General features: G+C 36.5%; 3 protein-coding genes across 5 annotated transcripts in view; 2 read left to right on the top strand and 1 right to left on the bottom strand.

The window, feature by feature from the left end:
- Positions 1-507, top strand: part of LOC113288080 (fimbrin-4-like) — a 5202-nt gene extending 4695 nt beyond the window's left edge. Inside the window, exon 15 of the mRNA XM_026537023.1 lies at positions 1-507. This exon is cut by the window's left edge and continues 125 nt beyond it. Coding sequence (XP_026392808.1) covers positions 1-124 — 124 coding nt within the window. The 3' untranslated portion in view covers positions 125-507.
- A 92-nt stretch (positions 508-599) lies between these two features.
- LOC113288081 (BTB/POZ domain-containing protein At2g04740-like) lies at positions 600-4226 on the bottom strand. The gene is made up of 5 exons (XM_026537024.1): positions 3654-4226; positions 2281-3040; positions 1969-2005; positions 1723-1856; positions 600-1297 (listed from the first exon to the last, which is right to left on the bottom strand). The coding sequence occupies exons 1-5, from the start codon at positions 4117-4119 to the stop codon at positions 961-963; spliced, it is 1734 nt and encodes a 577-aa protein (XP_026392809.1). The 5' UTR covers positions 4120-4226; the 3' UTR covers positions 600-960.
- Positions 4227-32378: 28152 nt separating this feature from the next.
- Positions 32379-42637, top strand: LOC113288079 (protein ENHANCED DOWNY MILDEW 2-like). Of its 3 annotated transcripts, none has more exons than XM_026537022.1 (19): positions 32379-32502; positions 33243-33686; positions 33764-33860; positions 35761-35811; positions 35924-36057; positions 36572-36668; positions 36764-36862; positions 37222-37469; positions 37558-37647; positions 37737-38255; positions 38437-38584; positions 38668-38769; positions 38885-38977; positions 39207-39248; positions 39428-39538; positions 39885-39956; positions 40096-40214; positions 40311-40374; positions 40474-42637. In XM_026537022.1, exons 2-19 carry the CDS (start codon positions 33277-33279, stop codon positions 41884-41886), a joined length of 3909 nt encoding a protein of 1302 aa, XP_026392807.1. In that variant the 5' UTR covers positions 32379-32502; positions 33243-33276; the 3' UTR covers positions 41887-42637. The 3 variants fall into 3 exon arrangements, with proteins under 3 accessions (XP_026392807.1, XP_026392805.1, XP_026392806.1); XM_026537020.1 differs by having other exon boundaries at positions 35891-36057; XM_026537021.1 differs by having other exon boundaries at positions 32407-32570; positions 35891-36057.
- The last annotated feature ends 29452 nt before the right edge of the window (positions 42638-72089 follow it).

The raw sequence follows: 72089 nt of genomic DNA, 5'->3' as shown, positions 1-72089 counted from the left end.
TCTATCAGAAAGTTCAACCCCTCTTTCAATGGATGTCTCAAAAATGACAATCGAAGAGGATGCATCGGATACCAACACACCCAAAGCAGAAATTGAAAACGAGACGCCAAAGAGTGACTCTTGAAATCCCTATTCTTTTGTTCAACTTTAGAATATTAAATGAAAACTGGCGTGAACCTAAGTTGGTAGATTCTCAAATTGTGTCCTTGTGATCAGCAACTGGTGGGCTGGTGTGGAGTTCATGTCAAGGCGTTTTTGTTACTTAAAAACTTCTTTTTCTCTTTGAATGGGTGCAACGCTTGCACTGTTTCTTTTGATAAAGATAAAAGGTCTCCCGGAAATTTTATTTATTAATTTTTGTAATTATAGGTGTTGTATTTTAGATGTATTCACTAAATCAATAAAACAAGTTTGTGGATTATACAAAGATCAATTGTTGGTGTATTCTGTGCAACTGAATTCAACATTGTAATAAGAGCATCATAATCCAAATGCTTAGTGACACTCATTTCATTTGCATTCGCACTCTTAACCACTTTTTTTTCTTTTCTTTTGGAGAAGAAAAGGTAAAACTTTATTAATGACTTACTAGCAACTTGTGCAAGCAGAAATAAAGATTTATACCCCTAAATGAAGTCCACAAAAAAGAACTGAAAAGTATTTTAGACTTATGAGATGTATAAAAGTTTTCAGAAATTGGGAATACTGCTCTAGGCCCTGATCAGAAGAACCGGTAACAACATATTCTCTCTATCTAAAGAGGGGTTATAAAACCTTCCTTGTCATCTTTGAACCTTATTAGGCAACAGCAGCACACCTTGGGAGTGCTGGTACCACATCTTTTGAACAACATTATACCACTTTAGCCATCAAAACCCCACAGACAGCTACTATACACAGATGAATACGGCTTTTCAGCAACAGATACCACCATCCAATCCTCTTTCCACCATCGAACACTCAGATACAATCAATGTGATCATCAGTACATTCTCTTTCCGCTATAGTCATAAGCATCTCCAGTCGTTTGTCAAATAGAGCTGCACTTTCATCTCTCTTGTCAAGCTCAGCAGCTTCAGCTTCCAGCCATTTCTCCCGTAGGTCGTCAAGCAGATTTCCTTGGTCGGTATTCAGACCAGCTCCTGGAGCACTTGGAAGGGTGGTACGAAGCGAGGAATCTCCAGAGGGTGGTGGGAGTGTCAGAAGCATTGCCCTAAACTCTCGGGTGTCAGCAAAAGTCTCAAAGTTGCAAGCAATTAAATCAAGACAGTATTCCCGTATCTTCAAAATTCCATATCTGAGAATGCAACAAAACCACCAGAATAGCATTAGGTTTATATAAGAAACTGAAAAAATGTGCATCATCTCAGTAACTTATAGAAAATCATCCCGTACTTGGAATGCAACCCCATCTAAAAGTAACCCAAATGGGCTTTCGATTCTCCCTTTTGCTCTTCAATAGGGAATGCTTTTGTGTTTGAAATAGGGTTTCCCTCAGCTTTTGATAACATTCAGAAAAAAATGCCACCAACAATTGAACGACCCTTATCCAGATGCTGGACATACAATGATATTGAACTAAATCCTACTGAGTGGAGTTGCCTAAAGCGGATGGCATGCTTGAACCCTACATCCTCAACTAATTATTTGTACTTGGGACGATTTAGCTTCTAACTTATAAACAAGTAGGAAAACAACAAAGTAGATAAGAAAAGACCATACAATTCAGATAGCATCAGCCAATGGCACAGCTCTGCGGGCGATACCATTTCCAAGTGTGGCAACAGTACATCAGCCACAGCACGTTTTAGAGGAAACAACAAATATCTGGAGGCAGCATCAAACATTTCTTCTGCCTGCCAACATTTATAATGAGACAATGTTAATAGATTAGGAAAATCAAATATAAGCAGCATGTGAAGTGACAGTTTCCAATGAGTCCTGAGTTGGATGAATTAAACAGTATACCTGATCTGGGTCGATATCCTTCAAACAGTCGGTGTACCTAAATTTCCAAGAAAATCTTAGTAACAAGTCCATTAATAAATATGAACGAATAGAAACTATCACTCCGAAATAAATGAAGTTTATCGTCTGATAGCAAACTACTAAACATAATAGATGGTCTACAAGCATTTAGTCAATGCTGTTACAATAGCGTGTTTTATCGCCGACCACTATCAAGGCCCAATAGTGTTGAAACCAATAAGGCAACTTTTAAAATAGCTAGAATGAGTTTCCAGATGTGTCAAACATAACTTGAGCACCAAGAATACGTACATATATTCGATCATCTTTTCGAAAGCCTCGGTACTTAAGTCATGTTCTTGAAGAACTGGAAGAGTATTACCAGGTAATCCATCTTTTCCTTCGAGAAAATTTGTCATACGAGATAATCTTGCTTTGAAGTACTCAGATCGTGACGTCAAAATCACCTGGTGACAGCGAAAAATCCTTTCACCAACTCTAATGCATACATCTGCCAGGTCAGTTTCATATTCGGTTAACTGAATCGTTTCGATTCCGGATATTAGTGCATCAACCCCACTACCTGCGTCTTGTTTCAAATTAGACTTGGCCAAGGAAGTTTGAAGAATTTGATGCAAAGCAGCAGGAAGTCGGTCTTTCTCCGGAAGTGACTGTCCCTGTAAGATGAACCGCTTTTGAGAGTTATCAATATCTCTTAGTCCCTTATAATCTGCATATCTTTGGTGAACCAATTCCTTCTCGAGGACCCTCTGTAGTTCTTCACACTTGCAGACTTTGCAAATCCGCACGAGATCTTCCATATCATCCACAGCAATCTCAAGTCTGTCAGAATAGAAGAAATGAAAGAGGCTATAAAGGGCCGGGTAAGATAACTTTTCTCTCGCCAGCCTCACTTCCCTACGGTCTCTCCAGATAGTCTCAAAATTCTTCTTAAAGAATGGTGACCGAGCACTTAAGATGATCCTATGAGCTTCAATGGGTCTTCCATGAATGAAAAATACAACATCTGGAGGGAAATGACTGTGGTTGGATCCATCACTTTGTGAAGGACCTGTTCATGCACCCTTTTCACTGTTCAGCTCAATGAATACATTACAACAAACAAAAGTCAACTTTCTTCATACATCACCTTTTCCAACAATTCCAACTTATGCCGAAAAATTGATCACTGTTGGTTCATGAATTTGCTATGCAAGCATAACCATAAAAAAAATATAAATCTTTTCCATTTTGACGAGGTTACAATGCAATTCCAGGTCACCATTTCAGGAGCAATGGAAATACCCAGAACCCAGGTAATGACAATTCATCAGTCAGACTCAGAACTCCATATTCAACAATTCACTCATTGTAAATTTGGCATCTCTAGTTTTCTAACTACACGAAGCTAGATACAGATTAAGCACCTAAACAAAATGAAATTCATAGACAAGCAGAAGGTCAACTGGTAGCACTAAAGTTCCATAACTCATCCTACCTCATTATCTAATTTAGCTTTGTAATAACCTAAAGATTAAAACTATATTCGAACACAACAATTTGCAAGTTGGACAATCAACCAAAGGAAAACCTTGTAATCAGTAAACTCACAAAGATGACTACAGAATTTTCACATTTCTTTATCTAAAATAAACAAGTTTATACATAGCAGATGAAAAACTGACCTAGAGGTTGAACAAGGTGCTGTTCAAGATGTAGCTGATTAGCCCTGCAACTCAAAAAGGTATCTCTCAATGAAGATTGTAATGGTAACAATGGAGGTGGACGAGCTTCAAAAGCTTTTAACAATTTCCGAACTTTCAAATTCAAAGCAGAATAATGACATCTATCACCATCAAAAGTATGTTCAGAACAGATAGCACCATTTTCAAGTAACATTCTTGCTACATCAAGATGACCAGCTAAACAAGCGTAATACAATGCAACTGAATCCCATTTATCTCTTTCATTAATATTAACTCCTGTTTCAATTAGATATTCAACTCTTTCTACGTCTCCAGCTCTCGATGCTGAGAAAATATCACCAGTTGGTACTTTCTTTAATGGCACCGAACAATTGAAATCTTCTGGGGTTAAATCAATTCCATCTAATTCTGAATCAACTGTCCATGATTTTTTGTTGGATAGCATTTTGAGGATTCCACTATTGATGTTTCTAGGGTTCTAAATTCTAATCCTCTCCTTCTGGGGAGATTAATTGGTAGTGCCTTTTAATTTTTAGGGTTCCGGATAAAAGAAATTTTTGCACACATGAACGCGTCAATATTCTTACACATATGACTCATTTGTAGTCTGACTCGTCGGAAATGAAAAAATACGTATAGGATGGGATGGGCACGCATGATGGGCAAACCTATAAATTCGAGGGTTGGCCAGTTGCAGCCTGGGAAGAGACGCGTGCTTCTTTCGGGGATAGATCTATACAAGCAAGGGCGGTAAATCTCTTGTTGGCAGGTCAGTTAGTCCCCAAAAAAGAAAATGACTGGTCGGATACCGATGGTGGCCGGGTCAGAACAGCGACTCGATGGATTTAGCCTGGGCGGCTGTTCTGGATCGGACAGCATCGGTCGGGCGGGATGTACATGGTGGGGATGCATTGGGAAGCGGATTAGTGCCGAGATCTGAAGCGAGATGGAAAGCAGAAATGCCGGTATAGTTGGTTGAGTGAAGAGTGTTCCCCTTGGCAACAAGGGCGCTGAGGCGGTCTGGCGACGCCTGCGGGACATCCAATGTCTGCAGCACTCACGGTCTAAACGGTGCGGATTAGCTCTCCCCCAAAACCACCCAACCCGATGCGTACTAAAGGGAACAAAGGGTAATCTTCATTGGGAAAAGTGGTCGTTGGTGGTGCATGGTCGTTCTTAGTGGTGGGCATGGCCGTTCTTAGTTGGTGGAGCGATTTGTCTGGATAATTCCGTTAACGAACGAGACCTCAGCCTGCTAACTAGCTATGCGGAGGATTCCCTCCGCTACCAGCTACTTAGAGGGACTATGACCGTTTAGGCCACAGAAGTTTGAAGCAATAACAGGTCTGTGATGCCCTTAGATGTTCTGGGCTGCACGCGCCCTACCCTGATGTATTCAACGAGTATATAGCCTTGGCCGGCAGGCCCTGGTAATCTTCGAAAATTTCATCGTGATGGGGATAGATCATTGTAATGACCTTGGACGGAATGACCAGACTACCGGACCCTTCAACAATGTTGAGCGTTAAAACCGTTGTGATTTAGCATCTGGAGATAATTCCTTTTTGGGTGGTCAGTCGTATCCATGGATTCTTGTTCGTGTGCACGGGCCACTCGCCAGGGTCCACTTTGAATACAGTCATACCCTCAGCATGCGAACTTGTTACATCATTGGAAAAGCAGGGACTACGCGTATGCTACTTTAACGGTCGTGAATACGTAAACTCAACTAGAGTAGTGTTCGCACTCCTTACTCTGTAACCATTGCGACACGGAATGTGTCAAACTTATTTTTGCCTACGGGTTGTGCAAGGCTTGGTCAGGCCGGTGTAAAAACTATGTTCTGTATTTGGGAGATAATTTTGTCTCCTACCCAAACCCGGTACTTGCTACTGGAAAATGGGTTTCGGTTCTCGGTTCTCGGAAAAGCGTCTGTTGTTGAATCTAGACTGTGCAGCGTAAGGTCAACCGCTAGTTTTCTTTCATCAGTCGCGCGGTACAAGTCGAACCGCCATCGACTATATCTTTAATCATCCAACAACAGCTTTCTTCCTCTATAAATTCAACTCTTCAAGCTCAGCCCTATAGTGATGATAATTCCCATAATATTCATCTAACTATTGAAAGGTTGAACTACTGGAAGAAAGTTGAAGCTGACTTTTGGCATCAGAGATCTGGAGATCACTGGAATAAAGACGCGGAGAGTAACACGGCTTACTTTCATTCTTTAGCAAATAAAAGAACTAAGAAATGTTCATGGTCAGTGGTATCATACACCTAAAGACCTAGAAAATCTTCTCGCAAATCATTATTCCACCGTAGCCACTTTTACCAACCCTAGCCTCCAGGATGATTCCTTCAATATTATAACTCCAATCATCTCGCTAGCTGAAAATGAAGCATTGATATTTATACCCTCAGATGAGGAAATTTATAATGTGCTCAAAAGTATGCCTAGTTGGAATGCACCAGGCCCCGATGGATTCCCAGCATGGTTTTCTAAAACCCAATGGTCTACTGTTGGAAATGGCATTATTCAGATGGTGCAACACTTTTTCATTCACAAAAAAATGCCACCATACATAAACCATACCATTACTTGTATAATCCCAGAAACACATCATCCATCGACACCAAAAGATTACAGACCTATTGGGCTCTGTAATATAACTTATAAAATAATATATAAGCTTTTGGTTACTAGGATGAAGCCTTTGATGCAGAAAATAATTTCCCCCGTTCAAGCTGTTTATGTCCAAAAGAGATATATAAATGATGATATATAGTCATGGATCATGAGTTGATTCACTCAATGAAGAAATCTAAGAAAAAACACTAGTAGCTCTGAAATTAGACATGTCGAAAGCCTTCGGCAGAGTTGAATGGTCTTTCATTGATAAAATGCTTCTTTCTTTGGGTTTATGTGAAGACTGGCGTACTATTATCCAACAATGTATCTCGACAATAACAGTTTTGATTCGTCTAAATGAGAGTATTTGTCAGTCTTACTCTCCTTCTAGAGGTCTTGGGCAAGGGGATCCATTATCCCCTTACCTGTTTATAATTTCTATCGAATATCTTGCCAGATCTCTAATGCATGCAGAAGCTCTCAACTTATTACAAGGTATACAAGTTGCGAAAAACTCTATTTCTATCAATCATCTGTTATTGGTGGGCCCGGGAAAGCGTATAAAATTGAAGCGAAATGAAACGGGCCTACGGTTATACCGCAAGTGCACGGTCGTTAGTTGTAGCTCGTGCAAGTACGGGTCGATCCACAGAGACTGGGTGTGTTTGGAGTTTCTAACTATTTTGGGTTTCTAAATTGCTAATGAGCTTTGAGTACCAAAGGGTTTTGAATATCAATGGGCTTTGAATAACTTTGAAGCTTTTGCTTTCACAATAAGAGCAAGATGGGCTTTGATTAACTGTGAAGCAGTTTGGGCCTTTGATGGACTGAACTGGGCTTGGTAACAGTGAACTGGGCCTTTGATTTTTGGAATGAACTGAGCCTTGGGCTCAGTTGGCTGGGGGAGAACTGGCAGCAAGGCCAGGGAAGGAAAAGGGCAGAAAAGCCAAAAAGACCTAGTGCAGCTGGAGCTAAACAAGGCAGCAGAGCACTAGGCCAAGGTAAAACATGGATATTTACAATGGCAAAAGCAAACAGCAAACAACAATGATGATGGTGAAGGTGACAATGGCATATACATGGAAGCAACACAGGGAAAAAGGATGCGAATTTACAATGGCATGGCAGTGATAAATCAAAGACAATGGCCAAGGGCCAAAGGCAAAGGAAGAACAGGGCACAAAACAGTTATAAAAACAGCTATAAAAACAGTGATAAGAAGCCACAAAAACAGATAGATAACAAAGAAGAACAGGAAAGATGCTAGGCAGTGGTTGTTTTTGGTTAAATCCTTGTCCCTAATGGAGCTAGGTGGAGGTTCTAGCCTGCCTATGTTCCAGGGCATACATAAATGGAATGGAAGGAGAAGAAGCTTGTCCAACTGTTTTACTCCTAGCATTGATTGTCTTTTAACAGCACAATCAATCACAAGCAACAGTGGACACTAAATTCCTCCATTTCTCAATCAGCTCAATTTACATGAATTCTAACCTAAACTTCCACCACTAACAGTGAACAAACTTAACATTAAACACTAAACATAACAGTGAACTAACAGTGAACTATTGAGAAAACAGCAATGAAGGGAGACAGTAAACAAGAGTGATGAAAGAACACTAGGATGTTGAATCCACCATTAACCTAAGGGATATTCTACTCACAGCTAAAATAATTACCAAAGTGCTAATTGTCTGATTAAAGCACAACTAGTCTAAGGGCTTAGCAACACTGAACATGAGATGCACATGATGAAGACTATCTCAGCTGGTTCATAATTTCATCTAGTCCTAGCATTTGGGATTCAGAACATACATAACAGAAACAGTACAAAACATGATACAAATATTACAGAAACATAACATAACAGGAGACATGAAACATAACAGGAGACTGAACAATACACATAACATGGAAAAACATGGATAGCAAAACAGTGAAGAACAAAGGATAAAAACAGAGCATAAAATGGAATTTTTTACATAACTCACAGTTCTGGACACACTGGCTAATCCAGGCATGATTCCAACACTCACCCAATATCCCCTTTTATACCCAATTACATAATTAGGGTTTACACCCTTTTCACCCAAAAATTCCCAAAACAGTAGACATTAGGGTTCTACCTAATGTGCCAGAAAATCACAGTTAGGTTCAATTACCTACCCTATATCACCCACTTTATCTTCTCCATGCTCTATCTCAACCTAATTAGGATTTATGTAAAAACCCCCAAATTGACAGAACTAGGGTTTGGTAAATTCTTACCCAAATTGATGCGATTACACGCTACTGACTTCGACCCATTCTTCTCCTTAGTCTCCTGCTCCTCTCCATGCCTCTGATTATCTCCATCTCATCATCCTATTTCACACCTAGGATTTCTGTGGCGTGAGAGGAGGTGAAATTGGCTGTTGAGGGAGGTGTAGAGTGTGCTAATGATGAAGGGTTAGGTGTTTGGTGGTGTTTAGGTGGCTATGGAGTAGGTGGTGGCGATGGCAGTGGCAGGGTAGGTGGTGGTGGTTCTGCAACAGGGATGGGTGAAGAAGAAAGAAAGAAAAGAAGAAGAAGTGGTCGATTTGGAGGTATGGGTATTAGGTTTTTAGAGTGTTGAGCGGCTTCATCAAATTTTGATGTTCTGTGACTCTGAGCTGCGGGATGCGAAGATGGTTGGTAGATCTAACGGTGAGATGAGAGATGAATCGCTGCGACCGTTGGATTTTGAAACACAACGAAGTCAACGGTGTTAGATGATGTTAGGTACTGTAGTGTAGATCGGGAGTATCTAATTTTGATGCACAGGCATAGAAGCGATCGTTGGATTCAACTACAATCTAATCTGAAGGCTTGGAATTTAAGTGCTGTGGTGTTTGGCAGAGACTTCAGATTTTGATGCTCTACGAAGGAGCGACCGTAGGATTTTGATGTAGTCCCATCTAACGGCTGAGAATGGAGGCGGTTATGGATATAGAAAATGGGTTTGGGTAAGGGTTTTGGGCCTTGGGTATGCCAAGCCCATATCTTCTTTAAGAACAATTCTTCCTTCTTGAGCCCATTCCTAGCTCTTTGGACTTGTGCGCACCATTCTTCGCGGCTTCCTTGCGTAATTTCTTCCGGCTTTCTACTACTTTTCTGCTCTTTTCCGCTCCGCAATTCATCCAAACTTCATTTATTACCTAAAAATACAAAATTAATTAAGAAAAATATTTATTCTTGAAAACAATGAAAATACAGAATATGGGATAAAATGTAGAATTAATGCACAAAAGATGAGTTAATTGCCAACAAAAAGGGATAAAAATATACAATATTTGGCACTCATCAGTTATTTGCAGATGATTGCATGTTATTCTTTTAAGTTGACCAAAGAAGCATTAATCAAGTTAAGACCAGTCTCCAACAGTTTAGCCAACTTTCTGGTCAAATGATAAATTTTTCGAAATCATCAGCTTCCATTACTGGAGATCTTTCACACGATCAGAAAATATCAATTTTAGAGATGTTGGGAGTCAAACAACTTTGTCATTCAGATAAGTATTTGAGTCTTCCCATTCTCTTAGGCAAATCTAAATCTAGCTCTTTCAGCTCTATTAAAGATTCTTATGAAAACATGCTTCAAGGTTGGTGCTCTAAAACTCTGAACCAAGCTGCTAGAACAACATTAGTCAAATCAGTCCTCAATTCAGTTCCTGATCATTACATGAGAAATTTCAGGCTTCCAAAATATATCATAAACAAACTTGATTCAATACAAAGAAGATTTTGGTGGGGTCGGAAGAATAATAAAGGTCTAAACCTGATAGCTTGGAATTCTCTTTCCTTTTATAAAACTCAGGGAGGGTTAACTTTTAGGAATTTAGAGCAATATAACAATGCTTTAATTACAAAATTGGATTGGAGATTATGCATAGAAAAACACAAGCCTTGGACACAAGTTATGAAGGCTAAGTATTCTCCATATTGTGACTTTCTTCATCTTCAAGAACCTCATAATAACTCCTCTTGGATCTGGAAGGGGCTAGTAATAGATCTCAAGTATGTGAGTAAATTCCATAGATGGGATGTAAGATGTGGAACCAAAGTCTTAGTCTGGTATGATAAATGGGTGAGAGGATTAGATTCTCCACCAACTACAAATGGTGCTTTTCAGGAGCTAGCTAGAATAGTTCATGTTTCTGATCTCATGCTTCAACATCCAAGAAGATGGAATATCCAGCTTGTGCAGGATTTATTTCCAACATAAACGACAAATCTAATTCTAAAAATTCATCTAGTTCAAAGAAATAATGAAATTTCGTACCTCATCTGGAAATAGTTGTGGAAAATTAAAGCACCTCATAAAATCAAATTGTTTATTTGGAAATGACTTAAGAGAATTGTGCCTACTAGGGTTAAGCTAAGTAAATATAAAAGTGAGATCGGAACTATTTGTCCTAGATGCTTTCAAGCTAAAGAAACATTACAACATCTACTTATTGATTGTGATCATTCAAGATCAGTTTGGTTAGCTATGAACGTGAATGTTGCTATCATACAAGATCAACATACATAATTCATAGATTAGATTGCAAGCTGGTTTTCCACTTCTAGTACCTCTAATATTCACAACTGGAATCATTGGGTTTTAGTTGTCATGAAAACTACCTGGTTTCTCTGGAAAAATAGATGTTTAAAAGTTTTTGAAAATAAAAACCAAAATGTCTCGTTTACAATTCATTCCATTAAGCGTATGGTGAATCAATGCTCTGAAGAAAGTTCATAGACACAAGAAAAAGTTCATCAATTTTGGTCTCCTCCACCAGTAGATGAATTGAAAATGAACTTGGATGCTTCATTTGACTACAATACATCTAATTTTGGAGTTGGTTTGATTATTCGTGATTATACAGGTCAATGTTGGGGCGTCAGATGCAGATACTTCAATGGAGGAATAGATCCCGAACAAGCTGAATGTTTGGCCATGAAGGAAGCTATACTATGGGCCAAAGATAAAAGCTTGCAAAAAGTAACTTTTGAAAGTGACTGCTTAAATGTAATTAAATCTATCTAGCATGCCAGTCTTTTGTTCACCGGATGAATCAAGGGATTGTAGAAGAAATAAGGCATATGCTTACTTCTTTTTCTTGTTTTAGTGTGAACCATGTTAAAAGATCTGCAAACAGCATTGCGCATGTAATTGCTAATATATCTAGAACCGACATATCCTCTTTTGATTTTGGATGCAACATCCCAGAAATGTTTGGAAAAGATATCAGAGATAATCAATCTGTCAGTAGAAGTTATATAAGACAACTTAAGAAATGAATTGTATTCTTTTGCATCAAAAAGAAAAATCAACTCTCTTCGACTCCACTTTGACATCTTCTAAAGGGCTAATTGCACTTAAAAGTTATTTAAAATGCCTCTCAAAGTCTATAAGAAAATTTAGCTATTTGTAGAGCTAATGTGTTTCAAACAAGAGAAAATATCTATAGTAGTAAAGTCATGTCGATTTTGAGGTTCGGGGAGAACACTTTTGCAATGTTCGTTGTAGAGACGGGGAACATGTTTATGCGTGAGACTCAAGGATTGTCGCATTGTTTACAAACAAACAATCATCAAGTCACGCAATTTACATATTTTTTAATGCACAATAACCACAATATATTAAACGATGAAAGTGGTTTGAAGTGGTACAAAGAACACTGGTGATACGGAAAGCATCTAACTTCAGACTTTCCTTTTCTTAGCTTGTTTGTACATCCTTAGAGAGCTTCACGGATTCAACCTTTTATGTTTCCTAGATGCTCCACCGTTTGTTCGTTGAACGAGGACATTAGTTAAAAATTATATGATTTAATCTTAACTGAGTTCTAGATTACTTTTAATCCAATGTAGTGTGCTTTAAAATAAGAAAGGTTCAAATTAGCTATGATAGTACATTGATGGTGCAAATACAAAGAAATTTTCATTGATTAAATAAATATAACACAACATAATAACAGATTAAAACATAAAACAACAGTGAATCAGTTTGTACACTTAATCAGTCCATCCCATCTTAAAATAAATAAGACATTTCTGGAAGTGCTTTCTATATATGTCTTATTATGTAGAAGTGTAGAAATGCATATAAGTCATGCAAACAGGCTTTGAGCATCCAATAATTCTCTATGGATAATGATTTTTTTAGGTGATTTCCTTCTCCACAGTGGTCACACTTTATACTTTTTCAATTTGGCTTTAAGTTTCAAGTTTTTGCACAGCGCTGTTATATTTTTTTCATTTTTTTTTAATCTTCACAACCTTATCGAGCATATGTGGTTCTCCGGGACAGTTAGGATCTTGACATTGCAAATACATAAGATTTTCGAGTTGTGATTCAATGAGTAGTCTGATACCTGAATAACCTACTTGTGGACACTTATAGTACATCTAAGGGAATTGCATAGGACTATGGTCATCCATGAAACATAAAGGAAAAATCTCTTTTGCTTCCACACACAATAACTTTTTTCCTTTGCTTTTAGAAAACACGGTTGATGTTTTTGGTTGAAAATGATTTTGGTAGGTTGTGTTTATGTTAGAGAATCGCTCGTTTGGACCCACGCCAAACATTGGCATGTCAATTTTGGTTGTCTATTTTAGCTCCAAAACTTGAAGCTTCTTGATTAGATTACTAGAGACAACTTCGTTAAGTTAGACTAGGAACAATAAAAATGTTGAGACTTGCTCGTGTATCTGAAGAACCAGAAGATGTATCAGCATCAAAGAACACATCTGAAAACGCAGGGGTATAACAACCACACCCAATATTTCGTACGACAATCTTTGTGGACTGAACTTCAATATAATTCCTAGAGCACCAACTTAAAAGTGAGACTCAATCAAGAAAGATATCAAATATCTTTATCTTTTTCTCAATACAATCAGTAAATCAACTAGATAGAAATCTGTGAGACTGATTGATATGAGAATAACTCGGATGGTACCAAAGACCAGTGGCCAAGTGTCATTCAAGTTCTATCCAACAATCAAGGTCGGATTTATCAACAGATTGAACTACGCACAACCTGTGATATTTCAATTATATAAACAAATATAATGCGGAAAAGGAATAACACAGACATCATAAATTTTGTTAACGAGGAAACCACAAATGGAGAAAAACCACGGGACCTAGTCCAGATTTGAACACCACACTGTATTAAGCCGCTACAGACTCCAACTTACTACAAGTTAACTTCGAACTGGAATGTAGTTGAGCCCTAACCAAGTCTCACATTGATTAAGGTACAGTCGTGTTCCTTACGCCTCTTGAATCCCAACAGGACTCTGCGCACTTGATTCCCTTAGCTGATCTCACCCACAACTAAGAGTTGATATGACCCAAAGTCGAAGACTTATAAACAAATTTATCTCCCACAGATATGTCTATCCTTTATTCTTTTTGTTCCGTCTTTTGATACAAAGATCAAAGTGAGCAGGAACCAACTAATAATCCGGTCTTATACTCCCGAAGAGCATCCTAGAAATTAGTTACCTCACAATAACCTAACTGATTAACAGAAGAAGTTATTGCGGAACCACAAGAGTCTGAGATGAAGAACTGTTGTGATTTCTTTTTATATCTTACCTATCGGAGATAATTCTCGAGTAAATCTTAGAGAAGATAAACTCAATATGATAAAACAAGTAAGAACAGAATACCCAACTACAGAGAAAATAGTTGGATCTGGCTTCACGAATCCCAAATGAAGTCTTCAAGTCGTTAACCTAATAATGGTTTTGGAAAACCTAGGTTAAAGGAGAATCAACTCTAGTTTACAACTAGGACACACAAACGTGTCGGGATTAGGTTTCCCAGCTGCTAGAGTTCTCCCTTATATAGTTTTTGAAATCATGGTTGCTTACAATCAAATATAAGAAAGCTTAGTAATAAAACAATTGATATTCACCGTTAGATGAACTCCTGATTTAAGATGGAAGCTAAGTCTGCTTAGAAACTAAGCAATCAATATCCACTGTTAGATGGTATTAGCTTGATATTCACAAATAAAATATACTTATATTTAGATATGGATGAACCGTACCCAAACGTGTATACCTTCTTGGATCAACAACAGTTAACCGAAGTTAGCCATATTAACACTTATAACTTAGTCATATTCATCTAACACTTCCATATCAAATATGATGATCAATCAATCATGATAGATAATCAATTGAATCTAAATGTGTTTCAAGAGAGTTTTTCAAATGTTCATCATCTCATAGAAATATGTATATGAACCATTAGAGACAAAATCAGTTTGGCTTGTAATTGTACAAAGTACTTATACAAGAACCAATTCATGATCATAATGCCACGGTTTGTAAAACTAGTTCACATACCTTAATCAATAAAGTTCCAGGGACTTTAGTTCGCAAATTGAGTTCACAAACGAACCTGAGTTCATGAGTATGAAGATCATACTTTACCGATTTTAGATCTTGACCACTGTATTCGCGAATAACATTTCCAGACGTTGGCTTTGTCCAGCCGTTCGTAAACATGGTACGCGAACAACAATTCCGGACTTGGCCTTTGTCCAGCCGTTTGCAAACAGAGTATGCGAACAACAATTCCAGAACTTTTCACAAGTAAACCAGTTCGCAAACAAGGTTCGTAACACAATAGTTCTGGATCTGAACTAGACTTCCACGGTGCACGTACAAAGTATACATACTATGATATATCCAGGTATAGTTAGCCATTCTAAACTCTCATTTAATCATTGAAACATTCTTAGAATACAATAATGGTAATCTTACACGTACCACTAGCTTCAAGCAATTTTCAAGTTATTAATCGATCAACACGAAACTTCCCAAGTTAACATCAAATGATTGTCTCACACAAATCATGTAAGATGTTCAAGGTAATTTTCACATGATCATCTTTGAGTTAATATTTAGTTTCCAACAGATAAATTGTTTCCAACTAAACTCGTCAAGTATACGATGAACTTAGCAAAAGCTAAAAGCTTCCAACACATATTTCGATAAATAGATAAGCGAGATAAACTCGACTAAAAATATCAAATGTGTATAATGTAAAAGTCTATATAGTTATATGACTTAGTCTCTTTAGAAGGTAGAATATAATAGACTTTTGAGTGATAGATAAATTTCAGTCTCCACATATCTTTTGTTGATGAAGTTCCTCCAAGCTCTTCAGTAGATCTTCTTCTTCAATTGGTGAACGTCGTGAAGTCCAGAGCTCAACTATACACTTCTATCATAATCCGAGACATGGCTATAAGTAGACTAGAAATCAAGTATATAGTTTTGATCAACTAAACTTGATAAACAAGCTTGAGATAGCAACGCTTGCGAGTTCGACCGAGCAGTGCTCTAACAACATCATCCTTCTGTTTGAGGTTAATAAGACAGACTTGATTTATTCCATATATACGTTTCTTTTAAGTCGTTTAGATTGAAAACATAAGGTACAAATTATACTTATATATCTCTAGTATTAGTGACTTGGTCATTTTTAAATGATGAGGGTACCAAGTACACCACAATCTTTTCGATATCAACCTATAAGTCTGATTCCTTGTGTGATCATATATAATATATAGAGAGACTTTCAATAAGATAGCAAACCACAAGGTATGCACTTGGTATACAATATTAGTTCGAAACCGAACACAACTATAGGGATCAACCCAAGTGTTGGATTAACGTACAATGCATTTAATTTTAGTTATAACTAAAACAATAATTATAATTTTGGAAAGTAAAAGTAAAGACACAACAAGATTTTGTTAACGAGGAAACCGCAAATGCAGAAAAAACCCGGGACCTAATATAGTTTTGAATACTCTCAGAATTAAGCCGCTATACAAAAAACACTACCAACTCTGTGTAGTTGAGGCCAAGTAAACTACCCTTAATTACCTAGTTTCCTTAGTATCCATGCGCCTACAACTGATCTGGCCAAAGCACGCGAAACCTAAGATAGAGTCCGTTGATGGTGGTTTTTAGTTCAGGGCTAAAACAGTAAAACCATGTATTTATATACATGCTTTCTGCAAAAAAGTAGGGCTGTCAGGAGTCTGATGAGTGTTTATACCCCTCTGCTTACCTATGTACTGTGTAATTCAGTATTTATGAAATTTATTAGAATAATATTGGTGCATGTTGCAACAATCCCAAATATTCTATGAATTTTATTTTAAGCTCCTGGTCTCATTATTCATTAATGCAGATCCCGCTGAGTATTTATCCAATGCTATGTTCCCGACTGAACTCTTAACATTGACATGACATGACAATTAGTGCTCACTCTCAGCTGAGTAGCATGAATTTCCCGAAGTGTCAAAATTAAGGTGCACATGAAGGTACTCATCCAGGGACGCGCTAGCTGCGCTGCTCTCCAAGATAAAAATTAGTGATTTTGTATCAACGTGCAAAATTAACCAAAAAATTGATTAATTTTGTGTCAATTCACAAAATTCAATTGTTGACCTAATCATAACACTATAATCAAACACAAACACTAATTGGCTTAACTAATACTAACTTAATTAATCATATCTAATGAATAAGGGTATGTTGGCTCTTCATAAAAATAGGTAGATAAGGGGTTTCTATATATTACTTCTCAATGATGCTATTTGTCTTTTAGTAACATACCCCAAATAAACACACTAGGCCCCGAACTAGGAAGGCAAATTATGAACGCGCAATTGGGGGATATAATTACTATCCCATCCAATAATGTCTGCTAAGGGGTGTTTTTTGGGGGCGAAAATACTAAAATACCCTTTGGTTAATTAAAAACATATTGAAAAGACTATAATACCCTTTCCTAAAAATGAAAACTTAAAACTAAAAATCAAAAACCAAAATCAATATCCCCCCATTTGTTCTGGCACTCTTGCTAGTTAGGGTTTTTGAAAATGCGGGGCTCTAACAACCACACCCAACAATTTATTTGGCAATCTGAGAGAACTTACTCCAATATATTTTCTAGAGAATCAACTAGACAGTCGGACTCAATCTAGATAAAAGTATGTCAAAGAGTTTAATATCTCTAACTTTTAAATCAATCCGCAATCAGCAAATGGAAATCTGCGAGCCCGATTGAATATAAGAGGAGTAAACTTGAATGGTACCAAAGACCAATGTTCAAGGATCAATCAATCTCAATCAACAACCAAAGGTTGGATTTCCTAATTGATCGATACAACGCACAACCTGTGATATTTCAATTATATAACAAAATATAATGCGAAAAAAAAATAACACAGACACCAGAATTTCTTAACGAGGAAACCGCAAATGCAGAAAAACCCCGAGAGCTAGTCCAGTTTGAACACCACACTATATTAAGCCGCTACAGACACTAGCCTACTACCAATGAACTTCGGACTGGACTGTAGTTGAACCCTATCAATCTCACACTGATTCAAAGTACAGTTGCGCTCCTTACGTCTCTGATCCCAGTAGGATACTACGCAATTGATTCCTTTAGTTGATCTCACCTACAACCAAGAGTTGCTACGACCCAAAGTCGAAGACTTGATAAACAAATCTGTCTCACACAGAAAAGTCTATAGGATTGAATAAATCTGTCTCTCACATAAATACCCAAGAGTTTTTGTTCCGTCTTTTGATAAATCAAGGTGAACAAGAACCGATTGATAAACCAGACTTATATTCCCGAAGAAAAGCTCAGTCTTATCAATCACCTCACAATAATCGAAATCGTATGATGGCGAAACTAGATATTGTAGAATCACAAAGGATGAGATGAAGATGTTTGTGATCACATTTTATCTTGCCTATCGGAGAAATTAATCTCGAGAAAATCTTAGAGAAGATAGTACTCAAACAATAGAATCGGGCAAGACCAGAACATGCAACTACGAGAGAAATAGTTGGGTATGGCTTCACAATCCCAATGAAGTCTTTCAAGTCGTTAACCAACAAGTTTTAGGAAAACCTAAGGTTAAAGGAGAATCAACTCTATCTTATGCAACTAGTAACACACAGAAGTGTGGGGATTAAGTTTCCCAGTTGCTACAGTTCTCCTTTATATAGTTTTCAAATTAGGGTTTGCAATCCAAGTTACCTTGGTAACAAAGCATTCAATATTCACCGTTAGATGAAAAACCTGATTCAGCCAAGATAATATCTTTCAATCGTTAGATCGAACTTAGCTTGTTACACAAAAATGAAATGTACCCTCATTTAGGTTTATGTAACCGTACCCAAACGTGTACACCCATGTTGGCTCAACAATAGTTAACCGAAGTTAGCCATATGATAACTCTCATACAACCATATTCATCTTATCCATAACTAGTTCAAATGACTCAAATGAAACTAGTTAAAGAGTCGTTCAATTGCTATATTCTCATAGAAGTATACAAGAACACAATCGTAATGAAATCGGTTTGATTCACTCGAATCAATTCATGAACATTATAGCCACGGTTTGCAAAGATTGTATTCCTTATTATATAAATGTTTATGTTCATGTACACAACCGATTTTAGAAAGTAACCCACTCAAGTACGCAAACGGGTACGCATGCTTGAGTAGTCGTACTTGAGTTTGGTTACACCGGTACGCATACGGGTGCGCATACTTCAACATATTCCAAACTCCAGCATATTTTCACGGAAGTGAACTCTCCGCCGGTATGCGTATGGGTACGCATACTTGCCCAGACATCCGTAACCACCAGTACGTGTATGGGTACGCATACCTCAGGCTCCCGGTTTTGGACTTGTACAATAATGTGATTAACACACTATGTTTATATCCAAACATGGTTACATAATTCTAAACTCTTTATTTCTATCATTGAAACTTTCTTAGAGGACGTTATATAGTTGTTGTTCACAAACTATTTTTCGTCAAAGAGATTTTCAAGTTATTGAAATTATCATAATGAAACATTCCAAGACAACACCAAATGATTGTATCACACAAACCATGTAAGATGTAACTCTATAATTTTCATATGATCTTATTCGTACTTTCGTCACGAATGTAAGATGAATTCGGTTGAAGCGAAAGCTTGCCAACACATATTCTGAGAAATATATAAGCGAGATAAACTCAGCTCGAAATCTCAAATGTGTATAATAGAAAACTATATCGTAACACGACTTATGTCTCAACATAGGAGATAGAGTAGAAATAGACTTTCCAAGTGATAAATAAGTTTCAATCTCCACATACCTTTTGTCGTTGAAGTTCCACAAGATCCCCTTAGTAGTTCTTCGTCTTCAAGAGATGAACGCCGTGAAGTTTAAAACTCAACTACACAATCTATGTCCTAGTCTGAGACATCCAAATAGGCTAGAAATCAATACTCATAGTTTTGATAACTAACATTGACAAACATGCTTGAGATAGTAACGCATGCGAGTTCGACCGAGCAATGCTCTAACAGTTTTGATTATTTTTTTTCCTTCATCGTCAATTCAAAAATATATTCGTCTATTGCCCGAATCTATAACCATGCCTCCACGAAAGAAACCCAATCCCAATCTGCAATCAAAATCAATAGCTCAACAAAAACAAAAATAAAGGCTCGCTCGGATTTCTCTTGAGGAATAAGAAGAGGATTCATACCAACAAACCCTCGTAGAAATGGCTTCTGTGAGAAGGTAAGTGATTCTGAAACATTTTATAAGTCTTTTAATCGATTTAAAGCAGTGAGTTTAGGTTAGAATCGCCAACCCTAACTCAATCAGTTGAGTTACAATCAATTCCGGCATTAAAATTAGTATGAATACATGCCGGTACTCTGTTACGATATTCAATTTAGTATGAATACCATGCCGATAACGGTTTTCGGCATTGAATTTAGTATGAATACTATGCCGGATAAAAAACTAAAATCACCTGAAACTGAATATTTAATCTCGGCATTGATATTAGGAATACCACGCTGGGAGTTAGTTACGACATTGTTTTACTTTTTACGAGTATGCCGGAAATTCTCTTTTGGTATACAGGAATAACCTAGGAATTACCTAATAGTACCGGCATTTACAGTACTTTTTTACCAATGACGGCTTTATGTCCCGGCATAGGTTGTTTTTTAGTTTCAATGACGTTTTTTTTTCTCGGCATAGGTTGTTTTTTAGTTACAATGCTGTTTTTTTTTTACAATACCATCCCCCGTGTTTCAATGTCTTTATTCAGGATATCTATGCCCGCATCAGATACGATTGTTAGTTGTCATTTATTTATTTCATATTTCTTTTGATAGGGCTAAAGCCAAGAAAGCTAAGAAATGAAAAAGCAAATATGTTGGCGTTAAGAAAAGAAAGAAGAATGCTCTTGCCACACCCGAGTCTATGCCTCATAGAGGGAAAGAAATTGTTCGCAATAAGCGTTTAGGGGCAGGCTCTGCAAGAGGGAAACTTTGGGAGAGCAGGGACCATAATAAAATAGCAATCTGTGAACGTACTGGAGAATCAGATGATGAGGTAGATGACGAGGTTAACCCATGTCAACAAGCAATTCAAAGCGAAGTTTTAGAGGAAGACGTTGTGACAAGTCAACAACCGAAACAAGGTGAATGATTGAGACAAGGTGAAGGTGAAGGCGAATATCCGGTAGAAGAAGAACAAGAGACGAAGAAAGTAAGCAAAATAAAAGGTTCACACCTTCCTCATCCTAATGACATGTTACCTGACCTTGGTGGTGGGAAATTTTTGGGTCAATCTTCCGATACAATACCACTATTTGGCTACAAGGACACGTGAGCTCGTACTATCTATCAAGCCTATGTAAGAATTTTTAGCTTGTGCTCGTGTATTGTTATGTATGCTTTCTTTCAATGTCTCCGATTTATGTGTACTCTATTTTTATTTTTATTTATGTATAATCTCAGTGTCTCCTAATTGTAGGATCATAAGAAAGCAGTACGTGTTTGCCAACACCAACCCTCGAGTAATTGTGATTTGGCAAAGGAATGTGAAGAGGTCCAACAATTAGTAAAGGACTATGGGCTATATCCTTTGGTTGAAAATTTTGTGGAGTATGATTCTGTGACAGTCAATTGCTTCGTCGAGGGTATCATGGTGAAACCGATACCATGCACTTCCCATTTGGAAAAATGATCTTGATCCCCGGTAATGCTCAAAACATTCTAGGTTTATGGGTTACGAAAGAAGGATTTGACTAACAAGCTATTTGGCTGGAACTACAAAACTTCTATACATAGCTTCTATGTATTTAAGAATTGCAGGTCAAAGACAATGAAAATGAAGATGATTAAGGAGAGGTTTGGAGAGACGTAGGAGAAACGAAAGAAGGATGATTGGGATCCCGTTCAAATTCGTTATACAGCCGCTGCGTACCTGTTATTCATCTTGGGCACTAAGGTATTCCCTGACGCTAGTGGGAACAAGGTGAGTGCAAACCACCTACAATACTTGGATCCGTTGGAAGAGGTCACTGGCTATTCTTGGGGCACCGTGGTAATTGCATATTTGATGGCGGAGGTGAGAAGGGCCTCTAAGGATGTTACCAATCAATTTGTCGGGAATTTCACTATACTCCAGGTAATTTTATTTTTAAACTTATGTTCTTATATATTGTTCACATATACCTTATTCCTTTTTATATGTATCATTCTACATTAGTGTAGGTGCGGTCTTATGCCCCAACATTGTTCTCGAACTACAAAGCCTTGACGATAAAAGAAAGTTATGAACCCGATGAGCCTAGAGCTTGGAGATACGACTTCAACAATACTCCGATGCCCGGTAACAATCGTCGACTAACATATATGAGATTGGCTCTGGACGCGATGACTACCAAATAGGTTATGTTCGACCCTTACAAGGAGGCTAGAGAAAACCGTCACTTTTTGAGATTTCCTAACGTTTCATATTACAATGGACCATTGTACCACCTAAAGGGATACGTTATGGATGATCCCCAACGTGTGATACGGAAACTTGGATGTAAGCAAGAAACTAGTGTGCAACAACTTTCTTTTGAAAGGTACTTTGTTGACTATCCTCTGAGTTATTTAACTACCTTAAGGTTGAAGGTAGAGTGTACGCCAAATACAGAACCAACACATTGAAGGGATAGGGAACCATGTCGTTAGGTAGGTACGAGTAATTAATTGAGGAAACTACTTTGCAAGGCATGATAATATTTCATTTTACAATGGACTGTTGTTTCATCCAAAAGGATTTGTTATGCATGACTCTCGCCGTGTAATGCGACAACTTGGGTATAAGCAGAAAAGTCTTAGAGATACATCTTATCAGAAATTCTCTCATAAATATCCTGAATGCCAATCAAATGAGAAGCATACTCTTGTAGTATACAACCCAGCCCCTTCCTCGATATTGGAGGGAAAGGGAATAACTAAGATTGGTGCTAGATAAGGATGGTTGAGAGATGGCGGAAAATGGTTATGAGCCCGAATCAAACTTCCTCAGAGATCATTTGAAGTAATCGCATCCTTATGTTGTACGCCCGACTAAAATTGAAGTTCCTCCACAAGAAAAACCTCCCTCCACAAGTCCGCCTGAACCTATTGTTCCCGGACTTCAAAAGATCCTTACATTATTGGTACGTACTTCATGTTCACTTCTTATGCTTTTAATATATATCTATGAACTTATATAAGTGTACATACTAAGTACTTGTTGAAAAATACGACAACAACGTAAGCGACTTAAAAATGAACTTATATAAGTGTATATACTAAGTACTTATTGAAAAATACGACAACAACGTAAGCGGCTTAAAAAGTTGAGAAAGATGTTTAGTTGCAAGAACGAGAAAGGAGATGTGCTGACCCCACGAAGAAATTAAAGAAGTCGAGGAAAAGATAGAAAAAATTGAAGTTCCAAGTGCAAAAGATTTGTGGGGCGAAAGGAGGAAGAGGATACACAAGAAGCCAATGACCGAGTGATCGAATATGTTTGTTAATGTTTCTTTTTATGGAATTAGTTAGGTATTGAACAATGTGGAACATGTGTTTGTTTGTGTGTCTTGTTAAACTTTTTGCTTGTTTGGTTTATGTTTGATTTGTTTTCAGTTTGGAACATCTTAACTTTTGAGATGGTTGGTTAAACAATCTAGTGTCGTTATTTGATTTATAAAGTTTATTATGTTGGTAAATCCGTGTCAAATTACCCTTTTGCCGGCATAGATTTGTTACTAAATTTAATGTCGGAAAATTCTAAAAATGCACATTTCATGTTTTTATGACCATACCGGCATGGTCAAAATTTAACAATCAATGTCGGTAATCTGAATTTTCCAAACCACATAAATTTTAGAGTTTCGACATTGAGTTGTTTTTTGGTAACCATGCCAGTAGACTGTATTTTCCAGAGCCAGATTTTTTTGCAGAATTCCGGTACTGTTGGTAATTTAATTATAATGGCAGCGCATTTACTAATTTCTTTGTATGTGTTTTCTAAATTTCGGCGTTGTAACAAAAATTTAGTTCCACGCTGAGAACGTGTCCCGGCATTGTAATGGAAAAACTTAAGCATGACGACATTGGAAATCTAATAGAAATATCATAATATAATTTAATGATTACAATTCAAACTTCCCCAAAAAAATGTTGCATTAGTGAACTACATATATACAAATTACTCATCATCGCTTCCACACATATGAACTTGTATCTTCTCTCAGTTTATTGATAGGTCAAAAAGCATCCTAAAGTTGGTGATTCTCCTCATACAGTTTCATCCATTCCTTCGAGTGATTGGGGAATATATCTTTTTTTTTAGTCATCGCACAAACCGGTGGCAATAGACAATTTTCCTTGAGTTTCAGAATAATGAAATGATTCTCGTTCACGAACGCCAAAACAATTCTTCTCTTCATAAGAGATCCTTAGAACTTTTGTCACTTTGGTATATATACTGCTTGTACGGTGGGGGGAAAAATAATGAATAACACAATTAAATGTATCCGCCACTAGATACCCAAAAACCAGCATTCTCATCCAATATTGAGTCGGAAGGAACTTCATCTCGTTCTCGGGCCCTAACACCCAAGCATACAAACTATCAAATCCGTCTTAATCACCAACCAATTGTTCATAAAATCTCTTCTTATTGAGAAGTTGAGCGTCCATCCTCGTTCTAGCATATCGGCATGTTGTCATCCCTTTATTAACCGTCGATTCAAAAATTCCTAATTGTTCAGTCATGACATGATAACCACAATTTCCATCTCCACAGACATCGTCGGTATATACAATATACTCACGAATAATCTCCACTAGTTTCCATATATAAGACTCTATTTTTGTATGATAATGTCCATAAGGATTACCTGTTTTGGGATCCTTATACATCTTCATATTACCAATTTGTAGCTTTATTATCTCCAACACATCCTCTGCAAACTCTAAAATTTCAATTGGTTGAATATGTGATGGGAGTCCATACTTTCTTGGCTTACCTCTTCGCTTTGAAACCGGAACTACATCAATTTTGGTCGTGCCTGCGCAATTTTCAACATATTGTTGTCGACTAGATATGGGTTTCTTCCCTTTGCTATCACTTATTTTTGGTATGGCTTCAGAATTTTCACCTTGTTTTGCTTGACTTGGTGTAGGTTTATTATTCGACATTCCATTTTTGTTTGGAACCGCCGCTCTATCAACTATGGGTGTGGCTTCGGAATTATCACATTGTTGTTCTTTGTCACTTGATGTTGGTACCTTTCGTCAGCATACCCATTTTCTTTGGAACCTCCGCTCCATCAACTCTAGGTGTGGCATCCACATCGTCGGCTTGTTATTATTGTTCACTCGATGTGGGTACCTTCTTCGGCCTACCCCTTTTCTTTGGAACCTCCACTCCATCAACTCTAGGTGTGTCATTCGCATTGTCGGCTTGTTGTTCCTTTTCACTCGATGTAGGTACCTTTTTTGACCTACTTATTTTATTTGTAACCAACACTCCACCGATTGTTTCTATAGATACGGAATATGTCGTTTGTTGTTGACTTGATAGAGGTTCCTTCCTTGGCCCACCCCTTTTGTTTTGAACCGACGCTTCCACGAACCTTGCATTCACGTTGACTCATTTGTTTCAAATATTTTCTTTGTCTTCTCCTTGTCGTTTTGGTTTGTGGTATACCGGGAGCATTTGTGTTATCCATGGGCGAGTAATTATCCTTAGTTGGCTCAACAAGACTTGCCGGATAGCCGAGTTGACACGTGAGTAACCGTCGAAGAATTCCTTTGCTTTGTTCGTATCCTGTGGTGATTATCCGGGAGCTTCCGTAGGGGGAGGGGTGAAATATAGTTTCTTCCAAAACGGATCGGTAACCGTAATAGGTATCACTTCTTCATACTTCACAAGCATATGACGACACAGAATCCCTGATGAAGACATGTCAGGATAAATACACACATCACCGGTTTGCGGCAGTTTATCTCCCACATCATTTATTTCATCATATGTTTTATTGCCTACTGAAACACATTGAATTTTATTCCTCGGAGCAACACACCATATTGAAGATATTGCGTCATCCTTTGCATTGATCTTTTCTCAACGCCTTCTTGATCCTATCGATATCACTCTTGAAGTGTTGCTCCATTTCCATGATGGTCGTAACCACGTCTCCTTGGTTAGACTCGAGGAGATCTTTAAATATCCCATGAGAGGACTCTGTTATACTAGTTGCTTCATTTTCCCATAATGTCTATACCGATTTGTCCTTGCACGCACAAATTTTTCCTCGTACTTATCCAACCATTTCTTCCGACAATACGAGACGTCACTTGGATCTTCGTTCCAATTGGCAATAAAGTTGTTCAAATTCTTTTCGTATGTATCCTCGGTAAGAGACCAATAAATTTTTTCTCAATATCTTAGAAATTCCAACCACTTTTTATGATTTTCATCGTATTCCTCGTCCACTCGCTCTTTAATCTTTCCTTTATCTTCTTATTCGGGTGATAGTTTCTTCGTGCGAACTTGTTCTTTAAGTTTAACAATCATTCTCTTCTTAATATCCTCCTTTGTGGGTTCAAACAAGGTGAAAAAGCGGGGGTACAACAACTACACCCAATATTTCGCCTAACAATCTGTATGAACTAACTCCAATATACTTTCAAGAGAATCAACTAGACTCAATCTTAATAAAGTATATCAAAGAGTTATAATATCTCGATCTCTCAATTTAATCCTTACTCAAGCAAATAGAAATATGCGAGTCTGATTAAATATAAGAGAGATAACTTGGATGGTACCAAAGACCAATATCCAAGTATCAATCAATGTATATCAAAAACCAAAGTTTGAATATTCTAATTGATTGAACTAACTCACAACCTGTAATATTTCAATTATATAACAAAATATAATGCGGAAAGAAATAACACAGACACCAGAATTTTGTTAACGAGGAAACCGCAAATGCAGAAAAAACCCGGGACCTAGTCCAGATTGAACACACACTGTATTAAGCCACTACATACACTAGCCTACTACAAACTAACTTCGGTCTGGACTATAGTTGAACTCCAATCAATCTCACACTGATCCAAGGTACAGTTGCGCTCTTTACGTCTCTGATCCCAGTAGGATACTACGCACTTGATTCCCTTAGATGATCTCACCTACAACTAAGAGTTTCTACGACCCAAAGTCGAAGACTTCAATAAAAAAATCTGTATCATACAGAAAAGTCTACAATAACAGATAAATCGGTCTCCCACATAAATACCTACGAGTTTTATTATGTCTTTTGATAAATCAAGGTGAACAGGAACCAATTTATAACCCAGACTTATATTCCCGAAGAACAACCTAGAATTATCAACCACCTCACAATAATCTTAATCGACGCGGAGAAATAAGATACTGGGCAATCACAATCGATGAGACGAAGATGTTTGTGATTACTTTTATATCTTGCCTATCGGAGATATCAATCTCAACCCAATCTTTACGATTGTACTCGTACGATAGAATATTCAAGATCAGATCACACAACTACGAGAAAGTAGTATCGGTCTGGCTTCACAATCGCAATGAAGTCTTTAAGTCGTTAACCTGGTTTACAAGAAGAAACCTAAGGTTAAAGGATAATCGAATCCAGCTAATACAACTAATATCACACGTAAGGAGTGGGGGTTAGGTTTGCCAGTTGCTATAGTTCTCCTTTATATAGTCTTTCAAATCAGGGTTTGCAATCAATGTTAGCTTAGTAACAAAAGCATTCAATATTCACCATTAGATGAAAACCTGATTAGATTCAAGCTAATATCTTTCAACCGTTAGATCGAAAACCTAGCTTGTTACACACAAATGAAATGTACGATTTTAGGTTTGTGTAACCGTACCCAAACATGTACATTCGTTGGTTCAACAATAGTTAACCAAATGATTAGCCATATGATCACTTTCATATTAACCATATTCTTCTTTACCATAAATAGTTCAAATGACTCAAATGAACTATTTAGAGAGTTGTTCAATTGCTTAGATTTTATAGAAGTATACAAGACAGAATCGAAGCAAAAACGATTTGATTCACTCGAATCAATTCATGAACTTTATAGCCACGGTTTGCAAACTTGCATTCCTTAGTTTATATAAGTTTAAGTTCACGAGTAATCGTCTTTAGAAATAACCAACTCAAGTACGCGGACTTAGTTCGAAGACTTAAGTTTCCGGAAGATTTTACAAACTCCAGCAGATCTTCTCGGGTCGAGAACCTCCGACAGTTCGTGCACTGGTTTTCCGGTTTTCCTGATCAATAAAGTACGCATACTTTGGTTCAAGGAATAAGGACTTATACATATATGTGTTACCACACAATGCTTATATCCAACATTGGTTATATATTATAAACTCTCATTTCAATCTTTGAAACATTCTTAGAGGACGTTATATAGTTGTTATTCACAAACTATTTTCGTCAAAGCCATTTTCAAGTGATTGAAACATAATATGACTTTCGTCACTAGGTAAAGATGAACTTGGCCAAAGCGAAAACTTACCAACACATATTTCGAGAAATAGATAGGAGAGATAAACTCGGCTCGAAATAGCAAATGTGTACAATCAAAGTCTATATAGCAAAACGACTTTTGTCTCAAGATATGAGATAGAGTAGATAGACTTTTGAGTGATAGATAAGTTCAAGTCTCCACATATCTTTTAGTCGATGAAGTTCCACCAGTTCTTTGAGTAGTTCTTCGTCTTGTATGATGATCGCCATGGAGTTCTTGAGCTCAACTACACTTTCTATCCTAGTCCGAGACTTAGCTATAGTAGACTAGAAATCAAGACATAGTTTTGATCACTAACATTGACAACATGCTTGAGATAGTAACGCATGCGAGTTCGACCGAGCAGTGCTCTAACACAAGGCATGAAAATGTTTTATCACATTTTGACGTATATGATATGTACATAGGAAATTTTGTGCATCCGGAAGACGTCGGATATTGTATTCATTAATGAGTCATCGTTATCGGTTATGATGACCCTCCAAAAATGATTTTCCCGAAAGAGAAATTTCAATTGTCGTAATGCGCAATTATAATTATAATCCATATCGTTTTCCATTAAACACCAAGCCAATGTGAATGATACCTTGTCCGATGTTTGCCCCACGATGTTGAACAATGACATATTGTATTTGTTTGTCTTGTAGGTGCAATCTATCATAAGAACACCAAAGCATGTATGAGCCAATTTTACAATCAAAGGATGTGAAATTAATACTTGAAGGGGATCGTTGTCCGTACCTCTTTTAATGATACACATGTAGTTATGATAAAAGACTATCTTCTCAAATTCTTGCATAACCGTCCTACATTCCCATTCCACCCTTCTAATAGTTCCTTGTGCATTATAAATTGTACTTAGAGAAGAAACGTTCGTCGAATCCTTTTCCTCGAAGCCTCTTAGAATTTGTCTTGGTTTAATACATGCTTTAGTCAATCTATTCTTATCCTCCATTTCATGAAGTTTTAGCTTCGCAACTAATGAGTGGCCAACAAAAGTTTCCGGGTCCTCGTGGTTATGGCGGCCAACTCACACCGCACATTTTCATTCCATATCTCTTAAATTGAACACAAACTTAAAGGGGCGATTATACTTCCTCGTATGAGTCTTGTATACCCTATTAGTCTTCTTTGGATATACATAACCCTTTCTCATGTGTCTATTCTTCTCCTTGTACGACCCACTTCTCTCGCAAGCCATCTCAACCCGAATATCTGAACCTTGGGTAATCCTCACTAGCACACACATGTTCTTACTAGCTGTCTCTTTAACCCAATGAATTGTTTAATGTTTAGATGTTATTCCCTACATAAGGACAATCACGAGAGATTATTAGGTTCATTATAAGCAATCCCTAAGTAAATTTCAAAATACTAGGTAAAAAGTATTCTTTGTTAACATACCGGAGGAATTTTATAGTATTCCGACGTATCCCGACCAAGTGGTCTTGCATTTGTTGGATCAATATATGTCACAATATAAGGAACAAATGAAAAGAAAATTAAATTAGTTCAAAAAAAATAAAAATAAAAAATACTATGCCGGACCACAGTTCCAGCGTGCTTTGCCACAGTTCCGGCATGTTCAAACTGAACCAACATTCATGACCAAATTTAATACACTTCCAGTTCTTTGGAAATCAACGCCGAACACTTGTATGCCGGCATGCTATTTAAATACCGTCCAGTGATCGATAATCAACCAACCAAGTCGATATTTCACTTTAGAAGTCATTGATTCCTACATGTTTTTCTTGAGGTACCGGCATAATAAGTTTAGTATTAGACTATGCCGGTAGCTTATTCCGTGGAATATTCTATGGTGGGTAAAAACTTATAACGGCATGGGTTTTTGGTTGAAGACAATGCCGGCATGCATTTCAAAATGGGGGATATTATTGGGCGGCATGGCTGTAGTGTGAATACGATTCCGCTAAGGTAGTTGCCGAAATTGTATTCAAACTACGGCCATGCCGACACTGAGCTTTTTCAGCTGCAAAGATGGCGAATTCAAAGAAAAAAAACAAATTTTCAACTCATTAACCCATGTACCTGAGTATTGGGGATACTTGTATGTTGAGGTTTTTTACTTTCTTGGGTTGGTTCTTCACAAAACTCTTCATGCTCTTAAAAATCATGATCTAAGGATGTTGGTTCCACATATAATTGAAATTGTGAATCGTTATCATTTTCCGAAGATTCAAGATATACTCCTTGTTGTAGTCGAGCTAAAGATTCAGCAACAGTTCTCTCTTCACTATCATCCACCATTTTCACCCAAAACCTTTCTCACAAAATTTTCCCTCCTTGTACTCTCACCTCACCCAAATCATAATACACTAATCATTTATCAAAAAAAATCTAATAACTTAATTAATTTTAATTAACACTAAACCTGATTAGTGAGAGGTAGATTAGGAATTAGTTAAATTAAAATACATGGATAAGGGGCGACTCTGATTTGCTATTTAAATCTCATTTCCCCCCTAATTAATAAAGAACACGTGATTGGGAAATACTTTTTTTAATTGGGGGATATGTGAAAAAGACAGAAACGGGATTTAAATAGTAAAACAAGGTCACCCTCTATCCAGGTAATTTATATAATTCATAATCTACCCCTCAGTAATCACGTTTAGTGGTTAATTATAATCATCTTAGTTAATAGATTAGTTTGATAATGATTAGTATAAATCATTATCATTGAATTTGTTGATACAACAACATTAAATCAAGATATTTATGATCACGAAGGTTTATGAGAAAAACCAACCCAAGAAAGTAAACAAAATGAACATACGAGTGCTCCAATTACTGATATATAGGTATTAATGTATTGAAATTTGATTTTTTTGCATCAAATTCGTCATTGTTACGCCTGAAAAACTCAGTGCCGACATGGTAAAAGTATGAATACAACCAAATCGGCATGGTATTCATACTTTCACCATGCCGATACACAATATCCCCTAATTTTGAAATTGTAGTCGACATTTTAAATACAAATAATGCTCCATAAATACACTGCCGGTACAGAAAGTTCATTATCTAGCATGCCAGCAGTGGTGCTGGCATGGTACATTGCTTAACTTGCTGTACCGGCACATGATGCAAATTTCCCAGAAATTTAAGTTGTTTTCACTTGGATATCAGCACTTATAGATTTCTATCGAGCATTCGGCATGGTATTCATACTAAAAACAGTGCCGGCATAGTAACACGACATAGTGTTCATACTAAAACTATGGCGATAGGCAAAACCGGCATTGTATTCATGATGAGTACATGCCGGCATTAGCTGAAACTGAAAATTTTCAGTTACAATTTTTGATTTTAACCTAAACGAACGAATTCTTTTAAAACAAATCGATGATTAGGTTTCTTTCAAAGAGGTATATTTATATAATAAATTAATCACAGAAGAAATTTTTGAAACAACGGTGAAATCGGGTTGAAATCGATGATGGAGAAAATAAAAATCAAAGAGAGGAGCCGGCAGAGAAGGAAAAGTGAAGAAAAGGAGAAAAGAAGGGGAAGAGACGAAGAAAAAAAGTTCAAATATTAAAGGATATTTTAATACCTAAAAATCACTCCTTAACTATTGGATAATTTATATCCTCAAATGAAAAAAAATATTCCCCAATCGCGCGTTGTTAATAAAAGCATCCCCAATTACGGGTTCCAAATTATACCCAAACTCATTAAAAAAGTTTTTTTTTTTTTTTTTTGAAGGTAAAAGACCTCCGAAGAGGCCAAACTCATAACCTAATAGCATTATGTCCAACCGATTTTAAACAACACAGTGACTTCACCAACCCTCTCTCCCCTAGACGCTCCTTATCTGTTTCCTTTTTATTTTTTCCAATAAATTTTAACCTTTCTACTCAAAAAAAAAAAACAACAACACCCATGACCAGTTCAAATTCCAATGAATTTCTAAAATTGCACTCGCATCCAGTTTCATCGATGCGCGGAGTAGGCACCCAGTTTTGAAAGGCCGGGTGGGTCGGGTCGATCCGAGGATTGGCGAATAAATACTCAGGCCTTGGCCCTGGAGTAGTTTATAGTAGTAGAATCATATGAATTTTCCATTCATCATCTCTTAAACAGAAACCCCCAAAACTAACTGACTGGTCCATTTGAATCGAAGAGTCAGCACCAAAATATACTCCCGCGACACAGAGGTAAGAAGAACCTCAGCTTCATCGTTTTCAGTTCCTCTCTGTAGTTTTCATCTCACAATAGTAAACAGGTATATATTATAATTATACGGAAAAAAGCTTCAATCGATTTTTTTAGGGTTTATGATTACGTGGTAATGGAATAATGACTATTCTATTGCTCTTTATTATGATTCTTTTTTTCTTTAGGTTCCATTATTGTGCTTATTATCCATTACTGTTCCGAGTTCAATACTATTTAGGCCTTCTCATTGTTATTCTTGTTTTTCAGTAGATTTTAGTTTTGTGGTAGATTTTGCTGGTTTCACTACTTTTCTTGTTTTTTTAGGGGTTTTTAGTAGAAATGCCTATCAGACATCAGACATGATCAAATGATAGTGTTAGATTCTACTGGGAGTTCTATGTAATTACTATCCTATTGCTCTACTAGGTTAGAGAGAAAACAGCATTGTCATGCCATAGTTGTAGTAATGTCTCAACCGTGCTCAAGAAACAATTGATATATTTGTACATCCGGGGTTATTTTTCTTTACTACCCACCATGTCTTTGAATTTCATCCCTTCGTTTTCTTAATGCTAGTGAAAGTGCTAATGCAAATGTGGTTAACTAGCCTAGTTCTTAAGTGAGAAGTTCCTTATGAATTTTGAAGATTTTTAGTTATTTGGCTGTTTCTTAAGCTTTTTAGCTATCAGCTTCGATAGTTTGATTTACTTGTTATTTAATTTATATACCTTGTATTTAGGTTTTGTCGCAAAGCTAGCAGCAGGCTAATAGAAATGGATTCTTCAGATGATGAGGCGGATGATGTGCCACATTTTGTAGAGAACTTCCACTTTGTTGATGATAAAAATGAGCCGATTACCTTTTGCAATTTGCCAATCTGTTGGACTGGAGATGAGAATCCAGGATCCCTTGAAAAGCAGATTTTCTTGCAAGGAACTGCGGATGGCGGGCTGCAAAAAATCTATAAACCTGTAATTTCATGGAAATTCGAGCTTTTAGACAAAGAACCTCGAATATCGGTGCTTTCCAAGGAGAAGAGCTGGATTAAGCTTCAAAAGCCAAGGAAGAGCTATGAGCCTACAATCAGGACCATTTTGATAACTTTGAATGCTCTACACTTTTTGAAGAGGAATCCAGATACATTAGGGAAGCCCTTTTGGGATCGCTTAAGAAAAAATTTCAGGTTTGCAAACTTGCGTTAAAATATCTTATGTTACTCTAAGGTTTATCAAATCTGAAATATTGCTGTCTCACATGCAGCTTACATGAGGTGAAACCTTCTGAAAATGATCTGATTGATCACTTCGCCTTAATTAACGACACAGTGAAGCATGATGAAACTTTGTCACAATCAAAGGTATGTATTACATATTTATAGGACAACAATTTTGATAATCGGCGAGGAAATATCTACTGAGAAAGAGAGAAGAGTCTTTTCTTGTTTCTTTCAAGTTATATCCAATTATGAATGAATTGATAGTATGACACTTTCGTTCAGTTGACAACCCTTATGATAAATTGGTATAACTTCTGCAGACCATTGCATTGTGAAAATTCAACGCATGAATATTGTTCAGAAGATGTATGGAACTTGCTTATAGTCTAATACAAGGTTTTAAAAAGCGAAAGCGTGGGGCGAAGCGCTCTCATACTAAAGCGTAAAGCGCTGCGAAAACGTAGAGCGAAAGCGAGCTTTTTAAAATACATAAATAAGAAGTTGTCAACCAAATAAAAGAAAACTACGAAGTAGTTCAGACATAATAAAGAAACAATTAAACGAAGCATATGGCATACTGATATTGCCTATTCTACCCAAGAGCTATTTTAATATACTAGCCAGGAATGTCTGTATCATTCATATCATCATGTAGACAGTCATCTTATCATGATCATTATGCCCCATCAATTAGCTTTATTAGTATTTAGTTAGAAAACGTGAAACAGGCCCTACTAGGCTTTAAAGGCCAGCTTTTTATTTTCTAATATAAGTCAATTCGTAAAGCTGCGCTCTAGAAGCGCCTAGGACCTGAAGCGCAAAAAAGCGCCCAAAAGCGCGCCCCAGAAGCGCCTTTTTAAACCATGGTCTAATATATTTCCAATTGGAGAGATAAATTTAATTCAAGCCTGTAATTTTTTCCAAGGTATATTCAGATGTTTTTAGCATAGTAGATGATTGGTCTTGGCTTGCTGAAAATTGAATTTGTGGTTTTATTCCTTAATGTTTCTGTTTTTAATTCTTATCCAACTGCTGACCTGTTCAGGTTTTTACTCAGTTTCTACCCCTTTCAATTTATTAGTTGTTCAGAAATTTGGTTTTGCAGTTTGAAGCCCTAGAATTAGTTCATTCTGTTTGGTACTTGAAGTATTGATTAAAGAATTGTTTTATACATGCGTTAGGTTTAATGTGGTACGTTGAATTGTTAGGATTAGGATATAAAATGAGTTGAAGTTGAACTTTGACCAAGGATTTGCTTAGGTTTAATCTCGTTAAATGATGAAATCACTTAGCTGTGGAGTTGATGGTTTAATCTCGTTAAATGATGAAATCACTTAGCTGTGGAGTTGATGATTATGAAGCACAGCATTTTGGAGTTATTTGAGTATATTGGTTTCCTTATTGTCTATTACAGATGAATATTGCGAAGACTAAATATCAGTTTTTTTTAATGCCGTTCCATCTGAAATATGATAGTTAGGGTTGTTAATTTGGTATTCTAGATAGCAAGTACAAGTGCAAGTTTGTATGTTTCGCGTGTCATTCTAAGGTTTCAGCATTGGAGAAAATGCGGAGAATTTTTTTTCCATGAAAATGATTTCATGATTTCACCAAATAAGTTCCGGCAGTACAGCGAAATTGCTTAAAATATAGTATAATCTACTAGATTTTCAGTGCTTGGGCAGTTGTTACATCCTTATAACACTCTCTTTAACTATAAGAATTAGAATACATGCCTGGATATGCTGAACGGAATGATAATTTTGTGAATATATGTCAAATAAGTAAAATAGGAATTTTGTCATTGTGTAGGTTCTTATTTAGACATTAGTGTATTAAGATGTCACGTGAATCGAATTTGTGATGGTTAGGAAACTCAATTTGGATGATCCCGTGGGTATTAGCTCAGTTTCTCTTTTTAATCTATTTCGTCTTACTAGATCGGGCTGTGAATGTACGCTGCCTTAATGTTGTATTTAGCAAGAACCGGTATTTCGATCAGGTGTTTACCATATACCTTGACAATCCTTTCTTGAAACAGTTTCTACTAGCCTTCCTTCAAAATCCTGCCAAAGCAAAAGCATCTAATGAGGTTTGTTTTGCCACTGTAATCTTTTACTTTTGTGGATTTCTTTTTTTGCCACTCTGCTGTACTGACTAATCTGGTATAGCATGATGTTGATACTGCTGTGGGAACAAAAAAGAGTAAGTTTATAGTGGATGACGATGAAGAATGGGATGAAGCAATTGGCAATGAGGATGAAGATGAAGATGATCAAGAGAGTGATCTATTTGATTCAGTTTGTTCGATCTGTGATAATGGTGGTGAACTTTTATGGTAAGCTACATGCTTTAATTGTTTGGTGATTCTTTAGTTATCACACATGGTTCAACCATACACTAGGGTGTCTTTTGGGTTCTGTAGGATGTCATGATTCATGACTTAAGCACGAAATAAGTTTTTTGGCTCAGGTGGAGTACTAGAGTCTGCAGTGTTACATTATGTCCAAACTTTAGTGATGATTCTTGTAGAGTAAGTTTGTTGCAATTTTAAGAAAGAAATAAAGAAGAAGAAAATATGAAGTGAATTGTGTGGTAGGAATTTTTTATTCCGCGTTTAGTACTTAAAAAAGGAGAAATACCTCTTTTAGTTTGTGCATCACTTCATCTCCCAGGCTGACAAATCTTGATGTATGCGCTAACCTTTTAAATTAAATGTTAATATCTCTTTCTAATATGTGATCATAAAGAGAATGCACCTGCTACACCTTTCATTTGTTGTATGCAATGCTTTTTGATTTTCTTATTTGAAGCCTTGTATGTGACCAAGATGTTGCCTTTTCCTAATGTAGCTGCGAGGGTAAGTGCTTGAGGTCTTTCCATGCAACCGTGCATGACGGTGCAGAGTCAGATTGCAAATCCCTGGGCTTTTCTAAGTCTCAAGTTAAAGTATGGGTCTCTAGTTTTCGACATATTTTAATTCCTATATATTCACTTAGTATAGTGTGTTCGTATTTCCGTTAAAGCTTGTTGGTTTTGTGCAGGCAATTCAAAACTTTTTATGTAAGAATTGCGAGAGCAAACAGCACCAGTGTTATGTATGTGGAATTTTGGGATCCTCCGAGAAAGAGAATGGGGCTGAGGTATGGATGAGTTACCTTACACAACTGTTGCCGTGCAATTGCATTTATCATGTTCAACCTATATTAAACTAATCCATCAAAAAGAGAAAAGGAAGAAGCTATATTGAGCTGACATTATGCTTCTAAAGTATCTAATCCTTTTGATAGATGTAGCTTGAGTTGTTTTTTTGATGTATCTCTTCCAGCAATAAATCTATCATTCTGATCTAGACTTGATCATAGTGTTGGTGCACAGTAGTAGCAAATAAAACGAGCTAAAGTTAAAGAAACGTCTAAGAAAAATATTCATCAGGAATAGTATTATTCAGTCTGAAGATTAGTATATAATATTCACTCATGTTTTCACATCTTATTTTCAGGTTTTCTCATGTGTCTCTGCACTTTGTGGATACTTCTACCATCCCGAATGTGTTTCAAAACTTCTTTATCCCGAGAATAATGCTGAAGCAGAAGCGTATAAGCAAAAGATTTTTGCTGGAGAATCATTTACTTGTCCAGCACATCAATGCTCCGTATGTAAAGAGCGAGAAAATAAGGATGTCGACGAGTTAAACTTCGCTATTTGCAGACGTTGCCCGAAGGCATACCACCGGAAATGCTTACCCAGGTAGCAAATATTTGTCATTATGTTTGATGGTATTTTTTTCCCCTTCAAATTAGTATACTTGTGTATATTCACTAGTTGCCTTCATCAGGAGGATTGCCTTTGAAGTATCAGAGGATGCAGAAGCTGTAAGGGCTTGGGATGGTCTTTTGCCAAACAATCGTATACTGATATATTGTTTGTAAGATCTTAAATTTTTATTCATTCTTTTTTCCTATTTCTTTTGATTGCAAAGCTTGCAGCTTTGACTTATTCATGATTTTGTCCCAGGAAGCATAAAATTGAATCATATGGAACACCTAAGAGAAACCACATTAAATTCCCCTATGATGAACAAAGCAAAACATTAGAAGGGCAAGATTTGCTATCTGGAAAGGGAAAGACTCTAATAAAGAAGAGAAGTGTTCCATCTGACCACTCTACATGTGAAACAGCCTTTTCGAAGAAGCCAAAGTTGGCTGAAAAGGTGTCCTTTCCTGTAAAGGATAGTAATCTTGCGATAAAAAGGGAGAAGTGTCTATCTGATCCAAGGATCCGTCCTTCAGAGAAACCTAAAAGCATGGTCGCAAAAAATCCTCTGAATTCCACGAAGATGGAGGAGCACTACATAGCTGATGAAAGGAGGGCAACTGGGAGAGAAACAAAGTTAAATCTAGTTGTGAAGGATGCAGAACATGTAAGGAAACAGAAGGACATACATAGCCGTAGAGCTGAAAAGCCCCAAAGCGCTGCTCCTCTCAAAAAGAAACAAACCATCCGCACTCCCTTAGATACTGAGACTAGAGAGAGGTAAGGTGCTACCATGGCTGAATGTTCTTTCTATAGTTACTGTAACTACTTCTACCAATGGAATTTGTAGGACACTCCAACCTATACTAGCAGAACTTGGTTGGATAAAACTGTCTAATTGTATGAAAATTGATTATCCATTTTCTCATTGTATTGCTGAGTCTTAATTCATGTTATGCAGAATATTGACTTTAAAGAATAGGTTATCAGCAACTATAACATTAGAGGATGTTATAAGGAGTCATACCGTACCATCCACACACGCTTCCTCCTCAAAGTATGTGGTGGACAAGTCCATTACTCAAGGAAAGGTGGATCGTTTTGTCGAGGTAATTGTTCTCCATTAAACTGTTGAATTTTGTGGTTACTGATCTTGTAGTTGCTTAAATCTGCACCTTGGATGTATTTGCAGGCTTGTCGAACTGCTCTACGCATGCTAGAAGAAAATGGAAAATTAGAGGAAGCTAGAGCTGTTTGCCAACCAAACGTTCTCACCACCATATCAAAGTGGAGGGTAGTTTTTGTTTTTCTAGTTTATCATGATGAGGCACACGTTCTCACTTGTGTAGGATTGGCTGTTCTTGCAATACACTTAGTATGTTACTTACTAATTGCACACATTGTTGTAGAACAAGCTGAAGGTCTACCTTGCACCTTTTCTCGTTGGCCTGCGCTACACATCTTTTGGTCGCCATTTCACAAAAGTAGATAAGCTTCAGGAGGTAACTTTTTGATGTTTATCATCCGTGTTATAGAACTTTAACAGTCTTTTTTTAGTTATCAACTGTTTTAGCCTCGGTCATTCACTATATTAGACTCTTATGCCTCATGCTTAGATAAGCAGTAGAAACATTAAGAATTCCAGAGCCAATCTTCTTTAGTTCTTTAAGGTGGTCTAATAGCAACTAACTGAACTAGATGAACACTAATTGCATTAGCTTCTATGTGCAGATTGTTGATAAGCTTCACCCTTATGTGCAAAACGGGGACATGGTAAGAAATCATAAAGGTTGCTGGTTCCTTGTTGTCAATTATTTAATCCAGCTGCTTGTCCATTTCATTTTTGTGATCTTGTAATTTTCATGCCACCTGCTTCTGATTTTCAATGTACTAAAATTGTAAGAGTTTGAACAGAAACATATGTTGCATATGATGCCAAATTTTCTTTTCAGATAGTTGACTTCTGCTGTGGCGCCAACGATTTCAGTTGCTTAATGAAAAAAAAGCTTGAAGAAACTGGGAAGCAGTGTAATTTTAAAAACTTTGATATGCTTTCAGCAAAGGTAAAATTCACAATTACCTCAGTTTATAGTAGCAGTGAAGTAAAGGTGCTTCCATTTGCCTTTTATATTAATTTCAAATTAAATTGATTTGGTTGGTATGTCTTAGATATTTCTGATGATCTGAATTTGTTTTTGGTCAAAGAAGCCATATCTCTCTACTCGAAAATAGGTCTACCATAGATTTTGTTTTCTTAGAAATACTTGGGCATATCTGCTCATGTGGTCCATTTACCTCCTTTGTCTCCTTTTCCGCTAGGGGAACTTTCTTGGTGGAACCGTAAGAGTTGAGGCATTCTGCCCATATATGCCATGACTGCCGTTGAATTGATAAATCCTTTCCGTGCAGAACGATTTTAATTTCGAAAAGAGAGATTGGATGACTGTTCGTCGAGATGAACTGCCAGCTGGATCTAAACTGGTGTGTACTAGTTTTTACTCTATATCCATTAGTATTGTTTTACTGACCCAATTTATGTGGGATAATTGGAATATACAAGTTATCCTGAAAATGTAGCCAACAAATTAAAGCTTTAGAAAATTTTGATGTTTACTACCAGATCATGGGACTAAACCCTCCTTTTGGGGTTAGAGCTTCTTTAGCAAACAAGTTTATTGATAAGGCTCTTGAGTTCAAACCAAAGCTCCTTATCCTCATTGTACCTCCAGAAACAGAAAGGTATTGCCTGACAGACAAAACTGACTGTCTCACTCTCTCTATATCTATGCACACGTGAGGCAGTTTTTCTGATTTTCTTTTGGTTGTATTACCCAGGCTAGATAAAAAAAGAGAGGCGTATGATCTGATCTGGGAGGACAATCAGAAACTTTCTGGAAAGGTATTGTTAAAAAGGGTCCTGCGGCTTTAATTTGGTTAAGGTTACATTTGAGTGTTGGGTGGACCATTATGTGCTAACCATCCATGGCTTCTATTGCAGTCCTTTTACTTGCCTGGATCTGTCGACGTAAATGATAATCAAATGGAGCAATGGAACTTAAAACCCCCTCTCCTCTATTTGTGGAGTCACCCTGATTGGAGTGAGAAGCACAAGAATATAGCATATGAGGAGCATCATTTATCCTCAGAAATGCCTCATGAGTTGCAGACAGAAGAACAGCTGAATGAACCACACTTGCTGGAAACAGATATTTCTCCTGTTCATGATTTCTATGGTGATACCACGAAGCTTATGAAAGAGTATGCTGATGAATCCAACCCTATAATTGATCTGCATGGACAAGTCAGTGGACCAGAGCCTAGTAAAGTTGGGTCGGATGACAACCAAAGCAGGACTGGGCACGAAGATGATCTTAAATTCGCTGAAAGAAGCTATGGAGATGATTCTAAAGTAGAAGCAGAAAGCAAGCATGGAGATGGTTTCAAACTTAACCAAGCCTTGGTGAGAGGTGATCTCAGGGTTGACCAAATTAAGCTCGGAGATAGTGATTTTAACGCCAGTGGCGACACGAGTCAGAACCTCAAGAAGAAAAGGTTTCGAGAAAACTGGAAGGCGGAGCAAGCCAAATCAAAGCAATCAAGAAGCAATGACAAGACACCGCCCAGAAACAAAAAGGAGGACGTTGATAGGCCTTCTCCAGTTAGCAAGATTTCTTCCTTTAAAAGCACGGCTTTGGATTTCGGAACTGGAGTGTATGGAGCTCTACCAACCTCATCTAGCATCCGTGATGAAGATCTTGATGATATAGAGAGGCGGTACAGTTCGAATGAGGGTTGTCTATTTGGAAAAGATTCTAGTAGTGGACCAACAAATATCAGTAGTCTTATTCAAGAGTACGGTGGTAACGAAGACCGTACGAGTAGTTTCAATAGGTCATCATACCCAAAGGAGAAGGATCATCACAGATACGGTAGGGAGTCAGATATAGGTATACAACTTCTCCGTCGTTATGGCCAGCAAGAAGTGGATAACTCCGAACTTCTCCGCCGTTATGGTCAGCAAGAAATAGATAACTCCGAACTTCTCCGCCGTTATGGTGGACCAGATCCAGATTCATCTAGGCGAAGTGGTGGTTATGTACCTCCCCAAGACACTGGGTTCACTAGCATGGGTTCAGTACCATCTTGTTCTACGTACGGATCTGTTCCTGGCAACACACCATCATCATCATACGGAATGATGACAACAGCAATGCAGCGATACGGGCCATGCCTTGATGAGTTTAATCATGCTAGGCCAGGTGTTTTTTTTGCACTGGATGGCCCACCAGGAGGGGTGAGAAATGCTATGTTCGGTGGTCCTGGATCCTACCCTTCTGGGCCACCACCACACCCTGGTTTCCATCATGACCCATTCGGTTTTCCACCTGGCCCGCCACATCCTTTCCCATGAGTCTTTGTGCTTTCTTTTAGGTTCAACAGTTGATGTTGCCTGTTATGAGGCCCGGGGAAGCTTATTCAGGTGGAGTCCATCCATTTAGGCAACACTCCCTTTTGCCTCGTCGGCTCGTCGTGACATCTTCTTTAAGGTGTGTTCACACCTCGAGACAATAAGAAGTGGCTTTCATGAATACTTCAATATCCGTGTATATGAAAGGGCATGGTTCGGTATTATCTCTATCTTTTGTATAGGCATTTGTACATGCTTTTTATCTTCGAGTTCAGAGGGAACTTGGTCTCTGTGGTACTTCAGGACTTCTATGAGCTACAAGCATCATTGAGACCAATTGGGGTAATGTTTATACAAATTTTCATCAATTTCCGATGGTAGTTCACACCTTTAGATTAATCATCGGTAAGATCATTCTTCTCTGTCACTTCTCTTCTTTAGGGTTCCTATGGTGTTTTTGCAAATCATGAAATTTGGTTAGCCTCGTGGATGGGCAAATGGATCCACTATTGTAATATAAGAATGGCGCAGTATAAGAAGCTCGGCGAAGGTTAAGCCGCGCGGTTTAACATGTCGCCAGCGGCTAAGGTCCAGACGCAGGCGGCTTGACTAGAGATGCTAGCGGCTTATATTCTGCCGCCAATGGCTAGTTTTAAGAGTATTTCTACGTGTGAGGGAGTTTTTTTTTCGGAAATTGCATTGGGCTAATTTGTGATCCTTGATACATTTTGATTCTATTTATTCTATTAACACATATAGAGATAATTTCGAACTTGTCCTAGATTTAGTTAAGGCCATTGGTTATCATTTACGATGGAAGACTCTATCTATATCTAATTCAAGCGAGAGCTGACATCGCTGCAGCTTGCTTTCTCTTTGGTGGAATAGAAGCGAATGGCGTCTTTCTCAGGGCTGAGGTGAGGCACAACCCGAAGATTTGAATGAATAGCCATCGCGGCCAAACGCCTGGAAATTCTCTCTGTAAGCTTCATGGCACCGATCCTCGTAAATATTTTTATCTCTTGATTCCTTTTCCCACTTCGCAAGCCGCCTTCACTGTCTTTTTTGCTCGGAAAGCTTCCACTTTTCTTCAGCTGTTGCAATCACACTACTTAATTTCTTAAAATGTTCCCAACTTTTCCATCTATCAACCACTGGAAACCCACTTAATGTACTATATGATGGGTCTACCCATTCTTTTAGTAACTTTAGCTGTTGTTTCAACACTTCGTCTCCCACTTTAATGAGGCTATTTACTTCTTCTGCTAGATGTACCGAGATGAATATGTCTTTTCTTAGTGATGTTATCGACTATTATAGTTATGTAACAATTAAAGTACAATTGATATACTTGAGGGGCAGTAATATATAAAATCAAGTACATAGAAGAGCAAGAAATGCATATAGAGATTTTACGTCAATTGGATGAAGTGTCAAACGATGCTAGAAGACGACGAAAATATATGTTGCAATTACATTAAGGGATGATACCTACGCATTTAGAGCCAAAAGAAGTTTCCACTAGAAGATGGACACGACGAGATCAATATTTTTACCACGACAAGATAATACGTGATTATTTTAATACAAATTTTCAGCGTCGATTCCGCATGGGTCGCAACTTCACTCAAAAGATTATTGCTGAGCTTTGTCAGGTACGACTTTTATTTAATTATGAGAGTATATGTAATTTGGGCAGTAAAACTATCAGTTTTTTTGTAATAAGTATGCAATCAAACATATCCGAGTAGATCATAGCCCATGAGCGATATTAGCTTATCCAAACATTTAGGAATGGAATGAAGATGTAATAGTTTCCCGTAACTCCGATTACGGAAAAAATAGAAATTACTTATCAATTTATTGAGGTTATCCTATTTTTCCTAAAATAAAAATAACTTATATTTAATCATTAGTATGGATGACATGCATGAGGCTTTAGTCCCAAATAAAAGATTAATGCAACCCTTAAAATATTATGTTATGGGATATCAGGGGATTCTACAGACGAGTACATCTATATGGGAAAAATAACCACATTTAGGCATCTCAAAATGTTTTGCGAAACAATAGTCGACCATTTTGGTTCAACTTTCCTATGAAAACCTACTCAGATATATGTTAATAGAGTTGTTGCCGAAAACACAACTACATGTTCTCTGGGTATGTTAAGTAATGTTGATTATATGGTTGGCAGTGGCATGCATGTTTTGTTGAATGGGCATGTCAATATAAGGGCCACTACCCAAAGCCAATTATAGTATTGGAAGCTTCAACTAGTTATGATTTTTGGATTTGGGATGTTTTTTTGAACTTTATGGTTCTCAAAATAGCATCAATGTTTTGCACAAATCACCATTGGTTGAAGATCTTAAGCACGAGCTTTCTTACACCGTAATTTCACCATCAACGGTCATAACTATATTCAAGGTATTATTTGGTAGACGGGACCGACTTCGACGGAGGAGAAAGGGTTGAATGTACATTTGGAATCCTGAAAAAGAAGTTCGTTATCGTTTGTGGGCCGTACGCGAGAAGGTTCCCCTTTAGTGGGATTAAATAAACCCCGTGTACTTTTTTACTAATAGACTTACTTTCCTAATCCAGCCTCTTGATGAAGAACCGCTATTGTTAGCATAACACCACCACTTTCAACCTGATGGTCCTCATATAGATCAGTTCCTTTTGGATAGGCTCATAATTAAAATAGATAAAAATCCTATTTCTCAATTATATAAGAAAGAAGGAACCAATTAAATCGATGCTTGTTACGACTTCATTCCAGTCACTAGTTAACTTGTATGAGCTATGTTAAACCTAGCCTTCCAAAGATCCAAGTCTTTTTGAATTTGCTTGCCTGCCAATTCTCTTTTGATAGTTTGGGCAATCGCTTCGCTATAAACAGTGACTTTCTTGTTTGACTATTTCATGCGCTTCAAATCTAAGAGTCTTATTGATCATTTAAGTTAAGAATGAATTCGTCACAGCTTATGGACTTAGTAGCACTCTTTGTGATTGCCTGGATTCATCAATGGTAGGAGCAGTGTGATAGCTGTTCGGTAGTAGGGATTTAGTCCCAATGTTACTACCAAATCCATACCCTATCTGGATATATGAAAACTTAGATGCAAAGTCCCATCCAAGTCTTAATAAAATGGGTGCCTAGCTCAGCTGGTCATCCCCGTTCCCTAAAGTTTCATGCATTCCAGGAGGTCCCATGTTCGAGCCCCCAATGGCGTAATATTGTAGAAATTAACATGGAAGGTAGAGTTAATTTTTTCCCCTTGTGACACAATCTCATCCCCCATCCGCTTCGGCTTCCTTGGCTAGGTTACCGATGAGGCTCGCTGGTAGGCTAGCACAACAACCTGTTTAATTAATGTCTTAGTATGTTGTTGGAGCTTAGCTCGTTAGGCTTCCAACTAGTTAATGTAATACACTTTTTGTTTTGATAAATGAAAAAAATTATTCTAACTTGCACAATTCTCCATAACATGGTCATTAAGGAAACCGGACGTGATACTATCTGGACTAGTTTTAAATACGAAGATTTGATGCACAATCGTAGAGCATCCCATGTTCCCACTGCAAGATATATAGACTTTCCACTGATAGAATTCAAACCCTGGGCCTCTACGAATAACTAAGGAAAGATCTAACTATACATTTAATTGGGTTAGAAAAAGAGCTATGCACGCTGGCCAAAACCAAACCAAATGAATTTTTATTAATTAAATGTTTTTTCTTTATTATGTTTAGTAGTTTATGAAATTTGAATGAAGTGAGACTATTTAAATTAAGTGATAAAAACTAACACATTTAATTTTGCATAAGGCTTACATTGATTTTTTTTTTTTTATGGAAAGGTTGAAAATCAATAACTAAATAATGTAGTATAATAAGTTTAATTTCATTTTTTTTGAAAACATTTGATAAAACACTAGATTTTCAAACTCTTTGCTGCAAACGGACTGGCATATGTTCAATATTTTTTATCCTTACTTCTTTTGCTATGTAACCCGCTGTGGGGTTATTTTTTCTGCTTATGTACTTAACCGAGCTTGCGGTCAATTTCCCAATATTTTTGAGGCTTCCTGCATTGTGTTTTCAGCTGTCCAAGGAGTGTTTGCTTAACTTGCTGAGCGTATCCTCTAGAGCTTTGCAGTCCTTGACTATTTTTACACTTGATAAAATATTTTCACTTAGTCAAATAAATGTCGTTTGCAAAGCTTTTGTTTCTGGATGAAAAGCCGAAGAATCCCACTCAGACCTTGCTGAAATACATACATGTTTCTTGATCCAATGAGTAAATGATGAAGGCATATCCCATTGATGAATCTTCTTTCTTAAAGGAAGCATCGATGAAGATTATCCAGTCCGAGTTTTGGGTTGACCAATTAGGTTTAATCATTTTTCCTCTATGAGGGTTAGATTTTTATGTACAATATAACTTTAGGGGGAATAGATTGCAAGTATTTCTTAATTTGGTCCATCACATTTTCGGATCTAGAGTGCTTTTATCAAAAACCACCAATCATCTATGTTTCCAAATAAACCATAAATACTTATAGAGTCCGTGTAAATTCTTATATTAATTTTTCTAAGGAAAAACTGAACCAGATAACTCTTGTAAAGAGGAAAAATCTAAAAAGGTGTTGTTCCGTTCCCTATTCTTGGGAATTGCACATTAGGCATTCCGAGGAAATAACTAAGTTGTGGGCTCCAATCCTAGAAGAATTAGGGGAGCTTTCCGTGGTAATTTCAAAATAAATAATCTGATTTGGGATTGTTTGAATTTTTGATATCTTCTGCTACGGGAAATCAATTAAGTTAACGTTTCCTTGATCTTGGTTTATAAGAAAGTTGTAGATATTGTTAGATGAGAATATTTTCGATAGATGGTGCTTTTATCTAATTTTTTTCTTGATCTTTACTTTGTGGCGATATTGCTTGAATATTTGCTTTAACATCTGGAGATAAGTAGTCATCTAGTTTTTGTAAATCCCAAGTATCTTCCGTAGATATCAATTTTTTAAATAATTTGAGGTGTCGGTTCTTGAATGTTCGTGGGTTTAGAGATTATTTCGGCATTAAGTATTCCATCGGTTTTTTCGTATTTTTATAGAAGATCCGTTTTTGACTTGCTAAACAAGATTATCCATACTAAGGTTTAAACCTTTTTGGATACTCGTCCATATCCAAGATAGATTTGAGGATCTAGAAAATTTTATAGGATGGAAATTTAGAAAATATTTAGCTTTTAGAAGTCGGGCCCAAAACTGATCATGATCTGAGATTAATTAACTGGAAAGCTTTGTGAGGAGAACTATATTGAATTTGTGCGGGTTTTTAATCCCTAAGACTCTTTGAGATATAGGCTTGCAAATACTGGTCCAACTGTTGATTAGAAATCTGAATCTTAATTGGAGAGGTTGACATGTGTTGGATCAAAATTGTGCTAAAAAAGGTATAAGTTGTGAGTGTGTGCACCCATTTGCAAACCTATTAATATGAAATGATCAACTGTTGCAGGTTGGGAACCAAGGGCCGAAGTACATGAATGTCGGTGCATGCAGGTTGGGAACCAAGGGCCGAAGTACATGGATGTCGGTGCATCCATGGGATTTTGGAATTCAGATGGCACCATGATCTATCAATAAAGATTTTTGAATGCACATCCTAGATATTAGCTTAGTAATTTTTTTATATAATCTAAGATTTGATTTAGTTAATCTTCCACATATTTATTATAATATGTCATCGTAATAGATTTGCTAATAAGATTGATCTTATTTGTTTAGATTTTTATTAATTGTTGGTGTAATTAAGTACCTATATTCTTGGATTTATCTTTGTTCCGCCGTAAGTCTCTTTGGATACGATCCTTTTGATCTGGAGTTTCTTTAGGGAGAACACGGACTTGCATTTGGCATGTTGGGAAGGTTTGTAGAGTGAATTTTATTAACACTGTTTGACATGCTTGTGAAAGAAGTTCTGATTTCCAACCTTGAATAATAGCATAATATTTTCGGACCAGGGGTCCAAAATTTTCTTTCTTATTATTTTCGAAAAAAGAGGAGGTTCGAGATATTTATCGTTTTTTTGTCATCAAAGAAACTTTGGGATTTTTCCTCCGATTTTTTCGTGTCTTGGATGAATTCGAGGACTGAAGTAAATCCCATATATTTGAAGATTAACCATTTATCATGCAATGTCTCCATATCTTGATAAGATATCTAGTTTTTTTTTTTTAAAGAGGATCTCTTTGTCATAGACCTCTCGAGGTGGTAAATTTTGGGCCCGTGGAGCCATTGATAAGGATGAAGAAAGAAGTTGTCGAGATACACTGCATGATAATATTCACCCAGGAATTATTAAAGCCAAAGGAAATTAGTGTGTTTCAATGAAAGTCTACTACACCCTGTCAAAGGCTTTTGAGAGATCTAATTTTAGCATTAAATGTCATTTTTTCGCTTTAGAGATTTTCATCGAGTAGAGGAGCTCATGAGCTATGATGATGTTGTCAGTAATTTTTCTCCCCACAAGAAAACATGATTAATAGGTGATATTAACTTATTCAAGATGGGCTTAAATCTGTTTGCTAATGTGTAGATTGAATTACTTAAGCTAACGGGTCAGAAATCAACTGGAGTTTGTGGAGTGTCTTTTTTTGAAATAAGTGTTATGAAGGAGTAGTAGAACTCCGGATATAGTTTTCCATATTAAAAAAAAAATCTTGTACGAAGAATATGATATCCTGGCCCATGATCTCCCAGTTAGATTTAAAGAAACTTGGTTAGATACCGTCTGTATCGGGAGTTCCCAACTGATTCATGTCTGAAATGGTATTCCAATTTTCTTCTTTAGACAAGATTTCGGTGAGAGATAAATTTTCAACATCAAAAATACAAAGCTCAATAATGTCAGATAGGTCCCCGTTGAAGTTGTTATTTTGTGAAGTGACGATCTGAGAGATATGAATTACGAGGAGGGAAATGACCTGATCCCTATCTGAAAGCGAAAGGCCATAGGGTTCACGAAGATAATGAATGACATTAATTATTTTCCTATTGGACGTTGAAGCGTGGAAGTATTCCTATTCTGATTATATTCTTTTAAAAAACTTACTCTTGAGATTTGATGATAGTAATCATTTCTAATTTCGTGCCACTTTCCCGATTCTTCTTGGAGATTTTTATTTTATCTATATTTGCAGAATTATTTTCGGCTATATGAAGACTTTCTATTATATTATTTAAGGATTTTATATTTTTGTGAATTCCCGAAAAGCATCAGAATTTTAGTGCGCCATATCTTAGGAGAGAAGATGTAGGTTTGATGAAAATTTTCTATTAAAGCATTTATTGGAGTGAAGTTCCAAGAAGTCATTACTAGCTTGGATAACGTAGGGTGTTCCGGCTAATATCTAATGCATCTTAAAGGTTTTTGAAATTTTTGTTTTTCTGGGTTGGAGTCTAATAGAATAGGAGTGTGATCTGATCCCACTCTAGGTAGACGACTTACTTATGTGTCCATGAAATTTTGAATCCATTTAAAGGAGATTAATGCTCTGTTAATTTTTTTTGCATATATTTACATCTCATTTCCTTTTGTTTGACCATGTGCATGGTGTTCGTTCATATCCCGCATCTTGTAATCCCATCGAATCTATCATCTATTTAATGAAAGATTTGCTACTTGAGCTTGGTTCGTATCCACCTTGCTTTTCATCCGGATCTAGAATAACATTTAGATATCCTATCAATAGCCAAGGTTTATTGACCTATTGCGCTAAGTTGGAATATAAGTCCACTGTTCAATTTTTTCATCTGCCTAAACAACACCATAAACACAAATAACCATAATTTCTTTGTCTCCTAATTTCGTTTTAAAGTGACACACTATGTTTTGATGATATCAGGTTCATTTATATGTTATTATGCCATGCTATATCTAGCCTTTTTACTATTCCCATAGAAGCTATAATAAACCAGTTGTGAAAATGAGTTTTTTTTTTAAATACAAATTTGTTCGAGACAAGGGTGCTTTTGTCTCGGCTAAGAGTATTATGTCAGGCTTGTATTACTGACATAGGTAGTTAAAACTGTACCTACTTAATAGAGGCCCAATACCCTGGACATTCCAGGATAAACGCCTCATATTTCTAACTAGAAGGAGGCAATCAAAACCACCAAATAAGATAAGTTCTTCTCAAGAACTATAAGCCATAAAGGAAACATGGATTTAAAAGTTTTAAGCTGAAAACATTGACAAGAGCATAAATATGTGAATAAGACTATAAAGAACTGATGAGAGCTTCAATTATTCACTGTTTAAAACTTGAAAATAAAAAAGATGCCGATGACAAATTGGGAAAATGTTAAAAGCCGGATTAAGTCTATTTAGCTAAACTAAAACAAGATTTAGATATGTAACTATGAATTCTAGAAAGTTGAAATAAGTAATAAAAGGAAACAAATATTGGAGTGATACTAAATCCGGAAGCAGTAAAACTATTATAGTTTAAAGGATTACAAAAGACAACTGAGATCGTACTAGCAATACAAATAAAATGCACCTGACTAACTAAAAATGATTAGGATTATAGAGAAATATAATTACATAAAGGAAAATAACTAGAAATGCATCACAAAGACTAAAGACTAATAACAATAATAGGTAAATAAAGCAGCAAACATAGAAGTTAAAACAGACAGACCAAGCAAAAAACAATCAAAAATAAAGAGCTCATATGCTCTGGTGGTAGGTGATAGACACATTTTTGTGTCTAATTTTTCTCGATTCTATATATTGTTAGGGCTCATTTTTGTACTTATTATGGTGTTTTATGTGTGTGTAAGTATTTTTGGCCAATAAATATTTTTGAAAAAATCGGCTCGAAAAGTTGTCTAAGGGGCACCCCCAGGGAACCCCCAAGAGAGCTTCTATCTGCACCCCTACTCTGGATAGGGGCCACCCTTCTTCATCATTTGAAATTCAGAAAATGGCGGGAAAAAATGGCAGCAGCGAAGTAAATTTGGGTTTGAATTTCTCGGCAGATTTGGAGAGATTCAACTGCGTATTTCTTATGGGCTGGACCTGTTACAGCCTAACAGGGATGGTATGTGTGATTGGATCGACTGAGTTGGGTTAGATAAGTCGGAAGAAGAAGTCATAGGTGTGGAGTTTCACAGGACTATTGAGATTTATTTGATCGGTTTTTGGGTGATATTTTGTCGGAGTTTGACGTGGCTTTGGATTGATATGATCCTGTCATCACCAAACAGGATTGGTATGTTTTTCAGATTCGAAAAAATATGAGCAAATCAATCAAAACAGGGAGAAAATTATTATCGGAATTTTCTTGGTTCTATACATAGGATTTACGGGATGATAAGGGAAGAATGGTAACGGTTTGATTCGATAATATCATTGACAATTTCTAGGACGTTGGATTTGATACAGAGGAGGAGTAAACAATATTTGGAAGAGAAATATTCCCGTAAGTTGCTGGAAAAGATAAGAAGGATAAACCGGAGATTTCACCGAGATATATCAGACCCGTGGGCTATAAAAGGGTTGGTTGGAGTCAGAAATAGGGTTACGTACACTTTTGGGGAAGTTTAGGAGAGAACAGAAAGATGAAATCACGAGTTGGAGTTTTATTTTTGCTGCTGCAATACCAAGAACACGAAAAACATTGACGCACAAGCATCTGTCGCAGAGAAGTATCTCTATTCAACAGAAGAACCCGTTTATCGTTTATCAACTGTGATTGCATTAGGTCTTTAGCTACTATTTCTCCTTTGTAACAGAGATTCTGTAACACACTCACACTGTTGCAAATCGGCTGTGTTATTAGTTTTCATCCTTTTAATTATCTTTTGAGCCATAAACACATATTTTGAGATCATGATTAATATGAGGAGCTAAACCCCATTGCTGAGGCGATAGAGGAAGCTATTTTTCCAACAAAAAGTGGTAAACTCTTATTTATTTAATTAGTGCAATTATTATTATGATTATTTGCCTTGAATTATTATTGAATATGATTTTTATTTGAATGATTGTGATCTATTTTGATGGAGTATGCTTAGTTTAAGACTTTTGATGCTTCATACTTGGTATTTACAATTATTGCTATTGAAAATCTACTTGTTGCAATATTTTAGAATCAAATTAAACGAGAAAATTGCATAAATATAAATATTGGTTTAATCACTTTGAACTTGGAAAATAGTGGAATCTTAGCCTCAGTGTTCTTTTAATATTGAGATCATCTTTGATTGATTTTGCTACAACTTTTAGTGTGTTTTCTATTTTAGTTTTAGAATTCAAGTCTAAATATCATCCTTCGCAAGTCTGAGAATCGAACCACTTTTTATCACTATCTACAAATCACATCAGTAGACTACACATGAAATCCCGTAGTAAATCCGATTTCTGTTGCTTTCATTGGGTCTTGATTGTTAACTATCATCATCTGAAATTTCTTTTCCCTTTGATTTATCTTCATTTCCAACTTGAGGGACATTCGAAGCGTCTATTTTGAACTACTGACGCGGGTAGACATTTGTAGAGATAATTAGTTCAATGACATGTATTTGTCTTGGCTCTTCAGACTCTTGGTTAATAGCAGGTAAGTTCATGGGCTATTTCGGTGATTCTTGGTCTCTTGGGGGTTGGAAGTGGTAAGTCCCTATGGAAATAGTTCTGTATCATGTTCCACTTTCTCATACAGGCATTGAATTGGCTGGTGACTGCTGAGTATTTACGGCTTCATCCCATAGTCCGGTTGTAAAGCTAAACACTTGGTTTCACCTAGATCTCTTTGTTAAAACTTTCCACATATACAAATCACACACACCAGAGTAGTTGTTAAATGATGGTGCATAGACATTTAATACATTTGATGATGCCGATTAAATAGTGTTATGCAATGTCAAAGTAATACTATCATATCTAGTATTTTCAACCTCTAATTGTTTTAGGTAATCAGTACAAGTTACCTCTGAAAGATGTACTTGAAAAGTTATCTTCTGAGAACTTTATATCTTGTTGCATCATTGCAGGAGCTAGTTGAGGTTTAGGTTGAAGTTCCACTGCAGCCATGGTTGCAGCTACTGCCGCTTGTTACACTTATATTTGATATTGAGCCATGACGTATTCCTCACAGTTTTGTAGCTTGTGTCAAATCAGGTCACAAAATCCACAAATTATTGGGGAAGTTGTGGAATTTAAATGTAACCTTATTGGTAAATCCCAATCCATTTTTCGCAACCACACTGATTCAAATCCTTTGTATAAATTTGATGTTTGCTCTTACAGTGATTGAAAAACTACCATTAGCTTTACGGACAGGAAAAGAAAAAGAGATTATCTCACCATGCATGCAATGTATCATCTTAGGTTCTCATTGGTAACTTGAGATGGAGTCAAGTTATGGATTGTGATCAAAAATATCTTTTCAGTTGGATCTCGTGATACCAAATTGTCTGACTGCTCCCATTTCTTGATGCCAAACAGATCACCAAATACTCTTCTTATGGAAACAAATAACACTTGTTGCATTTCATATTCCCTTTGGAATATAATCATGAACATCCAATCACTAACTTTTTTAACAGAAATACCACCTTGAATCTCACATTGAAAAAGTGAAGCATTTCTAACATCCTGGCTATTTCTATCAATTGGTTCAATTAAATTTCCTAACATACAACTTGTCCATAAGTGTTTAATAATTTGATACCTAGTAGGAATAATTTCATTTTAGTTGAATTGTCTTCCACTACTTAGATTCAAGGAACGTTAAAGTTGGTTGGTTATATTGGAAACATCACCATGCCACACAACATACATGGTGATACTTAGACTCATCTAGAAAGCTACAAAAATGGATAATTATGATTGGCAAAGGATAGTGAAAGGGGTTATGGTTCCTCACAAATAGGTAATTATATATCACTGGTAAGGTATTCTTCATCTTCAAGAGTATATATAGGTTTAGATATTTAGGGTTTAGGGTAAGAGATTCAAATAAAAAATAAAAAAATAATAAAATTGAAGCAAGTAATCATGTAATCACATCGTGAGAGATATCATTATCAGAGTGAAAGATTTGTGAACAACATAAACTAATCTTGGTGTAAGAAACTATAAGGATTTTTTACAGATGTCAAAGAAGATTAAATTAAAGCAGTTTGATGAGCAAATAAAGATATTCAGCAGGATTCAAAAGGATTAAAATTCAAGCTCACAGAAAGAACTGAAAATCTTTACCTGTCATTAGTGGAAGAGATTTCAGACGGAACCGTGTAGATTAAAGTTTCATGCTAAAAAGCTCAGATCAACTCTTTATTAAGATTCAAATATAAAATTAACCTCGTCAATACGAATCAAATCCCAAGTCTTGCAGCTAATCTAGGGAATCATGTGTATCATAGCCACCAGAATCTATAAACATTTGATTAACCGCTCATGACGGTGAAGAAAACCAGTGAAGGAAAAGGAAAAATCTGTGGGAACCCACTTAGGTTTTTTTCTATTGAGGTTAGTTACATTGAAACTAACTATTATATTTAAATGACAACTAAACTAGTGCATTTAAATTAAAAATTAACTACTATATATAGTTTTCGAACTTAAATATTTAATTACCACATTTAAATATAAACTAACCACTACAATTAATCAAGGTGGTATTCTTTTTTATTATTCTTCGGAGGCATCATGATCATCATACTCGCCAGATTGGGGGGTGTATTATTTATTTATTTCTTGTTCCACTTTGTGTACTTCCTTTTCTTAGAAAATAAGCTGTCGCAGATACATAGTTGATATATGTTCATGTTAAGAAGTTTGTTTATGTTAAAACCCATGTAATGTTGTTCTCGCGAAAGACGACTTTTTCGAAGTTTCCTTAAGATCAATCCCTGTTATTCTATTCTAGCTAGTTCTACATGGAAGTCGTTTTCCACGTACTCGACATAATTAAAATTAGTTGTTGAACCAGATGTTGCTTTTTAAAGTTGCGTCTCTCGGTGCTTTTCCATCTTTCTAACCCGCTCTTCTTCTTCTATTAATATTGGTATGAGCAAAGAGATTAGAATTTTTATGTTCCTGAATACTTGGTGACCTAGAAGGCGGGTATGAATATGACTCCTGTGAGGAACCGAACGAACCATTCTGAAAATCCTCCGAAATTGGCCTATATGGTGATCTTCTTGGCACTTGATTACCTTCCAATGCGCATGAATTAAATATGTTAAGCTCCCTCAGAATGGTGAAACAACTGTCGTGTCGGGATTCATTTTTATGGGATATTTTCCTGCAATTTGAAAAATAATTTAATTAAAAGAGTACAATTTTTTAAAATTTACCAAAGTAAAATACAAATTTGTTCTTACCACATCTGGTTCACCTTCCCCGCTTCTTTTATATCGGTATATTTGCATAATTAAAGCTACATATTCACTAACCTCTTTTCTAATAGTATGAAAACGTATCACGATGAAGGATGTTACTGATTTCTTCATAAAATATGTAGAAAATTTTCTGAAAATGTAACTCCCATTTGATGGCAACCACTTATATTATCTTTCATAAAGTGTACATAATTTCTACAAGTTGATTCATCTTCATCTATCATAAACTTGATACCACGAACTCTACTAGATTTTTGTTGAGATAGTTGTGAAAATTACGAACTAATTATCATTTTAGATACAAATATATATTTTACAATTTTTTTTGATAGATTAAAGATGGTGTACAATTATGCAGAGAAGGTGTGTTGAAAATGAATGAAAAGTGAAGATTTGTAGAGGATCCAAAAAGAACCGTTGGATTTAGCCGTTAAGATACATCTGTTGGGCGGCTCTTCTTGCGCCGCGCGACTGGATAAAAAACATCACCAGTTGAACTTAGACCGTGCAACTTACATTCAGCCGCTGGCGTTTCTTGATCATTCGCGCGAAGTAAGCAGAACACACGTCAGGTCGATGGTCGTTGCCCTTACCCATAAAAAGAAAGATGATACTAAGATCAAAATATTCGATGGTCGCTGTGAGTTGTTACTAGTAAGAACACGTGCTATGATGATATGACTTGCTTGTATTTGGTATTCTTTGGTACTCATGCTTTCGAAAAACATAATTTTCATAGAGATTAAACAATAAAAGTTTAATATTCATGTTTATACTAATTAATAAAAACTGTAGTGATTCATGGTTTTAATTTGAGCAAAAATTTCTTTCCTATTTGAATATCACATTGAGATTAATTATACAGATCCTGATATTTGTTCTGATAAGTGCATTTGGTTACAAGCGAATCCAGGTGTGTGAGGTCATAACACTTCACACTTTAGAATATAGAGTGGTCTGGATAAATAGTTCAATTAAGAGCAGTTCCTGTGGACTCAACAAAATAAAGATTTGTTCATTTTGATCCCACTATGAGCTCAACAAACATGAAAAACGGATTTGTTGGGTGAGATGAAAGAATAGGCGCGCGCTTGACGGATGGCCGGCGTGTGAGCCAGAAACGCTGGTGTGTGTTTCAAACTCGCCCGTTAGTCCATCACACGCCAGCGTTTCTGGTGAAATCGTCGCGTTTTTCCCAAAACCGCCAACTGCTGTTACTCGTTTTTGTTTCCTTATAAATTCAGTTCATCTCCAAACTTAAAACTCACACCTTCTTCATCTCTACCTCAAAATTTCACAATTTTATACCATCTCAATACTCGTTTTTCTTTTATTTCAAACAAAACTATTCATATCAACTCAATCTACTAGAAAAAATCTCATCTCTATAAATTTCATTCCTAACAAATATGGCATCCTCATCGCACTGATCACAACAACGATGGCAACAACAAACGCCACAAAAAACACAACAACAATCACAACAATATTCACAATAAGATGCACCACAATCAAAACCAAGAAACACAAGAATTCGTGGTGTCAAGTATACGATGGATGAAGACAAGTCAATTTGTAGAAATTATGTATTATATACATTAGATGAAATCAATTGTATTTATTATCAAGAAAAAAAAACTTTTTATGAAAAGATTTTACAAAAAATTTGTGAAGAAACCGGTAACACCAATAGATGTGATGCCGAAGGGTTTTCATATCGTTTTTACACAATTTCAGCATCCGTTAGTGAATATGTAGATTTGATCATTCAAATGTGGCGCAACAAAAAAAGTGGTGAAGGCGAACCGGAAGTGGAACGAAGATGTCAGGAAGAGTGGCAAAGATCCCACAAAACGGGATTCCAACATGAAACTTGTTTCACCATTTTGAGGGTGCTCATCAAGTTTAATCCATACTTGCTGGAAGGTAATCAAGTGCCCGCAAGATCACCACATGGTCCAATCTCGCAGGATTTTCAGAATGGTGGGCCTGCTTCCTCACCGGAAGGAACTAGATCTCCATTTACCGGGTCTCCAAGTAGTCAGGAACAACACAACTCTAATCTATACGTTAACACCAACGTCAAGAGAAGAAGAGGAGGGGGTCAGAAAGCTGCAAAAGCAGCGAGAGACGCATCCGAACGAGCATTAGAAGGAGGTTCAAACGAGTTCAACTATGCTGAGTACAAGGATTTCGAGTTGAAGATAGAAGCAAATAGAGTCAGGGACCGTGGCATTGTATGAAGCAACAAAGAAAAATTCATCTTTCGCGATAACAGTACTACAAGGATTATAAGCTAAACAAGCTACTCTCCTTAAACACTGCAACAATGAATGCACAACAACTTGTTGTATGGATTAAGAAGATGGATACGGCCGAACAAAAACAAGTCCCTCAACAAACTGGTCAGTATGAGAATGTGAAAGAAGACAAAGATGATGCCTTAGAAGAAAACGAAGATGAATACAGTCTTGATAACTGATATTAATTCTTATTTAGTAGTTAAGTTTAATTTAATTGTACTCGTTTATTTAAAATTACTTTTATTATAATTACCTTAATTTTAATTTTAAGTGTAGTCATTTAAACAAACAACTTTAAAATAAATAACACATTAATTAAAATAAACAAACATCTATCTGCCTCTGCCGCGCCCAAGTGCATTTTTTCTTGCTCCTTTTAAAGCCCAAATGTGCTTAGTTAGATCTTGTCTTAGTTGTCTATAGATTCTCCTGTTTTGGATCCTGTCAGTGGAAAGTCTATATTCCATTGTCGGACGCCCAGGCTCCATCAATAGATTCGGCCTCAAATCTTCATCTGGAAAACTAGTCCAGGTTGGGTCACGTCTGGTTTCTTCGATGACCATGTTATGCAGAATGATACAAGTCAGCATAATTTCGTTCATTTCTTGAAGACCAAAAAGGCGTGCCGGCCCAGCTATGATAGCAAACTTCCTTTTCAGTATGCCAAAAGCGCGTTCAACATCCTTTGTGCATTTCATTTCTTGGGTGTTAAAGTACTTCATATCCTTCGAAGTCGTCGGTCCAAAATCTACCTGATTATAAGCTTGAACCATAGTTGACCGTTCTGGATAGATTCAGTCTTCTAGATAATGACCCTGAGTGTAGTGGTGACCGTTGATGGCGAAATTATAGTTCGGCGTGATCCCATTCTTAAGATCTTCAAACAATGGTGACTTATATAAAACATTGAGATTGTTATTTGAACCCGGGAGTCCAAAAAAAGCATGCCAAAACCAATAATCATAAGTAGATGAAGCTTCCAAAATTACAGTTGGTTTTGGATAATGACCCTTATATTTGCCTGCCCATTCAGCCGGACACGCATGCCACGTCCAGTGGATGTAGTCAAGACTACCTAGCATTCCAAAAAAAAACCTCACGGTATTTTCTGTATTTATTCTTTGCACATCTTCCCGAGTAGGCTTTCTTAAAAAGGTTGGACCAAAATGCTCGACTATTGTTTCGCAAAACAATTTGAGATACCTAAAGGAGGTTGTTTTCCCAATAGGAATGTAATCATCCGTGGAATCTGCTGGTACCTCGTAATATAGTATACGGAAGGCCGCAGTGACCTTGTGTTCGGGACTAAAGCCTCGTACATGTCGTGCATCATACTGATAATTAAATAAAGGTTATACCTGAAAAAGCTCGGCAATAATCATTTGCGTCAAGTTGCGGCCCATGCGGAATCGTCGCTGAAAATCCTCGTCGGAATATACACAATCATGATTAAAATAATCATGCATCATCTTTTCGTGGTAAAAATATCGACCTCGCCACGTCCATCTTCTATTCGCAACTTTATGTCTCTAAAGGCTTTGGTATGATCCCGGTTTGTAATTGCAACATAAAATTTCGCCTTCTTCTATCTTGAATTGCATCTTCATCCATTTGACGCAAAAACTCAATACACATTTCTTCTTCTTCTTCATTCAATATTTCATCAATCTTCATATCTTCCTCAGAAGAATCAAAATCAGGATTCATGGTTGAAAATCAAAAATAATTAAAATTAAGAAAAAATTGATCAGATGAAAGATTGTTGTGAATTTGCGAGATCAAACTCGAGATGTATATATGGAGATAGAAACTAGCCTATCAGGTGACCATTTAAAAGTAGTCGTTGGCTGTCTTGGTTGAAAAGCCAGCGGTTCTCATACGCACGCCAACGGTTGTCCTTCAAACGCCAGCGGCGACAGGCGCTAGACAGCCAACCGCCCACTTCTTTTCCATAGTGCAAAAACACATTTGACCATCCACCTGACTCAACAAAAATTTGATTTTGTACATTTCCATAGGAATCAAGGTTTGAAAGTTATCGCCCAGGTTACGGTCACTGGGCGTGACCGTTATAACGCGTTTTGACGGGTGTGAGCACGTTTCTGGCAAAAAACGCGTTACTTAGGGAAAAACGCGTTTTTCATACGTTTTTATTGAATAACGGTTAAATAGAAAACAAAAAATAATTATGGTTTGAAATTCCTATTTGAGGGTTACAACGTGCGTGAAAACAATCATAACGGGTCTAATAACGTTGTTATAACGTTTTCTATATCTTATTATTTTATATTTAAAATATTAGTTGTATTTTTTTAATCTTTAATTTAAAATGTAAAGAAGTGTAAGAAAATATCTTTGTATTCTTTTTTACTTAAAAAACGGTTATAACTGATGTGAAAACGGGAAAAATGGTCTAAAAAACTTGCGTTAAAATTATTAGAGCACTGCTCGGTCGAACTCGAGTGTGTTGTTATCTCAAGCATGTTTGTCAATGTTAGTGATCAAAACTATAAGTCTTGATTTCTAGCGTATTTATAGATGTCTCGGACTAGAACATAGTTTGTATAGTTAATCTTAGATTTCACGGCGCTTATCACTTGAAGACGAAGAACTACTAAGGAGAGATTGTGGAACTTCATCGACAAAAGGTATGTGGAGACTTAAACTCATCTATCACATGGAAAGTCTATTTCTACTCTGTCTCCTATATTGAGACATAAGTCGTGTTACGATATAGTTTTCTCTATACACATTTGAGATTTCGAGTTGAGTATATCTCGATTACATATTTCTCGAAATATGTATTGGTAAGCTTCCGCTTCGACCAAGTTCATCTTATATCATGAGAAAATTTCCGAGTAACATCTTACATGGTTTGTGTGATACAATCATTTGGTGTAAGACTTGGAATGTTTCGATAATGATTATTTTAATATCTTGAAAATTTCTTTGATGCTAATAGTGTGTGAAAACGGCTATTATCATTATAGAAGAATGTTTCAATGATTGAAATAAAGAGTTGAGATTATGTAACCATCTTTGGATATAATCATATATAGTGTGTTCACACATTAGTGTATAAATCCATAAACTGGGACCCAAGAGTATGCATATGTGTGTATATATAATTGGTGAAGGAGACAGGTTAAGTATGCGAACCCGTACACATACTGGAGGAAGTTTTCCAACCGAAAAATTCTGTTGATTTTGGGAATTAACAAGCTCTTAACTAGTCACCTTAAGTATGCGTGTTCGAAAACTTCTGCTAAGTTTGGAAACTAAACCAACTCAAATCCGGTTTCTTAAGTACGCATACCCATACGCATACTTAAGATGGTTACTTTATCAAATCAGTAAGTTCATGAACTTAAAAATTTAAATTATAAGGAATGCAATCTTTGCAAACAGTGGCTATAATTTTCATGATTGATTCAAGTGAATCAAACCGATTTTTCTTCAATTGTGTTATTGTATAAATCCATGAGAATATAGCAATTGAAAAACTCTTTAACTAGTTTCATTTGAGTCATTGAACTAGTTATGGTTAAGATGAATAAGGTTGATATGAGAGTAATCATATGGCTAACCTCGGTTAACTATTTGTGAACCAACATGGTGAACACGTTTAGGTACAGTTACATAAACCTAAATGAGGGTACATTTCATTTGTGTGTGACAAGCTAAGTTCGATCTAAGGGTTGAAAGATGTTAGCTTGGTTGAATCAGGTTTTTCATCTAACAGTGCTTATTGAATACTTTGTTACCAAGGTAACTTGGATTGCAAACCCTGATTTGAAAACTATATAAAAGACAACTCTAGCAACTGGGAAACCTAATCTCCACACCCCATACGTGTTACTAGTTACATAACTGCAGTCGATTCTCCTTTAACCTTAGGTTTCTTCTCGAGACCCTGTAAGGTTAACGACTTGAAGACTTCATTGCGATTGTGAATCCAGACCCAACTATTCTCTTTGTAGTTGCTTGATATGATCTTGCTATTTCTATCGTGATTGAGTGCAATTGTAAAATTGGCTTGAGATTTATATCTCTGATAGGAAAGATAGAAAATTAATCACAAACACCTTCGTCTCATCGTTTGTGATTCTACAATAACTTGTTTCGCTAGTCGATTAAGTTTATTGTGAGGTGATTGATAATACTAGGCTGTTCTTCGGGAATATAAGTCCGGTTTATCAATTGGTTCCAGTTCACCTTGATTTATCAAAAGACGGAACAAAAACTCTTGGGTATTTCTGTGAGAGACAGATTTATTCAATTCTATATACTTTTCTATGTGAGACATATTTGTTTATCAAGTCTTCGACTTTGGTCGTAGCAACTCTTGGTTGTGGGTGGCTAAGGGAATCAAGTGCGTCGTATCCTGCTGGGATCAGAGATGTAAGGAGCATAATTGTACCTTGAATCAGTGTGAGATTGATTAGGGTTCAACTACAGTTCATTCCGAAGTTAATTGGTAGTAGTCTAATGTCTGTAGCGTCTTAATAGAGTATGGTGTTCAATCTGGACTAGGTCCTGTGGTTTTTCTGCATTTGCGGTTTCCTCGTTAACAAAATTCTGGTGTCTATGTTATTTCTTTTCCGCATTATAAATTGTTATATATTTGAAAGATCACAGGTTGTGCGTTAAGATCAATAAATAGAATATCCAACCTTTGGTTGTTGATTAACATTGATTGACACTTGAACATTCGTCTTTGGTACCGTTCAAGAAATTCTTCTTATATTCAATCGGGCTCGCAGATTTCTATTTGCTAATTGAGGATTGAATTAAGAGTTAGAGATATTAAACTCTTTGATATACTTTTTTCTAGATTGATTCTAACTGTCTAGTTGATTCTCTAGAAAGTGTATTGGAGGAAGTCCACTCAGATTACCAAACGAATTTTTGGGTGTGGTTGTTAGACCCCCGCATTTTCAAAAATGTTATTTAGAAGGAAAAAACGTAAAATTCAATTTTAGAAAAACGGTTATAACACGCGTGAAAACAATTATAACGACGGGTCTAAATAACACCGTTATTTCCTATTTATCGGTAATATATAGATAAGGGTGTCGGCAACCATCACGGACATGCTACATAGGCGTCCCCGTTTTAACGGGCATTTTTCCGGAAATAATGACCGTTTTTCAAACCTTGATAGGAATTACCCTAAACCATCTAAAATCCATAGAGACACACAAAATGTAGACCCCACCCCTCTGTGGAAAAAAAGAAGCATATTTTTGAAATTACTTATATCTATGTGGTTTTTAACCTAGCCGAATTGGGTATACCCAAATTAATTGGGTATACCTAATGAAAGAAACCCAGGTCATTTAGAAGTAAAACATGCCACCCCTTAACCATGTATTTTCTAAATGACTAATATACCTTTGTTTAATTAACACTAAAAAAATCTGATTAGGTTAATTAATTGAGTTTAGATTAATTAATTGGATAGATTAAATTTTTTGAAATTATGAATTTAAGTTATGAAATTTTGTTTTTGATTGAACTCATGTGGGAAGATTTTTGATAAAAAAAATTTCTGTCGAGAATATTTTTTTCAACGAAAATGAAAAGCATACTACCCAAACACTTCTAAAAAGAGGATCGCAAAGCTGATGTATGAAATCATACTCAAAATTAAAGAAGAAATCAACACTTTCAGTTTTGAAACTATGAAATGTCGCAAGGTCGACGAATGAAGAAGATGCCGATTAACTTTAGCCGGCAAGGTCGACGAATGAAGAAAATGACGACTAGCTTTGGCCGGCAAGGTCGATGAATGAAGAAGATTCCGACTTTATTATTTTTGACAAACATGAGACTGTTGTAAATGCTTTAATAGTCGGTATCTTATTGATTTCTTACCTTGCCGGCTATCTTATAGTCGGCAAGGTCGATAAAAAAAAATACCCCGCCGACTATAGGATTTTTGACATACAAAGAAAGGTGTTACAAATGCATGATTAGTCGGCAAGATATTAATTTCATAACCTGCCGACTATAGGTATAAGGATGAATACCGTGACGATCCTGTAAATGCTGATTTCAGAGATGAAAAATCGTTACGATATTCAACCTAGGAAGCTGCCGACTAGTATTAGTCGTCAAGGTCGACAAAAACCATATCCTGCCGACTTTTGTAAAAATTTGGAATCATACAGGATTTGATATTATGTATGATTTTGTACCCAATTTCAAACTGCGTATAAATTTGTACTCGGTTTGAGATTGGGTACAAAATCATACCCAATCTCAAATCCCGTAGCCGCAATTTTCTTTTCTTTTAGGTTCGTTTTGATTTTTGAATTCATCATATTGGGTTAGAATTTTGAAGACAGATTTTCAATTTTTTGGGGTGATTTATTAGGATGATCAGTCGGCAGGGTATTAGTAGTAAGGGTAATTTGGTCTTTAAGCATCTTTTACTCCTTCGCATACTACCTTAGATGGGGAAAAAATGGTTACCCCAATTAATCTGGGCATACCCCAATTTGTCCAGGGTTTTTAAGTAGTCTGGATGGACAATTTGTCCAGAATTTTTGTAATATGACCAATGGGCCTATTACGGAGTTTGAGCGTTCGGTCTCAATTTTGATTTGGCAAATTAGGCACAGGCCCAAAAAAAACAATATTCTAATTGTGAGGCCCACAATTAATTTTACAGGGGGTTAGTCCACGAGTGAGTTGGAGGGAGTTTAATGTATTTTGAATCTTGGGGATTTTGAGGGAGTGTAAGAGAGTATAGGGAGTTTGAGAGAGTTTGGTGTGTTGAGTGTAGGGAGTTTGAGAGACTCTCCCAAAATCTCTACTTTTTTGAGAGATTTGGAGTGAGGCAAAAATACACTATAAACTCCTTAGAACTTCCAAAAAAAAACAAACTCCCTATCATTCTAATTTTTACCACTAACAAGGAGTTTAAGAGTTTCTTTCAAACTCCCCCACGACTAACGGGTTTTTTTAGGGAGTTTGGGAGACTCTTCTAAACTCTCCCACGACTAACGGGGATTTTGAGAGACTCTCTCGAACTCCCTCACGACTAACGGGAAAAAACACAACTACACCCAACTCCCCCAACTCCCTTGAGGACTAACACCCTGTTAGTTTCTGTGACACCCAAAATTATTCGAAATTATTAAGAATCAATACATATCGTTATGCATACTATTTTTTCAGGGGTATAATTGTAAAGCAAACTTGAATATAACATATCTAAAAATCCGCGCCTTGAAATTTAATAAATTTTATCTCGTTGGAAAGATTTTAAAGAGATCTACGCAACGAGCACAAACAACAATATCAAAATTTTGTTTTTCACGAAAAATTCATTGGTGATCATCATTTTAGGGAAAATTTTCGAAAACTGACTACATATTCGTTATGCAGCCACCAAAAAAGATGCATAACACATTATGCAGACACAACAAAAGATGCATAACACGTTATACAACCATATTTTGGTTCATGCATCAATTATTTTGGTTATGCAGCCACTAAAATGCCTGAATCCAACAGAAAAATCAGACGCATAACGAATTATGCAACCATTTTCTCGACTGGATAACAAGTTATGCATCTATAACAAGTTATGTAGCCATAATGCATACAAACAAAGTTGATGCATAATGCATTATGCAGCCATATTTTCTGATGCATAACATGTTGTGCAGTATTTTTTTACTGCTGGTTTCGATACTAACAAATAAGTTGATGCATAACGTGTTATGCAACTATTTTCTTGACTGCATAACAAGTTATGCAATAACTTTTGCAGATGCATAACATGTTATGAAAAAAAATTCCTAGCTGCATAACAAAATTATTCAACCAACTATTATGCGAAAAACTTTTGCAGCTCCACTTGCGATTCAATTCACCATTGCATCAGTCTTGAAAGCAACATTAGCACAATCCATTCTTTGAGCTCCAAAATCCTACAATTGCGATAGCCTTCAGCTCATCAATTGGTAAGATCATTCTTCTCTGTCACTTCTCTTCTTTAGGGTTCCTATGGTGTTTTTGCAAATCATGAAATTTGGTTAGCCTCGTGGATGGGCAAATGGATCCACTATTGTAATATAAGAATGGCGCAGTATAAGAAGCTCGGCGAAGGTTAAGCCGCGCGGTTTAACATGTCGCCAGCGGCTAAGGTCCAGACGCAGGCGGCTTGACTAGAGATGCTAGCGGCTTATATTCTGCCGCCAATAGCTAGTTTTAAGAGTATGTTCTACGTGTGAGGGAGTTTTTTTTTCGGAAATTGCATTGGGCTAATTTGTGATCCTTGATACATTTTGATTCTATTTATTCTATTAACACATATAGAGATAATTTCGAACTTGTCCTAGATTTAGTTAAGGCCATTGGTTATCATTTACGATGGAAGACTCTATCTATATCTAATTCAAGCAAGAGCTGACACCGCTGCAGCTTGCTTTCTCTTTGGTGGAATAGAAGCGAATGGCGTCTTTCTCAGGGCTGAGGTGAGGCACAACCCGAAGATTTGAATGAATAGCCATCGCGGCCAAACGCCTGGAAATTCTCTCTGTAAGCTTCATGGCACCGATCCTCGTAAATATTTTTATCTCTTGATTCCTTTTCCCACCGCAAGCCGCCTTCACTGTCTTTTTTGCTCGGAAAGCTTCCACTTTTCTTCAGCTGTTGCAATCACACTACTTAATTTCTTAAAATGTTCCCAACTTTTCCATCTATCAACCACTGGAAACCCACTTAATGTACTATATGATGGGTCTACCCATTCTTTTAGTAACTTTAGCTGTTGTTTCAACACTTCGTCTCCCACTTTAATGAGGCTATTTACTTCTTCTGCTAGATGTACCGAGATGAATATGTCTTTTCTTAGTGATGTTATCGACTATTATAGTTATGTAACAATTAAAGTACAATTGATATACTTGAGGGGCAGTAATATATAAAATCAAGTACATAGAAGAGCAAGAAATGCATATAGAGATTTTACGTCAATTGGATGAAGTGTCAAACGATGCTAGAAGACGACGAAAATATATGTTGCAATTACATTAAGGGATGATACCTACGCATTTAGAGCCAAAAGAAGTTTCCACTAGAAGATGGACACGACGAGATCAATATTTTTACCACGACAAGATAATACGTGATTATTTTAATACAAATTTTCAGCGTCGATTCCGCATGGGTCGCAACTTCACTCAAAAGATTATTGCTGAGCTTTGTCAGGTACGACTTTTATTTAATTATGAGAGTATATGTAATTTGGGCAGTAAAACTATCAGTTTTTTTGTAATAAGTATGCAATCAAACATATCCGAGTAGATCATAGTCCATGAGCGATATTAGCTTATCCAAACATTTAGGAATGGAATGAAGATGTAATAGTTTCCCGTAACTCCGATTACGGAAAAAATAGAAATTACTTATCAATTTATTGAGGTTATCCTATTTTTCCTAAAATAAAAATAACTTATATTTAATCATTAGTATGGATGACATGCATGAGGCTTTAGTCCCAAATAAAAGATTAATGCAACCCTTAAAATATTATGTTATGGGATATCAGGGGATTCTACAGACGAGTACATCTATATGGGAAAAATAACCACATTTAGGCATCTCAAAATGTTTTGCGAAACAATAGTCGACCATTTTGGTTCAACTTTCCTATGAAAACCTACTCAGATATATGTTAATAGAGTTGTTGCCGAAAACACAACTACATGTTCTCTGGGTATGTTAAGTAATGTTGATTATATGGTTGGCAGTGGCATGCATGTTTTGTTGAATGGGCAGGTCAATATAAGGGCCACTACCCAAAGCCAATTATAGTATTGGAAGCTTCAACTAGTTATGATTTTTGGATTTGGGATGTTTTTTTGAACTTTATGGTTCTCAAAATAGCATCAATGTTTTGCACAAATCACCATTGGTTGAAGATCTTAAGCACGAGCTTTCTTACACCGTAATTTCATCATCAACGGTCATAACTATATTCAAGGTATTATTTGGTAGACGGGACCGACTTCGACGGATAGTAAGTATTTTAATACGCAACAAATGACTCGGAGAAAGGGTTGAATGTACATTTGGAATCCTGAAAAAGAAGTTCGTTGTCGTTTGTGGGCCGTACGCGAGAAGGTTTCCCTTTAGTGGGATTAAATAAACCCCGTGTACTTTTTTACTAATAGACTTTCCTAATCCAGCCTCTTGATGAAGAACCGCTATTGTTAGCATAACACCACCACTTTCAACCTGATGGTCCTCATATAGATCAGTTCCTTTTGGATAGGCTCATAATTAAAATAGATAAAAATCCTATTTCTCAATTATATAAGAAAGAAGGAACCAATTAAATCGATGCTTGTTACGGCTTCATTCCAGTCACTAGTTAACTTGTATGAGCTATGTTAAACCTAGCCTTCCAAAGATCCAAGTCTTTTTGAATTTGCTTGCCTGCCAATTCTCTTTTGATAGTTTGGGCAATCGCTTCGCTATAAACAGTGACTTTCTTGTTTGACTATTTCATGCGCTTCAAATCTAAGAGTCTTATTGATCATTTAAGTTAAGAATGAATTCGTCACAGCTTATGGACTTAGTAGCACTCTTTGTGATTGCCTGGATTCATCAATGGTAGGAGCAGTGTGATAGCTGTTCGGTAGTAGGGATTTAGTCCCAATGTTACTACCAAATCCATACCCTATCTGGATATATGAAAACTTAGATGCAAAGTCCCATCCAAGTCTTAATAAAACGGGTGCCTAGCTCAGCTGGTCATCCCCGTTCCCTAAAGTTTCATGCATTCCAGGAGGTCCCATGTTCGAGCCCCCAATGGCGTAATATTGTAGAAATTAACATGGAAGGTAGAGTTAATTTTTTCCCCTTGTGACACAATCTCATCCCCCATCCGCTTCGGCTTCCTTGTCTAGGTTACCGATGAGGCTCGCTGGTAGGCTAGCACAACAACCTGTTTAATTAATGTCTTAGTATGTTGTTGGAGCTTAGCTCGTTAGGCTTCCAACTAGTTAATGTAATACACTTTTTGTTTTGATAAATGAAAAAAATTATTCTAACTTGCACAATTCTCCATAACATGGTCATTAAGGAAACCCGACGTGATACTATCTGGACTAGTTTTAAATACGAAGATTTGATGCACAATCGTAGAACATCCCATGTTCCCACTGCAAGATATATAGACTTTCCACTGATAGAATTCAAACCCTGGGCCTCTACGAATAACTAAGGAAAGATCTAACTATACATTTAATTGGGTTAGAAAAAGAGCTATGCACGCTGGCCAAAACCAAACCAAATGAATTTTTATTAATTAAATGTTTTTTCTTTATTATGTTTAGTAGTTTATGCAATTTGAATGAAGTGAGACTATTTAAATTAAGTGATAAAAACTAACACATTTAATTTTGCATAAGGCTTACATTGATTTTTTTTTTTTATGGAAAGGTTGAAAATCAATAACTAAATAATGTAGTATAATAAGTTTAATTTCATTTTTTTTTGAAAACATTTGATAAAACACTAGATTTTCAAACTCTTTGCTGCAAACGGACTGGCATATGTTCAATATTTTTTATCCTTACTTCTTTTGCTATGTAACCCGCTGTGGGGTTATTTTTTCTGCTTATGTACTTAACCGAGCTTGCGGTCAATTTCCCAATATTTTTGAGGCTTCCTGCATTGTGTTTTCAGCTGTCCAAGGAGTGTTTGCTTAACTTGCTGATCGTATCCTCTAGAGCTTTGCAGTCCTTGACTATTTTTACACTTGATAAAATATTTTCACTTAGTCAAATAAATGTCGTTTGCAAAGCTTTTGTTTCTGGATGAAAAGCCGAAGAATCCCACTCAGACCTTGCTGAAATACATACATGTTTCTTGATCCAATGAGTAAATGATGAAGGCATATCCCATTGATGAATCTTCTTTCTTAAAGGAAACATCGATGAAGATTATCCAGTCCGAGTTTTGGGTTGACCAATTAGGTTTAATCATTTTTCCTCTATGAGGGTTAGATTTTTATGTACAATATAACTTTAGGGGGAATAGATTGCAAGTATTTCTTAATTTGGTCCATCACATTTTCGGATCTAGAGTGCTTTTATCAAAAACCACCAATCATCTATGTTTCCAAATAAACCATAAATACTTATAGAGTCCGTGTAAATTCTTATATTAATTTTTCTAAGGAAAAACTGAACCAGATAACTCTTGCAAAGAGGAAAAATCTAAAAAGGTGTTGTTCCGTTCCCTATTCTTGGGAATTGCACATTAGGCATTCCGAGGAAATAACTAAGTTGTGGGCTCCAATCCTAGAAGAATTAGGGGAACTTTCCGTGGTAATTTCAAAATAAATAATCTGATTTGGGATTGTTTGAATTTTTGATATCTTCTGCTACGGGAAATCAATTAAGTTAACGTTTCTTTGATCTTGGTTTATAAGAAAGTTGTAGATATTGTTAGATGAGAATATTTTCGATAGATGGTGCTTTTATCTAATTTTTTTCTTGATCTTTACTTTGTGGCGATATTGCTTGAATATTTGCTTTAACATCTGGAGATAAGTAGTCATCTAGTTTTTGTAAATCCCAAGTATCTTCCGTAGATATCAATTTTTTAAATAATTTGAGGTGTCGGTTCTTGAATGTTCGTGGGTTTAGATATTATTTCGGCATTAAGTATTCCATCGGTTTTTTCGTATTTTTATAAAAGATCCGTTTTTGACTTGCTAAACAAGATTATCCATACTAAGGTTTAAACCTTTTTGGATACTCGTCCATATCCAAGATAGATTTGAGGATCTAGAAAATTTTATAGGATGGAAATTTAGAAAATATTTAGCTTTTAGAAGTCGGGCCCAAAACTGATCATGATCTGAGATTAATTAACTGGAAAGCTTTGTGAGGAGAACTATATTGAATTTGTGCGGGTTTTTAATCCCTAAGACTCTTTGAGATATAGGCTTGCAAATACTGGTCCAACTGTTGATTAGAAATCTGAATCTTAATTGGAGAGGTTGACATGTGTTGGATCAAAATTGTGCTAAAAAAGGTATAAGTTGTGAGTGTGTGCACCCATTTGCAAACCTATTAATATGAAATGATCAACTGTTGCAGGTTGGGAACGAAGGGCCGAAGTACATGGATGTCGGTGCATGCAGGTTGGGAACCAAGGGCCGAAGTACATGGATGTCGGTGCATCCATGGGATTTTGGAATTCAGATGGCACCATGATCTATCAATAAAGATTTTTGAATGCACATCCTAGATATTAGCTTAGTAATTTTTTTATATATTCTAAGATTTGATTTAGTTAATCTTCCACATATTTATTATAATATGTCATCGTAATAGATTTGCTAATAAGATTGATCTTATTTGTTTAGATTTTTATTAATTGTTGGTGTAATTAAGTACCTATATTCTTGGATTTATCTTTGTTCCGCCGTAAGTCTCTTTGGATACGATCCTTTTGATCTGGAGTTTCTTTAGGGAGAACACGGACTTGCATTTGGCATGTTGGGAAGGCTTGTAGAGTGAATTTTATTAACACTGTTTGACATGCTTGTGAAAGAAGTTCTGATTTCCAACCTTGAATAGTAGCATAATATTTTCGGACCAGGGGTCCAAAATTTTCTTTCTTATTATTTTCGAAAAAAGAGGAGGTTCGAGATATTTATCGTTTTTTTGTCATCAAAGAAACTTTTGGGAATTTTCCTCCGATTTTTTCGTGTCTTGGATGAATTCGAGGACTGAAGTAAATCCCATATATTTGAAGATTAACCATTTATCATACAATGTCTCCATATCTTGATAAGATATCTAGTTTATTTTTTTAAAGAGGATCTCTTTGTCATAGACCTCTCGAGGTGGTAAATTTTGGGCCCGTGGAGCCATTGATAAGGATGAAGAAAGAAGTTGTCGAGATACACTGCATGATAATATTCACCCAGGAATTATTAAAGCCAAAGGAAATTAGTGTGTTTCAATGAAAGTCTACTACACCCTGTCAAAGGCTTTTGAGAGATCTAATTTTAGCATTAAATGTCATTTTTTCGCTTTAGAGATTTTCATCGAGTAGAGGAGCTCATGAGCTATGATGATGTTGTCAGTAATTTTTCTCCCCACAAGAAAACATGATTAATAGGTGAGATTAACTTATTCAGGATGGGCTTAAATCTGTTTGCTAATGTGTAGATTGAATTACTTAAGCTAACGGGTCAGAAATCAACTGGAGTTTGTGGAGTGTCTTTTTTTGAAATAAGTGTTATGAAGGAGTAGTAGAACTCCGGATATAGTTTTCCATATTAAAAAAAAAATCTTGTACGAAAAATATGATATCCTGGCCCATGATCTCCCAGTTAGATTTAAAGAAACTTGGTTAGATACCGTCTGTATCGGGAGCTCCGAACTGATTCATGTCTGAAATGGTATTCCAATTTTCTTCTTTAGACAAGATTTCG

Source organism: Papaver somniferum, chromosome 6, assembly GCF_003573695.1.
Source record: "Papaver somniferum cultivar HN1 chromosome 6, ASM357369v1, whole genome shotgun sequence".
In the NCBI taxonomy this organism is placed as follows: domain Eukaryota; kingdom Viridiplantae; phylum Streptophyta; class Magnoliopsida; order Ranunculales; family Papaveraceae; genus Papaver; species Papaver somniferum.
Note: the sequence above shows the minus strand (reverse complement) of the source record. Positions and strands in the feature narration are given on the sequence as shown.

Coding starts and splice junctions, on each gene's coding strand:
- LOC113288081 (XM_026537024.1), bottom strand. CDS start 4,119: ATGCTATCCAACAAAAAATCATGGACAGTTGATTCAGAATTAGATGGA. Junction 3,041..3,653: donor GCACCTTGTTCAACCTCTAG/GTCAGTTTTTCA, acceptor GTGCATGAACAG/GTCCTTCACAAAGTGATGGA. Junction 1,857..1,968: donor AGGATATCGACCCAGATCAG/GTATACTGTTTA, acceptor AAATGTTGGCAG/GCAGAAGAAATGTTTGATGC.
- LOC113288079 (XM_026537020.1), top strand. CDS start 33,277: ATGGATTCTTCAGATGATGAGGCGGATGATGTGCCACATTTTGTAGAG. Junction 35,812..35,890: donor AAGCAAAAGCATCTAATGAG/GTTTGTTTTGCC, acceptor AATCTGGTATAG/CATGATGTTGATACTGCTGT. Junction 38,256..38,436: donor GATACTGAGACTAGAGAGAG/GTAAGGTGCTAC, acceptor CATGTTATGCAG/AATATTGACTTTAAAGAATA.